The sequence below is a fragment of the Mobula birostris genome, chromosome 22 (assembly GCF_030028105.1).
Source record: "Mobula birostris isolate sMobBir1 chromosome 22, sMobBir1.hap1, whole genome shotgun sequence".
Lineage (NCBI taxonomy): Eukaryota > Metazoa > Chordata > Chondrichthyes > Myliobatiformes > Myliobatidae > Mobula > Mobula birostris.
Genome location: NC_092391.1, coordinates 44,786,705 through 44,858,113, shown reverse-complemented (window position 1 = coordinate 44,858,113; position 71,409 = coordinate 44,786,705). Strand labels below are relative to the sequence as shown.

The 71,409-nt window shown below is 47.7% G+C and overlaps 3 protein-coding genes across 3 annotated transcripts in view; 2 read left to right on the top strand and 1 right to left on the bottom strand.

Moving 5' to 3' along the window:
• Positions 1–11,865, bottom strand: part of LOC140186168 (suppressor APC domain-containing protein 2-like) — a 17,666-nt gene extending 5,801 nt beyond the window's left edge. Inside the window, exons 1-3 of the mRNA XM_072240106.1 lie at positions 11,388–11,865; positions 8,342–8,644; positions 7,367–7,494 (exon numbers count right to left, since the gene is read on the bottom strand). Coding sequence (XP_072096207.1) covers positions 7,367–7,494; positions 8,342–8,644; positions 11,388–11,688 — 732 coding nt within the window. The 5' untranslated portion in view covers positions 11,689–11,865. The remainder of the gene's footprint in view (positions 1–7,366; positions 7,495–8,341; positions 8,645–11,387) is intronic.
• Positions 11,866–19,211: 7,346 nt separating this feature from the next.
• LOC140186387 (UDP-N-acetylhexosamine pyrophosphorylase-like protein 1) lies at positions 19,212–46,944 on the top strand. The gene is made up of 9 exons (XM_072240589.1): positions 19,212–19,564; positions 24,081–24,285; positions 24,666–24,841; positions 26,605–26,777; positions 27,424–27,617; positions 35,727–35,867; positions 38,331–38,519; positions 39,275–39,341; positions 45,708–46,944. The coding sequence occupies exons 1-9, from the start codon at positions 19,291–19,293 to the stop codon at positions 45,765–45,767; spliced, it is 1,479 nt and encodes a 492-aa protein (XP_072096690.1). The 5' UTR covers positions 19,212–19,290; the 3' UTR covers positions 45,768–46,944.
• Positions 46,945–51,250: 4,306 nt separating this feature from the next.
• edf1 (endothelial differentiation-related factor 1) lies at positions 51,251–70,757 on the top strand. Its single transcript, XM_072240588.1, has 5 exons — positions 51,251–51,364; positions 62,333–62,384; positions 64,585–64,745; positions 67,226–67,319; positions 70,351–70,757. The coding sequence occupies exons 1-5, from the start codon at positions 51,287–51,289 to the stop codon at positions 70,410–70,412; spliced, it is 447 nt and encodes a 148-aa protein (XP_072096689.1). The 5' UTR covers positions 51,251–51,286; the 3' UTR covers positions 70,413–70,757.
• The last annotated feature ends 652 nt before the right edge of the window (positions 70,758–71,409 follow it).

The window sequence follows — 71,409 nt, the reverse complement described above, 5'->3', positions numbered from 1 at the left end:
ACGTATTCTACGCAAGATTCGAACCGAAGAGGAGTGTCCCGCTCCCTCCAGATGAACCGGACCTGGTGCCATCGAGATTCATCGTCACCGAGGAGGACGTTAGAAGGGCCTTCCTGAAGATAAATCCAAGGAAGGTGACGGGCCCAGATGGCATCCCAGGACGGGTTCTCCGGGCCTGTGCAAGCAAGCTAGCTGGAGTGTCTGCTGACATCTTCAACTGCTCCTTGCTTCAGTCTAAGATCCCCTCGTGTTTTAAGAAGGCAACGATAATCCCAGTGCCGAAGAAGAGCAAGGTGGCATGCCAGAATGACTATCGACCTGTGGCTCTGACATCAATTGCTATGAAGTGCTTCGAGGGATTGGTTATGGCACACATCAACCACAGCCTACCGGTCAACCTCGACGCTTTGCAATTCAACTACCGGAGCAACAGGTCAATGGCAGATGCCATCTCTCTGGCCCTACATTCCTCCTTAGAACATCTGGAGAATAAAGACGCATACATAAGGCTCCTTTTCATTGACCACAGCTCTGCCTTTAATACCATCGTTCCAAATAAACTGATTCCTAAGCTCCGGAACCTGGGCCTCAGCACTCAGATCTGCAGCTGGATCTTCAACTTCCTCACAGACAGGACCCAGGCTGTAAAAATAGGGGACAAGCTCTTCTCTACAATCACTCTGAGCACCGGTGCCCCACTAGACTGTATATTCAGCCCCCTGCTGTACTCACTGTACACCCATGATTGTGTAGTTGTTAACTTCAGAAGGAGTAGCGGACCGCACGACCCAATTTACATCGGTGGTGCGCAAGTGGAACAGGTCAAAAGCTTTAAGTTCCTCGGGGTCAAAATCACAAATGACCTAACTTGGTCCAACCAAGCAGAGTTCACTGCCAAGAAGGCCCACCAGCACCTTTACTTCCTGAGAAAACTAAAGAACTTTGGTCTGTCCCCTAAAACCCTCACTAATTTTTATAGATGCACCGTAGAAAGCATTCTTCTAGGGTGCATCACAACCTGGTATGGAAGTTGTCCTGTCCAAGACCGGAAGAAGCTGCAGAAGATCGTGAACACGGCACAGCACATCACACAAACCAATCTTCCGTCCGTGGACTCACTTTACACCGCACGCTGTCGGAGCAGTGCTGCCAGGATAATCAAGGACATGACCCACCCAGCCAACACACTTTTCATCCCTCTTCCCTCCGGGTGAAGGCTCAGGAGCTTGAAGACTCATACGGCCAGATTTGGGAACACCTTCTTTCCAACTGTGATAAGACTGCTGAACGGATCCTGACCCGGATCTGGGCCGTACCCTCCAAATATCCAGACCTGCCTGTCGGTTTTTTTGCACTACCTTACTTTCCATTTTTCTATTTTCTATTTATGATTTATAATTTAAATTTTTAGTATTTACTAATTTTTACTATTTTTAATAATTAATATTTGTAATCCAGGGAGAGGAAAGCGCAGGATCAAATATTGCTGTGATGACTGTACATTCTAGTACCAACTGTTTGGCGACAATAAAGTATAAAGTATCAACAGATCGGCCAATTACAGCACAGACCAGGGCCCCTGTCACTGACAAGCCAATTACAGCACAGACCAGGGCCCCTGTCACATACTAGCCAATTACAGCACAGACCAGGGCCCCTGTCACATACTAGCCAATTACAACACAGACCAGGGCCTCTGTCACATACTAGCCAATTACAACACAGACCAGGGCCCCTGTCACATACTGACCAATTACAACACAGACCAGGGTCCCCGTCACATACTGGCCAATTACAACACAGATCAGGGCCCCTGTGACATACTGGCCAATTACAACACAGACCAGGGCCCCCGTCACATACTGGCCAATTACAACACAGACCAGGGCCCCTGATACAAACCAGCCAATTATTACACAGACCAGGGCCCTTGTCTTAGACAAACCAATTACAACACAGACCAGGGCCGTCACAGACCAGCCAATTATTACATAGACCAGGGCCCCGATCAACAGACAATCATAGCAGAGACCAGAACCCCTGTCACGGACAAGCCAATTACAACACAGAACAGAGACTCTATCAGAAACCTGCCAATGACAGTTCAGACTGGGAAACCCACAACAAACCCGTCACTGACCAGCCCGAGTACAGAACAGAGACGGTACCCAGAATCACACCACAAGCTACACAACTGCAAAAGAAACATGTCCAAGAAACAGGAGCAGGAGCTGGACATGCATCTCCTTGGCTCAGCTCCACTTAGTAACATCAGGTCATATCTGGTATGGTGTTGCCTATGCCCCACTGACCTTCCTCCTGACCTAGTATCTGGACTTCGAATATACACCTGCTCATTAATGCAAATATCTCATCAGCCAATTATATAGCAGCAACTTAATGCATAAAAGCATGCAGACATAGTCAAGAGGTTCAGTTGTTATTCAAACCAAACATCAGCAGGGGGAAGAAGTGATCCAAGTGACTGACCATGGAATGATTGCTGGTGCCAGACCGGGTGGTTTGAGTATTTCAGAAAATACTGATCTCCTGTGAGTTTCACACACAGCAGCCTCTAGAGTTTACAGAGAATGGTGTGAAAAACAAAAAAACACCCTGTTCTGTGGGCGAAAACATATTGTTAATGAAAGCGGTCAGAAGAGAATGGCTAGACTGATTCAAGCTGACAGGAAGGTGACAGTAACTCAGACAATCACAAGTTACAACGGTGGTGTGCAGGAAAGGATTTCTGATCGCACATGTCAAATTTTGAAGTGGATGGGCTACAGTAGACTATGGACATACACTCAAGTGTCCAATTTATTACGTAAAGAAAGTAGCTAGAGTGGCTACTGACTGTGTCCGAGCTCTCCCAGTTAGAGATTCCAGTGATCCCCAACACTCAAAGTTTCTCGCAATTGCCATCTTAAATGAAACAACGTCTCCTGCCCCTTCTAAACGCCACTGATCTGGGCCCAGCCTATTCAAACTCTCCCCACAAGAGGATCCTTTCAACCCAGGAACCATCTAACTAAACCCCTCAGAGCCGCTCCATCGCAGGTGAAGATGGAGGGCAAAGCTCATCACAATACTACCTGCTTGGTCATAGGAACCAAATCGCAATACTGCATGTCTGCTCTCAGGAACATCCTGTAGCCCAACTTCCCTGCTGTTACATTCCAGCCTTTGGCAATACTGCCTGAAATTGATATTGCCTGCCTAGTTAATCACATAACTGCATGATCAGTTCTGTGCTTCAGACGTGAAGATCTGTACTGCAGCGGTCCGCAATCTCCTCTCGCTATCAATCTACCTGCTGCCGCTCTGTTCTCCCCATCACATTTCCCCCATCGTCCTCCATCTGCCATCTTTTACCGTGCTTCACCTACAGATATCCCATTCACTGTGTCTTCCCCAACCTGTTATCTTCATCAGACTCCCTTCACCCGAGGTCCCGGAGTGGTACTGAGGTGCAGTCACTGCAGACATTGCTCCAGTGACCCAGGTTCAAATCTACCGTCTGCTCCCCTGGCAGCATGTTCCACACACCCATCACTCTCTGTGTAGAAAGCCTGTCTCTGACATCCCCCCGATACGTTCCTCCAATCACATTAAAATTATGCCCCCTCATGTTGGTAACTTCTGCCCCAGTAAAAAGCCTCTGTTTCCACCCTGTCTTTGCCTCTCATACACCTCTATCGAGTTACATCCTGCTTCATTCCATAGAGAAAAGCCCCAGCTCACTCACTTTTCCTCATAAGACACGCTCTCTAATCCAGACAGCATCCTGGTAAATCTGCTCTGCACCCCTTCTGAAGCTCCCACATCCTTCCTATAATGAGGCGACCAGAACCGGGAACAATACTCCAAGCGTGGTCCAACCGCAGTTTTATAGAGCTGCAACATTACCTCACGGTTCTCGAATGCAACCCGCCGTATGCCCTCTTAAATCACCCTATAAACTCGTGCGGCAACATTGAGAGAGCGGAGCTATCACACCCATGGTGCGGTTCTCCTCTGGGTACTCCAGCCTCCTCCCATGTTGCAAAGGTGTGCAGGCTGCTAGGTTTGTCCATCAATAGAAATTGGCCCTGTGTAGGTGAGGGGCGCGTTCTGGGGGCCGGTGATGGGAACGTGGGGAGAATATAGTGGGTTTATTCTGACCGTGTGCATGGCAGCCAGCACAGACTGAACCGAGATCAGACTTGGACATGAACATCAGCAAGTTTACCTCAGAAACTAATCCTCTTTCTTAAAAAAAAACACTTCTCGCCAGCTCATTCTCACAATTTTCATCTTTGTTTTGAAGGTTATCACTTTAAGTTCACACTTCCCCAGAAAATACATTACTTTAAGATCGTTAGTTAATTCTGCCTTATCGCACATAACCTGAGCTAAAATAGACTTGCCTGGTTTCTGCCACAACATACTGTTCGAAGGTACTCTGTGGACATACTTACCAATTTGAATTAAAACAAAGACTACAGTTTTCTGTGATTATTGCAGAACCTTTCTTGCATTATTTCCCAATCTTTCAGTGAAGCCATTGTTAGGGTCTTAATGACCACTCGCCCAAGTTCTTTCTCACCTCCTCCACCAGCTGCCCAGATCAAATTGCGCCACAGCGTTGGTCTCATCCTCCATTAGCAGAGCCTCTCCTTTCCGAATACCAAACATCCTGGGCTATTCTGTTCCCAGCTATGATCATGCCAACCACGTTACCATTCCAGTCGTCAGACATACCCATTTATTCCAGTTCTGCCAGCAACTCATCTGGGTTTCCATGCCCACTCAACCTTTTTGCTTTGTCCTTTCCTTCACTTTTCCCTGACCTGCCTCCTTACCTCCATTCCATCCTGATAACCATTAAACTTTCCACCAGCCTGCACTGTCACCCCTCCTCTTTGTTCAGCTTTCCTGTCTTCCCCCGAGCCGAACGACCCCACCTCCTCCCTCTGCATATAAAGTCATGTCTATAGTCCTAGTCATTCAAAACACTAGGGCCCTCGTCTCAGCCTGATTTTTCGGATCCCTCCTGCCCTGGCATTTCTGCCAGAGCCCTGTGAAATAAAAGCTACTCTTCCCACACCTAATCATGGGCCAAGCATTCAGCTGATCTCGTTCACCCTCTGTCAATCCGCAAGTGGCTCGAGGAGCAATCTAGAACCAACTACCTTTGGGGTCCTGCTTTATTAATTTGAGACCAGCTCATTATCCTCAGCAGAACCTCCTTTACTCCAACAATCAGATCTTCTTTCCCCACTCTGACCCCCTCTCCTGCCCCAAAGGGATGCCTTTAACCCCGGCACTGGGCAGGTAATTCAACCTTGGGCCTCAGGAGAACAATGCCTACCAGTCTCTCTCTCCACTAACTGTATCATCCGTTCCTCTGTACCTGTCTCACCTGCTGTCACACCCTCTGACCACGTTTAGTCATCGTGAGAGGCAGGACTTCCTCCTGGAATAAACTGCCCAGCTAGATTTCTTCCCCCCACCCCAATGAACCACTGTGTTCGAGGCTTAGTCACCAAACCAACAACTGGAGTGGAGGGGGGCACGGTGGTGTAGCGGTTAGCACAACGCTTTACAGTCCCAGCGACCTGGGTTCAATTCTCACCACTACCCGTCTCTGCGTGGGTTTCCTCCGGGTGCTCCTGTTTCCTCCCACAATCCAAAGACGTACCGGTTGGTAGGTTAACCAGTCATTGTAAATTGTCCCATATTTAGGCCAGGATTAAATCCGGGGTTGCTAGGCAGCACAGCCTGAAGAGCTGCAAGGGCCTATTCCTCGCTGTGTGTCAATAGATAAATCAGTTCCAAGTTTAGCTTCCACAGCTGCTACATGGGACACCAGTCTGTCCGTCTCGGCCACCGGGTGAGAAGTCTAATGATTTATCTCCACTGCTCCCACTTCCCAAATACCACTCTGCTCCGCTCTGCTGAAAATCCGCTCGAGACCACACAATGGCAAAGAGCGCCTGAGCCCAGCTAGGATCCCTGATCACAGATGGTTCGAGGTGACAGAGGGTACAGGGACAGAGCCGCGAACCTGTCAGCGAATCGTAGCACCTCACAATCCTACGTCTGCACCTTACTGTCTACCTGGACGGCTCTCTCTGTAACCCTTTACGCGCGTTCTGTTACTGTTCTCATTGCACTGATGATCTGTATGGACAGCAAGCACAAACATTTTCACTGTACATTGGCTCGTGACAAATAAACTCAGGAAGGCCTGAGCAAACCTTAAGATGTTTCTTCCCCCCCCCAACACGCCCACTGTATGACAGCCCCTTCCCACACCCACAGACCATTGAACCCCTCCTCCTCGCTACTGCCCTCTCACTCGAGTGCTCACCAACACCCCTCGTCAGTGCGTGCCCCATCCCACCCCAACATAACAACTCTACAAGACATAGGAGCAGAATTAGGCCATTCAACCCATTGACTCTACTCTGCCATTCCATCATGGCTGACTTATTATCCCTCTCAACCCCATTCTCCTGCCTTCTCCCCACAACCTTTGACACCATTACTAATCAAGAACCTATCAATCTCTTCAAATATACTCAATGACTTGGCCTCCACAGCTGTCTCTGGCGATGAATTCCACAGATTCAGTGCCCTCTAAAGAAATTCCCTGTCAGTATTCTGAAGGGGACGTTCCTCTTTTCTGAGACTGTGCCCTCTGGTCCTGGACTCCACGTCCACTCTATCTAGGCCTTCCAATATTCAGTAGGTTTCAATGAAATCCCCTCACTTTTCTAAGCTCCAGTGGGTAGGAGCCCAGAACAAAAAGCTCCACGTACGTTAACCCTTTCACTCCCAGGACCATTCCTGTAAACCTTCTCTGGTCCCATTCCAAAGCCAGCACATTCTTTCTTGGATATGGGGCCCAACTCTACTCAGTTACTCAAAACGTTGTCTGACTCGTGCCGTATAAAACCTCAGTATCACACCCCATGTTTTTATATTGTAGTCCTCTCCAAATGAATATTACATTTGTCTTCCTGACTACTGACAAAACTTTACTTTATTGTTTACTTTAAACCTGCAAGTTAACTGTTGGGGAATCCTGCAGGAGGACTCGCAAGTACCTTTATTTTCTGATTTCATCCCTGCTTATGAAATAGTCTGTGCCTCTATTCCTTCTACCCAAGTGCATGACCATACACTTCCCTACACTGAATTCCACCTGCCACTTCTTTGCCCGTTCTCCTAATCTGTCTGAGTTCTGTAGATTCCCTGCCTCCTCAACACTTTCTGCTCCTCCACCCATCCTTGTATCGTCCGCGAACCTCAGAATCAGGTTTAACCTGGCCACACAGCCATCAATTCTGTCCGCTAGATCATTAATATTGTAACTCACTGCACCATAGTCTGTTCCACTGGTGATGGTGTGACGCCGTGTCTCGCCGCGCTCACGCCCCAGACGCCGACTATAAGCTATTCCACTGCAGGCAGCCTCGCTCTGGTAGCGGTTCATGTGCTTCCTGTCTGCAGGAGGGAAGAGCGACAACGAGGTTCAACCTGGGTAGCAGTAGCCGCGAGCTATACAATCTGGGGTTAGGGATTACGGTGTCGGACAGCGCTCCCACCTCACTGAACACGCCAGGGGGCTGACGTCTGAGCCACACAGGCCCTCGACGTAGCAGACGGAACTAACTGGTCGGTGGGGCTTTCTCTTGCTTCTATCGTCCAGTGTCTCCCCTCACACCCCGAGTGTCGGAGGGTTGGAAGGGACGGGGGATGTGGAGGAAGGGTAGATCCCCTCCTGCTGTGAACTCCAAACAGATCCCCATTCAGGGAGAGGAGGGGACAAGGGGTTCAGAGAACGTCCCGTCACAAGCAAACTTCAACGGAGACATGGGTACAGGGGAGTCCCGTTGGAGACTAGATCCACAGGGAGGGGTGGGTGGGGAGATATGATCCGTGGGTTTGTGGCGACAGTTCTTGTCGATGCTTGTCATTTACAGAAGTACCGACACTCCAGCTGCCACCATCCCCAACCCGTGCTCACCTCCCTCGGTCCCTCCTCCCCTCCTCCCCGCCCACAACATGTTCCAGCAAACACCTGCTAAGCAGCTTCTGCAAGAGACAGCTGAGCTGCAGGGAAGACTGCAGAAAGTAAAGCAGCCAGGAAGTTGTGCCAGTTCTTGATTGAAATTTGCACAAGTCAGCAGGAATGTTCAATCCCGGAGCAGGGGAGAAGACAACAGAAACAGGGGAAGGGGGAGAACGGGGGGGCGGGGGAGAGAGGAGGGTTGGATGGTACAGATGGCCTGGGGCAAGCTGTTGTACTGATTCCCTAATATTGCCATAAACAGGCCCACCCCCGTCTCACCTGCCTTCAGGCGCCTCTGCTCCTCCAGCGCTCTCTGCTCAGAGGCGTCCCGCCACAGCGCCGACCTCGCCTCCCTCTGCTCTGCCCGCTGCTCCTTCTCGCCCACTGGGGCCCAGTGTCGCCCCAGCTCCTGGCCCACGCAGCCCTCGGGAACGTTCATGGACCTCACCCCCAGGGGGGTTTTCTGCTTCTCCCCGTGACCGTCGCAGTGATCAGACCCAGGTCTGGCGATCATCGGGACCTGCCCAGCCGACCTGGGGCAAAGCTGCTCCGCGCTGCCCCTTCCGACGTTCCTCTTCCACTCTGCAAAACATTCCCACAGCTCACAGACAGGGCGAGGTCACTGACCCACCACCCCACCCCTTCACACCCTGGGGCACGGGGCAATGGTCACGGGGTGGGACCAACCCTAGACTCTCATTAACTAACACAGGCCACAGCAACACTGCGGGGTCGAAGAAGAGAAAGAAACCATAGAAGAAACAACAATTAGTGCTAAAATGCAGGCAAAGCTATGCAAAAAATAATCTCTGCAATTTATCCCCACTGCAACCCTGGCCTTACGCTGTCAGAAATACCCCTGTGGCCCTATACAATGCCTTCCCGCACCCCCTCACCCCATTCCCACACAATTCAAAACTAAACACTACCTACATCCAGCTGCTGTTTATTGATTACAGCATCACACCCTCACTACCCATCAACAAGCTCCAAAACCTGAGCCTCTGTACCTCCCTCCACATCTGGATCCTCGACCTACTCAACGGGAGACCACAGTCCGCGCAGATCAGAAATAACATCCCCTCACTGACCATCAAACAGTGGCGCACTTCAAGGACACGTGCCTCGCCTGCTGCTCTACTCTCTCTTCCCCACCTCCCCCCCCACCGGACTGCGTGGCTGGGCACAGCTCAAACAGCAGATCCATAAATTTGCTGATGACTCAACCACTGTTGGCAGAATGTGTGACCAGGAGGCATACAGGAGTGAGGCAGATCAGCTGGTTGAGTGGTGTTGAAACAACATTCAACATCAGTAGGACCAAGGAGTTGATTGTGGACTTCAGGGAGGGGGAAGCTGAGGGAACACACTCCAGACATCATTGAGGGATCAGCAGAGGAAAGGGTGAGCAGTTTTCATAGTATCAACATCTGAAAAGATCTATCCTGGGCTCAATATAATTATGCAATCACAAGACAAAGCACGACAATGACTATACTCGTTAAGAGTTTGAGGGGACGTGGTACGTCACCAAAGACTCTCATAAATTTCTGCAGATGTACTGTGGAGAGCATTCTAACTGGCCGCATCACCGTCTGGTACGGAGGGGCCACTGCGCAGGGTCAGAGAGAGCTGCAGAAAGTCACAAACTCAGCCGGCTCCATCGTGGGCACCAGCCTCCCCAGCATCGAGGACACCTTCAAACGACAATGCCTCTGAAAGATGGCATCAGTCACTGGGGACCTTCATCACCCAGGACATGCCCTCTTCTCATTGGTACCATGAGAGAGGAGGTACGTGAGCCTGAAGACACACATTCAACATTTTAGCAACAGCTCCTCCCCTCACCATCGGATTTCTGAATGGACAATGAACCCATGTACACTACCTCACTATTTTTTTTGCTCTCTTTTTAAACTAATTAGTTAAACTTATATAAATATATTTCTTATCCAAATTTATAGTTTTTTTTACTTTTATTGTGTATCGCAATGTACAAAATATGCCAGTGATATTAAACCTGATTCTGATTCTAAGCTGGCTTCTTCTGCAGCACTGAGGGTCGCCATTCTGTTTCTCTCTCTGCAGATGCTGCCTGACCTGCTGATTATTCCCAGCATGCTCTAGCATTAACCCACGGATGTTTCATGGTAATAAGGAAGGTGGTTGGAGCTGTCGCCCAGACGTTGTAATGCCCAGCATTACCAAAGTGTTATATAGGCTGCAACACCTCTGCCACGATCATTCTCAACACTGGATCATTCTCAACCACACAAGGTTGTGTCCTCCCCCTTCTACTCTACTCCCTCTACACTCATGACCGCGTGGCCAGATTCTATTCTAACCCCAGCTCCATGTTTGCAGATAATATCATCATAGTAAAGATAAGCCAGAGTACAGGAAGGCGACAGAGAGCTTAGTAACATGGTGTCATAACAACAACCTTTCCCTTAATGTCAGCAAGAGTTGGTCATTGACTTCAAGAAGCGGTTGGTGCACATGCTCCTGTCTACATCAATGGTGCTGAGGTTGAGGGCTTCAAGCTCCTAGGTGTGAACATCACCAATAGGTCCTGGTCCAACCACACTGAGGTCACAGCTGAGGAAGCTCACCAACACCTCTAGTTTCTCAGGAGGCTAAAGAAATTTATTGAGTCACCTTTGACTCTGACCGACTGTTGTCAATGCAACATAAACCATCTCATCTGGATGCAACACAGCTTGGTATGGCATCTGCTCTGCCCACAGGAAATTGTAGGATTGTGGACACAGCTCAGCACATCCCCTCGATAGACTCCATCCAAACTTCTCGCAGCCTTGGTAAATCACCAAGCATAATCAAAAGCCCCACCTACCCTGGCCACCCCTCCCTTCTCTCCTCCTGCATCGGGAAAGCAGAACCTGAAAACACATACCACCAGGCTCAAAGACATCATCTACCCCACTGTTATTATAAGACTATTAAACAGTCCCCTAGTATGATAAGATGGGTTTTTGGCCTCGTCTACCTCATTATGATCTTGCACCTTATTATCTACTTGCATGCACAAAGAGGCAAGTCCTTGCACACTGCCAGAGGAACTCATGCAGATGTTGTGCGATAATGGGGTGACCCCCCCCCCCCATGTCACACTAGGAATTGGGAATGCCACATACGTTATAGGCTCCGTGGGCATTGCCAGAGGTTGCTCTGAATGGGACGCCGTGCGGCTGGAGGATGCCCCCGCACAGATGCTGACAATCGCCCCACCCCTAGGTGGGGTGGGGAGAGGTGCCCCATACACCCTGCCTCGCCGCCCGCCCTCCCCGCTGCACCCCCTTCTCACCGCTGCTGTGGCCGGACTCGTGTCCGCCGCCGGGCCCGGGACTGAGCAGCGCCGAGCGGAGGCCGGCCACCAACCTCTCGAAGGTCAGGTAGCCGGAGGCCGGCGCCGCCCTCCGCAGGCACTGGAGCACACCCGGGGGCAGAGCCTGGCCGGCCCCGCCCCGCCGCCAGCGGGACTCGATCTCCAGGACGTGCACCGATCCCCGCCGCTCGTCGTCCATGATGTCAAAGAGTGTCCGCAGACTGTGCAGGAATCCGCGGGGAAACTCCTGTGGCTCGGCACCCGAGAGGGGCAGATCCATGAGTCTGCTGCCGGCTCCCCGTCCCGGGAAAATCCCCGCCCCTTCCCCGATCTGTCTCCACCCGATGTCCCTGTCTCAACTCTGGCCCGGGTCAGTCTCTGTCCGACCGGTCTCCAGCTGTTATCCGAGTCCGGATCCGCCTCCGCCGGTCCCGGTTAGCCTGCTGCTGCTCTGGTCCAATTGTTACCTACAATTTCCGGTGAGATTCCACTTTGTCACAAAAAACTTTTCCCGCCTTGTGCACTTCCCCTCTGATTGGCTGCGGGGGAAATCCTGCAACCTGAGTGGCCGAGTTCGAATCCCTTCACTGGGAGGATGGAGAAAGAGACAGGACAGAGAATGAGAATAGGGAGATATCACAACAATATGGAAGCAGGAGCAGGAGCCAGAGCCAGTCATTCGACCAATCCAATCAAGATCATAACTGATCTCACACACACCACACAGTTATTACCCCTCAACTATCAAGCTCTTCGCATTCCTTTGGACCACATCTGCGAGGCCAAGAGGGGGATTTTGATGTCTGGGCAGCCCATGATCTCCAGATTTATCGCCCAGGTCTGCGCCCCGGAACGGGCGCATCCATTGTCTACTTAGACGGACAGAGCCATGATGATGATCAAGATCTTGGACCAGAGGGGATAACTTTACTCAACACAGCACTGAACTGATTCCACAACCCATGGACTCACTTCCAAGGCCTCTACAACTCATGTTCTCAATAAATAAATGACTATATAAATAAAAAGTATTTTTTCTTTTTTTTAACCATATAACTATATAACAATTACTGCACGGAAACAGGCCATCTCGGCCCTTCTAGTCCGTGCCGAACTCTTACTCTCAGCTAGTCCCACCGACCTGCACTCAGCCCATAACCCTCCATTCCTTTCCTGTCCATATAGCTGTCCAATTTAACTTTAAATGACAACATCGAACCTGCCTCAACCACTTCTACTGGAAGCTCGTTCCACACAGCTACCACTCTCTGAGTAAAGAAGTTCCCCCTCAAGTTACCGCTAAACTTTTGCCCTTTAACTCTCAACTTGTGTCCTCTTGTTTGAATCTCCCCCACTCTCAATGGAAAAAGCCTATCCATGTCAACTCTATCTATCCCCCTCATAATTTTAAATACCTCTATCCAGTCCCCCCTCAACCTTCTACACTCCAAAGAATAAAGACCCATGTATTTCCAAAATTGATTGATATTTGTTGTGTTCTTGTATTTATTCTGAATGTCCACAGGCAAATGAAACTCAGGGTAGTATGTGGTGACATATATGTACTTTGATAATAAATTTACTTTGAACTTTGATGTGCCACCACAGTATCATTTTCCTGTCCACTCCCTCGTTTTGTTTTCTAATATCCACATGCTCTCCGTGTCAGTGTTGAACGTAGCCCGAGCCTCCACAGTATTCTGGACAAAGAATTTCAAAGATGCACTGCTGTCCAGGTGAAGAAATTACTCATCAACTCAGCACTAAATGACCATCTCTTATTCAGAGGCTGTGACTCCTCAGCTGGCCAAGTGCACAACCCTACATCACATTTTTTTCTGGTTTTCCCCCCACCTTTTTATACTGGCTATCCTCCCCCCCACCCCCGCCGTGATGAAGGGATCTCAACACAAAACATCAACTGTCCATTTCCCTTCATTCATTGTGTGATTCACTGAGTTCTCCAGCTCTCTTTCGTCTCTGTCAAAGTTGGACATCCTGTTCTGGGACCCCCGAACCTCTGGGTTGGGTAATTCCTTTGGACCTAGCACGGGCCCACTAGGGTGTAAACTCTCTAATTACTTTGGCTTGTGGCAAATCAATAAAGGTCAGACATCTCTGTCAAAGCCATCTGACAGGATGCTCTGTTACCAGAATTCACCAATAAACACAAAGACCTCACTGGCTGGCAGTGAAATATAAAATTGAGAAATTAATTTATGACTGTTAATGTACCAAGTTACAGTGAAAAACTTCTATTTTGTATACCAGCCATACAGATCATTGTATCAATGGTTCAATAGAGCCATTTAATACCAGAGAATGTATCCAGTACACAACCTGAAATTCTTACTCTTTGCAGACATCCACAAAACAGAACAAAAACCCCAAAGAATGAATGACAGGATCCCAAAGCCCCTCCTCCCCCTCCCATACACAAGCAGTGGCAAAGCATCAACCCTCTCCCTCCCCCCCCCACCCACTTGCTCCAGCAGGAAGCATCAGCCCCTCCCACCACCCACCAAGCAAGCAATAGCAAAGCCCCCAAAGAGACTACGATCTGCGTCCATTGAAAACTGCAGTCTATAACCCAGCACTTTGACACTAACAAGAGTTGCCCCTTTCACAGCAAGGGGCAAGATCAGCAAACAGCTCGCTGGTTCGATGCCACAGTCTGCAGCGTCACTTCTATTCCATCAGTATTTGGAGGGAAAGCAATAACAGAATGCAAAATGAAGTTTGACAGTCACAGAGGGAGTGCAGTGAAGGTGACAAGACCAGAACGAAGTAGACTAAGAGTCGGAGGGGCGGGAGAGCGGGAAGGGGAACGTCGATTCAGACCATGAGAGGCCTGCATCGAGCATTTTCATGCCTTACAAGGCGCAGATTGGAAGTCTGTGTGGGTGCCACTCCTCACACAGACACTAGAGCAATGTGTGATTAAGTGCCTTGCTCAAGGACACAAACACGTTGCCACAGCTGAGGCTCGAACTAGCGACCTTCAGATCACTAGACAAATGCCTTAACCACTTGGCCACGCACCCAAGAGTCCATTTTATTGTACTAGGTGACAGTTCAACTGTCTAATAACAGCGGGATAGAAACTGCTTCAGATATGACTTCAGGCTTTTGTATCTTCTGCTTGATGGGGGGGGTGGGTGGAAGTTAGAATAGAGAATGTTCTGGGGTAGGTGGGGAGTATCTTTGATTATACTGGCTGCATTACTAAGGCAGCAAGATGCGTAGACCGAGTTCATTGAAGGGAGTCTGGTTTCCATGATGAGCTGAGCTGTGTCCACAACTCTCTGCAGTCACTGGCAGAGCCGTTGTCACGCCATTGAGAGTGTGCTGACTGGCCGCAGCACCATCAGGCTCGGAAGCTGCAAGACCCCGCAGCCGAGAGGATCACCGGGATTTCCCTCCCCTCCCCATTTGTGACACTTACCAGCAGTGTTGCAGACAGAATACTGCCTCACAATTTCTGGAAACCCATTACCATCAGGAAGGAGGTACCGAAGCATTAGGACTAGTACTGCTAAACTGGATAACAGCTTTTTCCCTCAGGCTGTGAGACTAATGAGTACCCTGTCACCACTGAGGGCTCGTTACTAGGACGGCGAGCTGTTTACTGTTTACCTGTACTGTGGACTACTACATGAATGTTTTGGTTTGTATGTTGTGCGGGAGGAACATTGTTTCATCTGGTTACATATATGTCATAGTCATAGTCATACTTTATTGATCCTGGGGGAAATTGGTTTTCATTACAGTTGCACCATAAGTAATAAATAGTAATAGAACCATAAATAGTTAAATAGTAATATGTAAATTATGCCAGTAAATTATGAAATAAGTCCAGGACCAGCCTATCGGCTCAGGGTGTCTGACCCTCCAAGGGAGGAGTTGTAAAGTTTGATAGCCACAGGCAGGAATGACTTCCTATGATGCTCTGTGTTGCATCTCGGTGGAATGAGTCTCTGGCTGAATGTACTCCTGTGCCCACCCAGTACATTATGTAGTGGATGGGAGACATTGACCAAGATGGCATGCAACTTAGACAGCATCCTCTTTTCAGACACCACCGTCAAAGAGTCCAGTTCCATCCCCACAACATCACTGGCCTTACGAATGAGTTTGTTGATTCTGTTGGTGTCTGCTACCCAGCATACAACAGCAAACATGATAGCACTGGCCACCACAGACTCGTAGAACATCCTCAGCATCGTCCAGCAGATGTTAAAGGACCTCAGTCTCCTCAGGAAATAGAGACGGCTCTGATCCTTCTTGTAGACAGCCTCAGTGTTCTTTGACCAGTCCAGTTTATTGTCAATTCATAATCCTCCACCATGTCCACACTGACCCCCTGGATGGAAACAGGGGTCACCAGTACCTTAGCTCTCCTCAGGTCTACCATCAGCTCCTTGGTCTTTTTCACATTAAGCAGCAGATAATTCTGCTCACACCATGTGACAAAGTTTCCTACCGTAGCCCTATACTCAACCTCATCTCCCTTGCTGATGCATCCAACTATGGCAGAGTCATCCGAAAACTTCTGAAGATGACAAGACTCTGTGCAGTAGTTGAAGTCCAAGGTGTAAATGATGAAGAGAAAGGGAGACAAGACAGTCCTCTGTGGAGCCCCGGTGCTGCTGATCACTCTGTCGGACACACAGTGTTGCAAGCACACGTACTGTGGTCTGTCAGTCAGGTAATCAAGAATCCATGACACCAGGGAAGCATCCACCTGCATCGCTGTCAGCTTCTCCCCCAGCAGAGCAGGGCAGATGGTGTTGAACGCACTGGAGAAGTCAAAAAACATGACCCTCACAGTGCTCGCTGGCTTGTCCAGGTGGGAATAGACATGGTTCAGCAGGTAGACGATGGCATCCTCAACTCCTAGTTGGGGCTGGTAGGCGAACTGGAGGGGATCTAAGTGTGGTCTGACCATAGGCCAGAGCAGCTCCAGAACAAGTCTCTCCAGGGTCTTCATGATGTGGGAGGTCAATGCCACCGGTCTGTAGTCATTGAGGCCACTGGGGTGCGGCGTCTTCGGCACAGGGCTGAAGCAGGACGTCTTCCACAGTCAGATGACAATAAACTTGGACTTGAAGCAAAGATGCATCCAGATTTCTATGGTGCAACAATGAAAATTGTTCAGGGTTGACGAAGACTTGCCAAATTTCTTTAGCCTCCTGAGGAAGCAGAGGCACTGGTGAGCTTTCTTGGTCTTGGCATCTACATGGTTGGACCAGGACCGACTATTGGTGATGATCACTCCTAGGAACGTGAAGCTCTGAACCCCAAGGCCATTGACGTAGCCAGGAGCATGGGCCCCCTTTGTGAAATCTCTTCAGAGCCAGAGTCTCTTTGGTTTGCTGATATTTGAAACAATCTTGTCCATACAAAAACACCAAATCAAGCAGGCTGTTAGGAAGCTTTCTGACGAAAAACGATCTAGTGCTTTCCCAGCGAATACCATGAATGAACTTGATGAAGGTGGCAGAGTTTGTCATCGGAACGTCAGTTATAATTGATACCTGTACCTGGCTGAAAGCCCGAGAGGAGTTTATTTGTCAAGCTTTCTGATATTGATATAACCAGAATCAAACCCCTCACCCAGCCTAACAGCGAGCAGGAAAAGCAGAAAATGCTGGAAAATCTTAGCAGGTCAGTCAGGCAGCACCTGTGGAGAGAGTAACAGTCTAGGTCTGAGCCCGTGACCCTTCTGCTTTTCTGTTTGCCTGTTTTTTCTTCTCTGTACAGATGTTGCTTGACCTGCTGAGGTCAAGTTAAATGACAAAAAAACTTAAGTTCTTTTCAGAAGTTTCTTTTTTTACTTCAGATTTCCAGCATCTGCAGTTTCTTTCCTGCCGAAGGGTCTCAGCCCGAAACATCGACTGAACTCTTTTCCGTGGATGCTGCCTAGCCCGCTGAGTTCCCCCAGCATTTTGTGTGTGTTGCTCGGATTTCCAGCACCTGTAGATTTTCTCCTGTTTGCAGTTTTCCCCCCAGCTAGTCCAAACTAGGATACATTGGCGTTACGCAAGGTTGGCATCAAATAACCTGTTTTTAAGGAATCTATACAAAACATTCCGCAAGTGCTTACACGACAAAAGCAAGTGTTGTCGGGGGAAATTACAAAGATGGGTTCTTTCCAATTTCAGATCCTGGATCGGTAATGCGGGGATGTGCTGGAACGAGCCTGCCTTTGCTTTTGCAGAACAGGCGCCCCCAGTTTTCCTTCCAGACAAGCTGTGCTTTCAGAGCAGCGAGCTGCGGCGCCTGGGAGTGGGCGATCTGGGGCTGACCTCGTTCCGCCAGGCCGCCCGCCAGCAGCCTCAACTGACTCTCGGGGAATGAGTACGGCACGGATATCCTGCACCTTTCCTCCACCCTCAATCCTATCCGGCTGAAGAAAGCACCGGGTTCGGTCACCGACTCAATTCCAGCCTTAACTGTCTGCTCTGTGATTCGTGGCGGGTGCTTACCGACGTTGGTTATTGACATCACAGGTTGGTTATTATTGGTCCAGCAGAGGCTTAGCATTCTTGTCCTCGGTCAGGCGTAGGCTGGACTGAACCGAGAAGGGCTTCAAATACAGATCAGACCCTCAGGAGGAAGCTGAAAGCAGAGTCCAGTCTGTCCTATCGGGAATGGAAGGAATCCCCGGAGACCCACATTGCAGATGGCGGTCCCCGGAGCAAAACAAAACCAAGCCGCTGGAGTAGCCAGTGGGGTTGGGGCAGCATCAGTAAAGGGAATCAAAATCTATTCGGAGAGGCCAAGACCCTTCACCTGGGCTGCTACCGTCCTGGCACGGCTTTGAAGGAGAGCGGAGAGTTCTCTAATAAATCCATGCCAACATGTCCAGTTCCATCTCTGTGGGAGTTCACACACAAAGGAATGCATTTTGTGATTCACGAAGTAATGAAAGGGTTTATATAAATGTGTGTTCGTCCGTCGTGATTAGGATTTAAGTGAGGGAGAGTTGCGCAGCGTCAGCCTCACTCTCTCTTCCCAATTCCCATCTGGATCCAGTGGCAAGACAGAGTCGAGACGGCTGGAGATGGGACTAGGCGCAGTGGATGACTGGGACGTCTACTGTGTTTTGTCCTGCTCTACACGTTCCACGACGCTTGCAGAGACCGCCTTCTTGACCGTTGGACCTTCCATTGGCCTCGTCCGCTCAATCCGCCGGAGTCTGTCGTCACATGCTGGGATAGTCAACTCCCTATCTCATCGAGGGTTTGAGACCCGTCGGCCACCCTCACCTGGTTTAGCCGGCTTGTCAAAGCCGTTGCCCGGGGTCTGGCCGCTGTCGCATGCAAACAGCTATGGGGAGCCACAGGTGAGAGCTGAGTGCCAGGTGGGGACCAAAAGTGGACAAGCCGCCTTGAAAAGGATGCGACATGTTCCCCACCAGAGGTGCTACCCCTCCCTGACACCCCATACACCCCGTTTATATAAATGTAAATTAGATTTAAGGAGTTTAAGCTATTTCATCAGGATATGAGAAAAAAAGAACAAGACAGGACATTCAGTACCTTGGGCCTGTTCCACCATCCCAGCAGACCACAAACCTGAACACCATCACCATATTCCTTGAATCCTACAACCTTCCCGATCAATCCATCCCCCAAGATATTCCCCCACTCCAGATTTATTCGAATCGTTTTGTGTCTCTCGCCCCGCCCACTTCAGGCCCCGCCCCTGTCCTCAAGCCCCGCCCATGTCCTCAAGCCCCGCCCATGCCCTCAAGCCCCGCCCCCTGTCCTCCAGCCCCGCCCCCTGTCCTCCAGCCCCGCCCCCTGCCCGCCAAGGCCAGCGGGTCGGCTGACAGCGGGCTGTTCTGTCTTGCCGCGACTCTCTCCCCGGAGCTGTGATGTTTGAGGTGGCACAGCGGCTGCTGGCCGAGGCCGGGCAGCCGGAGGTCTTGAGGTTCTGGCCGCAGCTGTCGGATGCCGAGCGCAGGGCGCTGGTGGTTTCGCTGGAACAGCAGGAACCGGCCGAGCTGCGGGCTCACTGCGAGGCGGCCGTCCGGCCCCGGCCCGCCGGTCAAGCGCCACTGCCCGGTCTGATGGAGCCGCTGCCCGAGGACGTGGTGGGCGGCGTGTGCCGGACGGACGCCGAGACCCTGCGGAGGTGGCGGGATCGCGGTAAAGAGTGGGTCCGATGAGGGGCAGCAAGGAGCTGCTGGGATGATGCGTCTGGGGGTGTTCGAGAGGGTGCTGGGGAGTGGGAGTCTCGGCTTCTGGGAGAGCGTGCGGAGGAAAGGAGATCGGAGGGGAGGGAGGGGATGGGGCAAGGAGATCCGAGGGGAGGGAGGGGATGGGAGCAAGGAGATCCGAGGGGAGGGAGAGGATGGGGCAAGGAGATCCGAGGGGTGGGAGGGGATGGGGCAAGGAGATCCGAGGGGAGGGAGGGGATGGGAGCAAGGAGATCGGAGGGGAGGGAGGGGATGGGAGCAAGGAGATCCGAGGGGTGGGAGGGGATGGGGCAAGGAGATCCGAGGGGAGGGAGGGGATGGGAGCAAGGAGATCGGAGGGGAGGGAGGGGATGGGAGCAAGGAGATCCGAGGGGTGGGAGGGGATGGGGCAAGGAGATCCGAGGGGTGGGAGGGGATGGGGCAAGGAGATCCGAGGGGTGGGAGGGGATGGGGCAAGGAGATCCGAGGGGAGGGAGGGGATGGGAGCAAGGAGATCCGAGGGGAGAGAGAGGATGGGGCAAGGAGATCGGAGGGGTGGGAGGGGATGGGAGCAAGGAGATCCGAGGGGAGGGAGGAGATGGGAGCAAGGAGATCCGAGGGGAGGGAGGGGATGGGGCAAGGAGATCGGAGGGGAGGGAGGGGATGGGGGCAAGGAGATCTGAGGGGTGGGAGGGGATGGGGCAAGGAGATCGGAGGGGAGGGAGGGGATGGGGGCAAGGAGATCCGAGGGGAGGGAGTGGATGGGGATGGGGAAGGGGGTCTGGGATGGTGGATGGGGATGGGGAAGGGGGTCTGGGATGGTGGAGGGGATGGGGAAGAAGGAGGTGAAATGGGATGGGGGAGGGGTGGGGAAAGGTGGTCTGGGGGTGGGAGGGGGATGGAAGGGAAGGAGGTGGTTTGGGAAGTTGGGGGGGAAGGAGGTGGTCTGGAGGGTTGGGAGGGGGAAGGAGGTGGTCCGAGGGGGATGGAGGAAAGGTGGTGGTTTGGGAGGTTGGGGGGAAGAGGTGGTCTGAGGGGGTTGGGGGAAGGTGGTGGTTTGGGAGGTTGAGGGGAGGAGGTGGTCTGAGAGGGTTGGGAGCGGTATGGGGGAAGGAGCTGGTCTGAGGGGTATGGGGGGAGAAGGAGGTGGTCTGGAAGGTTGGGAGGGGGAAAGAGGTCGTCTGAGGGGGATGGGGGAAGGGGGTGGTGTGGAGGGATTGGGGGAAGGTGGTGGTCTGGGGGGTTGGATGGGGAAGGAGGTGGTTTGGGAGGGGGATCGGGGGGGAGGTGGTCTGGGGTGGGAGGATGGAGGGGAAGGAGGTGGTTTGGGAGGGAAATGGGGAAGGAGGTGGTCTGGGGGGTTGGGAGGGGGATGGGGAAGGAGGTGGTTTGGGGGGTTGGGGGGGATGGGGGAATGAGGTGGTCTGGGGGGTTGGGAGGGAGATGGGGGAATGAGGTGGTTTGGGGGGTTGGGAGGGGGATGGGAAGGAGGTGGTTTGGGGGGTTGGGGGGGATGGGGGAATGAGGTGGTCTGGGGGGTTGAGAGGGAGATGGGGGAATGAGGTGGTCTGGGGGGTTGGGAGGGGGATGGGGAAGGAGGTGGTCTGAGAGGGATGGGGGAAGGAGGTCGTCTGGGGGGATGGGAGAGGGTTGGGGGAAGGGGGTGGTCCAAGGGGCATGGGGGGAAGGAGGTGGTCCTGAGGGGTTGGGAGGGGGATGGGGGAAGGGGGTGGTCCAAGGGTGATGGGGGGCAGGAGGTGGTCGGGGGGTTGGGAGGGGGAAGAGGTGGTCTGGAAGGTTGGGAGGGGGAAAGAGGTGGTCCGAGGGGGAAGGGGGAAGGAGGTGGTCTGGGGGGTTGGGGGGGATGGGGGAATGAGGTGGTCTGGGGGGTTGGGAGGGGGATGGGGGAATGAGGTGGTTTGGGGGGTTGGGAGGGAGATGGGAAGGAGGTGGTCTGGGGGGTTGAGAGGGGGATGGGGGAATGAGGTGGTCTGGGGGGTTGGGAGGGGGATGGGGAAGGAGGTGGTCTGAGAGGGATGGGGGAAGGAGGTCGTCTGGGGGGATGGGAGAGGGTTGAGGGAAGGGGGTGGTCCAAGGGGCATGGGGGGAAGGAGGTGGTCCTGAGGGGTTGGGAGGGGGATGGGGGAAGGGGGTGGTCCAAGGGTGATGGGGGGCAGGAGGTGGTCGGGGGGTTGGGAGGGGGAAGAGGTGGTCCGAGGGGGATGGGGGAAGGGGGAAGGAGGTGGTCTGGGGGTGGGAGGGGGGTGGAGGGGAAGGAAGTGGTTTGGTAGGGGGATGGGGGTAGGAAGTGGTCCTGGGGGTTGGGAGGGTATGGGGGAGAAGGAGGTGGTCTGTGGGGGTTGGGAGGGGTATAGGGAAGGAGATGGTCCGAGAGGGTTGGGGGGAAGGAGGTAGTCTGAGAGGGATGGGGGGAAGGAGGTGGTCTGGGGGTTTGGGGGGGGATGGGGGGAAGGAGGTGGTCTGGGGGGGTTGGGAGGGGGATGGGGTCAGGTGTAGTGATAGATGTTGGGGCATTGATGGTGGATACGAGGGGCTGATGGATCCGAGCTCCGGGTGGGCAGAGGCAGCGTGACAAGGGTTGGGCTGTTGGCTGGATCTGAGTGTTACTCTGGCCTGTCCTGCGATGTGATTTGCTCCACTCGCCCGTGGGCCGCAGTTGTTCATCCTGTGATTCTCTCGTGACTGGGAAAGTCAACAGGAAGCTACACCATTCCAGCACGTTACACAGAACCTCTGTCTGCCTGACGTGGCAGGATGCCTAAGCCAACACCAAACCACGATCCATGTGCCTAATCAGCGTTCAGCATGACGTTCTCCAGCACGGGCCGCTGAGAATCACGTACAGGTGGTGAGAATCAGCTTTCTTGCTGGTGACCCTGCATCTTGTGCACTGTGTTAGCCAAAAAATGCCAGCCCGTGCCTCAGTGTTGTCTTGTACAGGTACAGGCTGTTTCATTCACTGAGGGGCTGTAATGGAATCAATCACTCAGTGAGAGAGCGGATGGACTGAAAGATTTTGTTATTTAGGAATGTCCTCTTCCACCTTCTCTGGTCTGATAATAGATCCCCATTTACTAATAAAATCAGATTGCTTAAAAACTTTGTAAATTTGTGTTGAAACATGCCTTTATTTAATCCTGAGGGGCCCACTTCCTTTTCATGTGCTGCTACCTTAATACTTCCATACATAAGTGTGAGTGTGTGTGTGTGGGGTGGGATGGGGGCGGGAACACAGCTGGTCGAGCTGAAAATCCAAAATATACTGCAGATCTAAAATATGAACAAAATGTGCTCAGGTCACATTTGTGAGAAGAGCAACAAAGTGAACGTCTCAGGACGAAGTGAGGAAAGCTTCAGGGGGTGTCGGGGGAGAGGGAATGTCTCTGACATTCTGTGTAACAAGCTGGAATGGTGTCGTTTCCTGTTGACTTTCCCTGCCTCTTCTGAGTATAACACGCTGGGAAGTTCAGTTATGTCCAGCCAGCAGAGCCAGGAGCATTCGGACAAAACCGAAGTGACCACGGGGGGCACTGTCCCCTCTGAGCTGTGTGGGTGTGCGGCCGCGCAGTGACTGAAATGCTCCCGTGCACGTAGCCTTTGTTGCCGTGCTGCTTGAACTTTCTTTAATACAATGTTAGTATTAAAGTGCCGTGCAGTTTTCAGGCCGTGTAAAAATTTCCTGCTCACAACAGTTGGTCTGCTTAGCTGTTAAAAAAAAAACTTGGTGGAGCGTTGCGATGGGGATAAGCTGTGAGCCTGGTTATCTGGTTGGAGACTGCGGGAGTTGTGAAATGCAGGAAAGGGAGATGAGGCTCACAGGTTAGGCTGGACTAATACTACAGGTAGTCAACAGCCACAGACTGAGAAATCAAGTTACGGAGTTCAGGAGGTTGCAACCTGCCCAGCAGATGTTCCTTAAGCTGCGGGGCACCTCAGTTTTGCAATACAGAGGGCCACAGACTGGTAGGTTGGAATGGGATTGGGAATTTAAGTGACAGGTGACAGAAGCTGGTTGTGATGCTGGTTTGTAGTGCCAGCAACACAGGTTCACTCCTGACCCCCCAGTCCTCTCCGTGTGGAGTTTGTTCTGACTGTCTGGGTTTCCTCGAAGTGCTGTAGTTTCCTTTTACATCCCAGGGATGGGTGGTTTATTGGCTGCTGTAATCTCTTCCCTGGTTTCTGCGCGAGTGTTAGAATCTCGTAGTGGGGGAGAGGAGTGGTGGAGTTTGAAGGAATTGTGAGGAGAGTGAAATAGGATTGGATTACAGTAAATGGGTCTCCAGTGGGCCACAGAGTCTGTACAACAGAGATCTGATGCTGTAAGAGTCTCTTCTGCGTATAACCCGCTGGCAGGTTTAGATATGTACAGCCAACAGAGCCAGGAGCGTTAGGAAGCTGGGAGAAGAGGGGTTGCCTCTGTGATTTTGTTTTTATCTGCCACTTCATACTTTGACCTTGTGCTCTAGGTTTTCAGGAGATCGCCAAAGGCCACGTGGCTGTGCTGCTGTTGGCTGGTGGGCAAGGTACCCGGTTAGATGTCCCGTATCCAAAGGGCATGTATGACGTCGGGCTGCCGAGCGGGAAGACTCTTTACCAAGTCCAGGCCGAACGAATTCGCAAAGTCAAGCAGCTGGCCGAGAAGAGGCTGGGCGGAAAGTGCACGCTACCTTGGTGAGACCCTGTTCTCCGCTCGGTCTCCAAGAGGTTGATTACTCCAGGCTGTCTGGACAAGAGGGCACCACGCCCCCCGATAATATGATGCAGCGTTGTCTTTGTACGTCTGGACATCAGTTACCGCAAGGTTGGCATGAGTGTGTGACTGGATACCGGTTACAGTATGGTTTGTGTGTGTGGATTCCAGCCGTGGCATGCTGAGAGTGTGGATATGTGTATGTGGATATGTGGTGGGCATGTGTATGATAGGGCTAGAGATATCTGTGGAACTTGTTATTATCTCTGATTTTCCACTGCGGTTTATAGTGTTTACTCGTGCTTTGTGCGTTGCTTTACAGATAAGAGCTGTTGATGGCATAACTGTTTTTGTTCCGAAGGTACATCATGACCAGCGAGTTCACGCTGGAACCCACAAGGAATTTCTTTGCTCAGCACCAGTACTTCAGCCTGCCTCAGTCCGACGTGGTCATGTTTGAGCAGAGGATGCTGCCGGCTGTTGGATTTGACGGGAAGATCATCTTGGAAGGGAAGGGTCGGATTGCCATGGCTCCAGGTTGGTGCACTCCGGGCTGGAGCTGGTTTAGAGTACTGTTTTACTCTTGAGTGTGATTGTTCGTCCAATGCACCTACCACGGTCATCGGCAGACTGAAGCTGGGTTCTGATTTCCCGAGGGCTCCTGTGCCCAAGGTCACTTCCTGCTGCCGAGAGCCTCTGCCATACGCAGGACTGTGACAATGAAATGATAGGTGAGACCTGGCTGAAGTCTGGCCAGGAATGCCTGCGTCCGGTGGGACTGTGGGGTAAATACGATGAGGGATAATGCTCTGGCAGGATCAATAAGTTAGGCCATGTAGGTTGACTAGAGGCTCAAGATTTTGCTGGGAGTTTGCACGGCCTTCCAACATGTATTAGGAGATGGAAGAGCAACTGCCATAAAATTGACAACATACTTTTCCACTGTATGGAAAGCTGGTGTTTGACAGGTGGCTCATCTGGTTCTCTCAATCGCATTCCCTTTAATCTCACTGGGCTTCTCTTTATTACCCTACTGTGGGGCATCTAAAATGTGTGTTAATATATATCAACATTAGGAACAATGGTGTGCACCTCAAATAGCCTCTGACAACCAAGTCCAGCTCCTGGCCTTCACGTGTGGCTTAGCTGCTAAGCCCAGTGGAACCATTTCTACTGACAGGAGAAGGAGCAAAGGCGGGCCACTGATGCCTTAAAACCAGTCTCTTTGGGCAGATAGGGCTCCTCAGCCGTGGTTGGCAGCTCATTGAGGAGAAGGAGAACTCTGATTTCAAACCTCAGCTGCCTTGCAGCTGTACCCACTCATGGAAAAGGCTTCGGGAGTAAACCCCGAGGAAAAAATCCGGAGCTGGGGTCCCTAAGACAGTCCTACATTGAGTTCAGCGCTGACCGGCAACTCCTGCAACGCTGCCAGTACCAAACTCTATCCGTCTCTGCTGTATCTTTGGGTTCATCAGATACGTTGAGGGGGGGAGCTTGCTACATGGGCAACGGCTTGCTCTCCATATGGTACTGCCCAGGCTGGCGTACCTGGACAGCTGGGATGTATTAGCCATGGTCTGCTCTGACTGACAGAGGCCCTCAGGAACAATTGAAAGTCTGGAAAATCACCAGCAACGTCCCGTGGCTGCTGAACTACTGGAGTTTGACTCCAAGTGGCTTATTTCTGAGGTAAAAGGTAGCGTGGCAGGCGGTCCAACTGGGGTAGTCACACCAAAACAAGCAGAATTCTTTGACCGCATCCAGAAGATTTTTTTTTTTAGTCAGCATGTGCCCACCAAGGCCATGTGTGGCATGGGTTCGATGTTGAATAAAATTCAGCCCCTACCTTCTGTGCCTTTGTCTCCAGCCCTGGAGGGTACTGAGTGCTTGGTGGTAGGTGTCCATGGCACTGGCTGGATAAGTGGAAGCAGTCGTTTGATAGGCAGAGAAGCAAGACATTGAGCCCCTCAGTGTCTACAGACACCCTCCCACAAATGAGGTTGCTGGACATCACTTTGTGAAATGATCTTGACACTGGTTCAGCCCACAGTGTGGGGGTGAGGAATGGGTGTGTTGGTCGCTGTGGTGTGGCGTTGTTACTGAGGTCTCACTTTCACTTTAAATCAGCCGCTTGGCAGGAGGAATGAAGACCTGAGGAGAGAGTTATCGGATACTGGGAGAGACGGGGAGGAGCAGCAAGTTGCTGAGGGACATGAGAGGGCAGTGTGAGGCCAGGAACTGGGGCTGAGGATGTTTCTGGGTGTCCTCGCTGACCGGAACCTGTGCTTGCTGTACTATAGACGGAAACGGTGGCCTGTACCGGGCTCTGACGGACTACAAGATCCTGAAGGACATGGACCAGCGAGGGGTTCGATTCGTCCACGTGTACTGTGTGGACAACATCTTGGTGAAGATGGCAGACCCAACCTTCATCGGTTTCTGTGTCGAGCGGGACGCAGACTGCGGGGCAAAGGTGAGTTCACCAGCCCGAGCTCCCCGCTCCTGAGAGAGTCGGGCTGAGGTTTGTCACCCTGCCGAGGCAGGGAGTGGGGCAAGGGTGAGCAGCAAGCTCACTGCCAGCCGCAAAAACGGCCCATCTCTCTCCAGTTCCAGCACTCCTCTCACAGCCTAGTCCCACCTATAATGACCTACTGAGCACCCCTCCAGTCACCAGCCCACACCCCATTGTAAAAGCCTCCTGTTGCTCACCACCAGTGTATATCGTTCCCCTCACCCAACCCAACTCCTCACCTCCCTCCCCAACCAGTGACTGCGCTGACCGAACTTTTCACAAGGCAGTCTCCGAATCCAGCCTCCACCAGCGTGGTCTGGACATCCATGCACCCTCCCCACCAATGCTGTGTTGTGGGTGGGACAGCTGCAGGCTCCTCCATCTGGGTACCCATAGTTAGGGTGGCTTTGTGCTGTGCTTCCCTGACATATTATCAGGCAAAGGCTTCCCTCAGGTGCTGAAGCTGCTGCAGGCATGGGTGAATGTCGATGGGCTCAGAACTTAAAAGATGGACTGCGTTTGTGGTCAGCTGTCTGTTTGGGGAAGAGGGAAGGGTGGTTGGGTTGTCCCTCCGTGCGCCTCACGCTGTGGCTGTGTTTATCCCCAGGTGGTTGGTAAGGCGTACCCCACTGAGCCAGTGGGGGTGGTGTGTCGAGTGAACGGCACCTACCAGGTTGTGGAGTACAGTGAGGTGAGCCAGGAGACGGTGGAGAGGAGGAACGCTGACAGCCAACTCACCTTCAATGCTGGCAACATCTGCAACCACTTCTTCACTGTGGAGTTCCTCAAGTCCGTGACGGAGTAAGCCCTGGTTACCTGATATCTGCAGCTGTCTCTGTGCAAGGAGCAGCCACTGCTTCCTTATGGGCAAGGAGATCATTCCACCTGCTCCCCCTCTCCTCCTTCACTGGGTTGTTGCTGCCTCGCCTGAGCCAGCGTCTCGCCTTGGGTTACTTTTGCTTCCCCAGCCGACCCCCATTCCCATTGCCCTCTGCCCTCCAACCCCTTCCCCATCCCTGCTGTTCCCTACACGCCCACCACTGTCCTTCTTGGCCCAGTTATCACCTGTTGTCAGACCTTTTGTCTAACATCCAATCAAGGTGCTGAATCAGCACAGCACAGGAAGATTTAATTCTGTTAATCAAATCTGGCTGTTTGGAAAGTGGACCAAATTAACCCTGTGTTTCTCTAGGGTATAGCTCTATCTTCCCTTTCAAAAACCCTCTCAGCTGACAGGTGAAGGCTTCCCGATCATCAGCACTCTGTCTCTAAACAATGAATAGATTTCCTCCTGTGGCTCTGGTTCATCTTTCTACTCTGAATTCTCTCTGATCCCTCCACAGTCTTGTACTTCCTCCGATTAAGTGACATGAGTAAAGGTTTCTTTCCTCCACAGCAAGTGATTAATGATCTAGGTCATAAACACAAGAGATTCTGCAGATGCTGGAAATCCAGAGCAACGCACACAAAATGGTGGAGCAACTCAGCAGGCCAGGCAGCATCTGTGGAGATGAATAAGCGGTCTATGTTATAGGGCTGAGACCCTTCTTCCGGACTGAAAAGGAAGGGGGAGGATGCCAGAATAAAAAGATGGGGGGGAGGGGAAGGAGGCTAGCTGGAAGGTGACAGGTGGGGCCAGGTGGGTGGGAAAGGTGAAGGGCTGGAGAGGAAGGAATCTGATAGGAGAGAAGGAGGGGACTCAGGGGGAAATAGCAGGCACGTGAGAGGAGGTTAAAGGTCAGTGGGGAATGTTCTACTGGAAGGAGATGTTGATATTCAGGACATCAGGTTGGAGGGTACTCGGACGGAATATAAAGTGTCGCTCCTCCACCCTGAGGTTGGTCTCATCGTGGCACGTGAGTAGACCATAGACCGACATGTCTGAATGGGAATTGTGATTAAAATGTTTGGCTACCAGGAAGTCCCACTTGCGATGGATGGTGCGGCAGTGCTTGGTGAAGCGGTCTCCCAGTTTCTGATGGATCTCACCAGTGTAGAGGAGGCCACATCAGGAGCACCGGACACAACAGGTGACCCCAGCAGATTCACAGGTGAAGTGTTGGCTCACCTGGAAGGACAGTCTGGGGCCCTGAATGGAGGTGAGGGAGGAGGTGTAGGACCTAGGCCACTGGTAGGTATGAATGCCTGGAGGGAGATTAGTGGGGAGGGACAAATGGACGAGGGAATCCGAGATGGGGGTGATCCCTGTGGAAAGCGGAGGGGGGAGGGGGAGGTAAAGATAAGTTGAGTGGTAGGATCCCATTGGAGATGGCGGAAGTTGCGTAGGACAATGTGTTGGATGTGGAGGCTGATGGGATCTGTCACTATTAAGGCAGCAGGAAGATGGGGTGAGCGTGGATGTTCATGAAATAGAGGAGATGCAGGTGAGGACTGCATCAATAGTAGAGGGAGGAAAACCCAATTCTTTGAAGAAGGAGGATACCTCTGTTACCCTGGAATGGAAAGCCACATCCTGGGAACAGATGCAGAGGCAAAGAAACTGAGAAAGGAGAATAGCAATTTTATAGGAGATAGGGTGGGAAGAGGTATACTCGAGATGACTGTTGGAATTAGTAGGTTTTAAAAGATGTCAGTGGACAGTTTGTCTCCAGAGATGGAGTTAGAGAGATTGAGAAGGGAGAGGGAGGTGTCAGAGATGGACCAAGTGAATTTAAGGGCAGGGTGGAAGTTAGAGGCAAAGTTGATAAAATTGACGAGCTCAGCATGGGTGCATGAAGCAACACCAATGCAGCTGTCAATGTAGCGGAGGAAAGGTTGGGGAGGACAACCAGGGAGGGCTTTGAACATAGACTTTTCGACATAGCCAATGACGAGCAGGCACAGCTGTGATCTAGATCATTCCTGGGGAATAGTTGTAGCTTTCAGAAAGAAGCTGGCTGGTATGAGAATTTGCAGGGTTAAGAGGAGAGGGTGAAAGAGTATACTGGATTGATCTTGCATGAAGATTTTACAAGCTCATTGCCTGAGTGATTTCCTTTGTGCTGCAACCAAACTAAGACTGTGAATCTAACCTTTGTCCTCGTTCATCAGGAATGCCAGTTTATTGGTCTGTGAACATGATAAACTTTGTCTCTGTATTGCATTAAGTCAATGTCATCAACAGATAAAATCTTGCCGGGAGACGCAAGGAATATAAAGTACAGTGTAAAGTTCATTGCTGTGCTTTTGTAACAATAAATGAGCTGGATCCTATTTATCTCTCCTCACTCTAAATGCTGTTCTAAGCTACGCTGTTTCTTTCCTCGTCCACTCCTTGCATGCCCACACCGAGACGTGACGATTGCCTGCTTAAAATATGTGAAGCAGATCAAGTGGATGCATGTGTGTTTGAAACTTTCTCTAATATCTTCAGACTTAGTCCTGCTTTAAAACCTTCTTACTTTTACCTAACTCTTCTTAAGTATTTTTTCATTCTCCTCTGCAGTTTCTCAGTAACTTCTCTGGGTGAGTGAGCTGATTCCTTTTTCTCTGCTGCACTTTCTCTGGTCTCCTTTGCCGAAGGTTGGTATTAAGCCAGGTTCAGGTACTTGTCATTTCCTCGTGTTTGTTGTTAGGCTTCCTTTGCTTTCCCATCCACTTGCCCACTCTGTGTTTGTATCAACTGTATCTGCAGACTTGTTCTTTTTCGAAGTATCAGCAGAACCATTTATTTTGTCTTCCAGAATAAGGTCACATATTGCGAATGTGATATTGATGTTTTTGAGGTGATAAGATGTTTGAGGGGAGGGCAGTCATCGCCTTTAGTCAAGCATTCAAAGTGTCTCGTGACAAATCCAGAAGATTAAGGTGCATGGGATTCATGGAGCCGTGTAAATTGGATTCAAAATGGACTTGGCTGTAGAAGGCAGAGGGTGTTATTCTGGCTGGAGGTCTGTAACCAATGGCATTCTGCATTGCTAAAATCTCGATGATAGTGATATATAAATGTTTCAGGCAAAAATGTAGATGGACTGATTAGTAAATTTGCAGTCAATGTGAAAATCAGGAGAGTTGTGGATAAAAATGAGGAAAATTGTCGAAAGATACAGCAGGACCATTCAGACCACTGATAAACAGAGAGACCCCGGAAATGCCTGAAAATGGCTTCACGAGTGGGTAGAGTGGTGAAGAAGGAAAGTATCTGGCATGCTTGTCTACGTCAGTCAGAGCACTGAGGTTAAAAGTTTGGGTGTCGTGCTGTGGCTATGCAAGCATTTAGTTTTGAGTCTTGTGTATGCTCCTGGTTGTCAGGTTCCAGGAAGAATGTGGAAGCTTTGGAGAGGGCGCAGCATAGATTCATTGGGATTGGAGAGTATTACTTACGAGGAGAGGTCGAATTGTTTGCTCTGGAGTGTCAAAAGCTGAGGTCAGAGGTTGAAGATGACCTCAGAGAGAGGAAGAGTTCAAAGAAGACTTACAGGACAAGTTTTGTTACACAGAGAATGTTATGTGCCTGGAATGCGTTACCAAAGAACATGGTGGAATTTGATATGATAGCTAAGTTTGAGGAATTTAAATAGGCACATGAACAAACAGGGAATAGAGGGATACAGAACATGTGTGGATAGGTGAAATTAATTAATTTGGCATCATGGTAGGAACACAACTCTGCTGTCTAGCACTGTTTCATTTCCAAAGGAGAAACATCCTCTTAGCTAGAGGTTTCCCCCTCTAAATATTCAAACTAAAATTGTGGAAATACAGTAAGTCCCCGGGTTAAGAACGTCCGACTTACGGACAATTCCGTACTTACCAAAGGACTGCTGGTGATGTATCAAAGAAAAGGAAAATGAGCACAATTGAAAATAAAGTGGAAATAATAAAGCGATCGGAAAGAGGTGATACGCCATCGGTCATTGGAAAAGTGTTAGGCTGCAGTCGGTCAATGATCAGAACAATTTTAAAGGATAAAGTGAGAACGGACTGCTGGTGATGCATCAAAGAGAAGGAAAATGATCACGATTGATTCGATCGGAAAGAGGTGAAATGCCATTGGTCATTGGAAAAGCGTTGGGCTGCAGTCGGTCAATGATCAGAACAATTTTAAAGGATAAAGTGAGAATAATGGAGCATGTGAAAGGCCATGCCCCGATGAAAGCTACAATTATCACTAAGACACAGTGGTTTAATTATTGAAATGGAAAGGCTATTAATAATTTGGTTAGATGATCAAAATCAGCGTAATATACCTATTAGCCTTACTCTAGAGCAAGAAAAGGCTTGAAACGTTTGAATAACTAACGCTAAATAAGAACTGTATGTACCTGTTCCAACTTACCTACAAATTGGACTTAAAGACAGACGTAGGAACGGATCTCGTCGGTAACCCGGGGACTGCCTGTATTCAATGGCTCAGGCAGAGGTAATATTTCAGGTTGGTGACCTTTCACCTGGTGAGCTATAACCAGAAAGTTAGGGCTCAAGTATCAGATGGATGTGAGCAAACTGGATCAAAAATTAGCTCGTTTATAGGAGGCAGAGGGTCGTTTTCCTGTCTGGAACTCTGTAACAGATGTTGTACCACAGTGATTGGTTTAAGATGGCATTCATGAAGTACAGCGATAATTTATGGCAGCAAACAGAACAAAAATTGCTGTATTAATCACACTTTTTCTTGGACGCAGTCACTGCAATCAACAGCGTGTAACTTCCCTTTTGGAGCTGAGCTGTTGCACCACCTGTATGACCTGGCATTTTTGTGGTTTGAACTGAAGAGCTGAAGGTGCAGGACGGTTGTAGCGTGGCGTGTATTGAGGCGGCGGGGCTGGGGCACGAGAGCGGGGAATGAGCCAACGTGTGGCCTTTGCTGGGGTGGACTCGGAGGCAATTCGATGAGGCAAAACTGAGGGGAGGCGATGCAAGGTCAAGGCAGCGGGACGTGGACCTCAGAGCAAGGAAAGACCCAAGGTTGATCGATTTAAGCCGAATTGGGAAGGTCGGGTACAGGCCAAATCGAGGTCATGGGGCCTGGGCCCGAGAGCTTATCGAAGGCCCGAGAGTGAGGAACAACCTGAGATTTGGGCAATATAACCACTGGGTCGGTGTTCGGCTCGCTGCTCTGCAAGGTTTATTTGTCTCTGCTTGAACTGAGGCTGTGGCCTGCAACTAATAGGCTCCTGAATTGGCTGCAGTGACTACTGGCTTCGTGATTGTGGACTCATTTTCGTGAACTTCGGTTCTGACTGTTACTTGCTTGCTTTTGTTGTTTTCTGCTGATTGGGTGTTTGACAGTCGTTTTGTTTTTAATGGATTCTATTTGTGTGGGGCACGTGGCCAAGTGGTTAAAGGCGTTCGTCTGGTGATCTGAAGGTCGCTAGTTCGAGCCTCAGCTGTGGCAGCGTGTTTGTGTCCTTGAGCAAGGCACTTACCAAACATTGTTCTTGTGTCTGTGCGAGGAGTGGCACCCCACACAAACTTCCAATCTGCGCCTTGTAAGGCATGAAAATGCCAGACGCTGGCCTCTCATGGTCTGAGTCGACGTTTCCCTTCCCTACTGGGTGTCTTTGTTTAGTGACCACCTGTGGGGAGACAAATCTCAAGGTTGTATGTCGTATATTGTATATACTTCGGTAATAAATGTACCTTGAACTTTGAAACCGCTGTCGTTTGTACTATATAGAAATAAGTTGGGGGTCTGAATGACACAAAATTTGTTGGAGTCATAGATAGCAAAGAGGGTTGTGAAGGGGTATGGAGGGATGTAGATCTGCAGGAAGTTGGGCAGAAGGTGACAGATGGAATTTAATCCAGACAAGTGTGAGGTGCTGCACTTTGGGACATCAAGTTCTGGCAGGACATTAGGAATGTTGATGTACAGAGGGATCTTGAAGTGCACCTTAGCTCCTTAAAAGTGGCAACTGAAGTGGATAGGGTGGTGCAAAAGGCACTTGATGTGTTTCCCTTCATAGGCAGAGGCATTGAATATGAGAGTTGGATGTCATATTGGAGTTCTGCAGAAGATTAGTTATTCCGTACGTGCTCTATTGTGTACAGCTCTGTAGTCCGTGCTACAGGAGGGACGTCGTAGCAACAGGGAATGCAGAGGAGATTCACCAGGATGTTGCCTGGAATGAAGGGATTTGTTTATAAGGGGGATTCGAAAAGCTGGGGACATTCTCAAAGGAATGTAAGAGGCTTAAAGGTAGTGTTATAGAGGTTCATAAAATAATGAGGGACATGGATAGGATAGAAAATCTTTTTCCTATGTTAGGGGAATCATTAAGTTCAATGTGAGGGGGGAGAAATGGAAAGGAGTTCTGACGGGCAGGTTTTTCACAAAGGCTGGTGAATATCCGGGATGGGTTGCCAGAGGATATGATGGAGGCAGATTCTATCTCAATGTTTAAAATGCATCTTGACGGGTAGAGTGGACTCCGGTTCGTTGGGCCATTGCTTAATTGGGGCTGCCACCTTTCTGGACTAACTCTTAAAGAACAAGAACTAATGGAGAAAGTAGCTTGGATTTCCTTTGTTTGTTTGGGACAGCATGCTGTTGAAGTGGGACAGGAGATTGCTGCGGAACAATTCACAGTTAGCGTTATTCACGTGCACTTGTGTAGCCGTTAGACACTACGCCATGCTTAAAGCAAGGTGCTTTTAAATAGCGTCAGTGTGTGTGCTTGTGTTCTGTTATTCATTTCAGCCATCGGACGCTGAATAAAAAACAGTGACATGACGCTACTTCATGCAGAAAGGCAAATAAAGCAGTCCATTATCTGAAGCAACACTCACAAAATGCTGGAGGAAGTCAGCAGGCCAGGCAGCATCGATGGAAAAGAGTAAACAGTTGGCCCTTCATCAGGACTTATCTGCACTAGGTGTCTGCGCTGATTTTGTTCAGTTACAGTCAATCAAAAGAACACGGCAGCGTACACTGTATGAGTTCCTCCCATAACTATTAGGAACATACAGTTCTATAGTACTGGAGTAATATTGGTAGTGTTCTAATTTGTTCTGAATTTCATTTAAGTACATAATCTTTTACTCAGTTAAATGTAGTTTGTCTTTTTTAACTATTTCCATGAAACTTTGGCTAATTGGAGCAGCTGCTTAGTTGGGCCAAAATGTACTGGTCCCAATTAACCAGAATCCACTGTGCTCAGATAGGAATGTAGAGAGGGAGATGGGCCTAATGTAAGCAACTGGGGTTAGTGTGAACTGGCACCATGGTCAACATGGATAAGATGGGCCAGAGGGGCCCATTCCTATGCTATCTCCATGAACGTCCTTTGGAAATCCAAATACAACCAAAAGTTACCTCATGGGCAACTGAAAGAAATTTGTCCAACCTGATTTCTCTCTCATGAAGCCATACTAACTTTATTGTCCTATCATGAACATGAGAATGTCTACAGGTCCTGGAAATCCAAAGCAATACACACAAAATGCTGGAGTAACTCAGCAGGTCAGGCAGAGTCTGTGGAAATGAAAATAACAGTTGATGCTTTTGGCCAAGACCCTTCTTCAGGTCTGAGAAGGAAGGAAGATGACGCCAGAATAAAAAGATGGTTGAGGGGCTTGCTGAAAGGTGATGGGTGAAGCCAGGTGGGTAGGAATGGTAAAGGGCTAGAGAAGAAGGAATCTGATAGGAGAGGAGAGTGGACTGTAGGAGAAAGGGAAGGAGGAGAGGATGTGGGGACGTGATGGGCAGTTTCTTAAGGATACATTCCAGCGCTTTCGCTGTTTTCGTCCCTCTTTGCCTGATAAGTACTGTTACATTTATAGTTTTCTAATTTGTTGGATTTATAGAATCCAGGAACTTTTAGAAGATGATAATCACTTAGAATCCTTGGGACCAGAGTCCTGGGGGTTGTCAATCCACGGACTTCTGAGTTTGATTTTAATTTCCTCCTTCCTTTCTGCCTCCTATTCTGCATTAACTTCGTTATGTTCTCCTGTTACTCCCTGCAGAGAGTACGAACCAAAACTGAAGCTTCACGTGGCTAGGAAGAAGATTCCCTATGTTGATGAGGAGGGCAACTACGTGAAACCAGAGAAGCCCAATGGCATTAAAATGGAGAAGTTTGTCTTTGATGTTTTCCAGTTTTCCAAGTAAGTTGTGTGGGAGGATCTGGTCAAACCTCAGCAGCTGCTTTGTCCTGCCCTTCTGCAGCCGTACTCACGGTACAGTCAGATCTGTGGCAATCCAGTTCCTCCTCCTGCTGTAGCTGGTTGGGTCCCTGGGTAATAGAATATCCCAAAGAGCAGGCAACTGGTTAGGAACATCAAAGAACAGACCACAGAGGTGGAGGGGGTATTGTGATTTATAAACAGACAGTGGAAATCGGGGGGGGGGGCGGGGGGAAATTGACAGGTGCTGGAAATTTGAAAAAGTTGGCTTTAGGTTGCAGAGAAAGTACAGGAGCGATGAAGAGGATGGAGAACCAAAGGGAATGTCTGTAATGGGCTGTGGCTGGAGTAGCAGTGATTAGCGGGGCAGTTAGGGTAATACAAAGAAAGGGAAGGGAAGTGAAGTGTTGTGGAATGCAGGCTGTACGAATGGAGAGGAGAAAACTCAGCCAAGGCCGGAAAAGGGTGAAAGTAGCCAGTGAGGTTCCTGAAGTTGCAGAAGTCAGTCTTGAGTACGGAGGCTGTCACTGTGCCCAGATTGAAGATGAGATGCTGCTCTCAAACTTCCGGCCTCTTTGTACTTGTGCAGCAGGCCGCAACAGAAAGTTCAGATTGTGATGGAAAATTAATAAGCAACAGGAGGCTCAGGGTCATACTTGTGCCCAGAATGTGGGGCTCTCCCAATATATGTACTTTCTCGACAGTAGAGGCAACTATATTAATACTGGATTCAGTAAACCTGGAAAGACTTTGGCCCTCTGTGTCTAAACTAAACTATGGGTAAACTGATGTCCCCCACTATATAGCTGCAGTAGGGCTACGTCCACACTAGACTGGATAATTTTGAAAACGCTGGTTTTGCGTAAAAACGACAGGCGTCCACACCAGGCACTCTTAAAAATATCTCCGCCCACATTAGAACAGATATTTGGGCGAATCTTCTCCTACTGGGCATGCTCAGGACACATCTACAGAAAACAAGCGAAGAGGAAACGGTATACTTGGTACACATTTGTCTAGTTACAGACTAGAAAAACTTGAAAGGAATTGCTCTTGGCTCTCGCACAGGAGGACTTAAAACTAAAAAAAAACAAATACTGGAGCCTATGGAGGCAACCGACAGGAAGTTCACGGACAGTATGACCCAGCTGACGACGAACATTGAAAAACTGACTAACTCTGTTACATTAATAAAGCACCTTGTTAAATGTATAAAACGTCTGCATCAGCATTATCTTGTATTTCCATACAATGTTACATTAGGCTGTTACACATCTGTTGTCAGATAAGTACTTGCATAAATAGGTAAACCACCTTCATACAAGCAAGGACAGGAAACAGGGCAAAGTGAGTGTACTTATTTATTCGGTAAGCTATGGGTCAAAGTATTTGGTGAGTACATTTCTAACTCTTCTGGCTTCAGTCTCATTGCCGTCTGTTCTGAGATTATTAGGTTGTGTGGGGGGTTGTGTTCAAGAAAACAATGAAATGCCGCACTGCTGCCATCTGTTCCGGCACGTCATGACGGCGTTTTTAAAAGTATCCGTTTACCCCGTCCACACTGCTCTGCACAATCAGCGTTTTCAAATTTACACACTCTGGAGAGTGTTTTAGAAAAGCTCCATTTTCGGGGGAGGAAAACGCCATTTCAGTGTGGATGGAGGGTCAAAACGAAGAGAAAAAGCTTCGGTTATGGATTTATCCGGTCTAGTGTGGACGTAGACTAAGTTGCATAGTCCTGCCCTGTGCCCGCCTATATACACACACACCACACACCACACACACACACACCACACACACACACACACACACACACCACACACACACACACACCACACACACACACACACACCACACACACACACACCACACACACACACACACACACACACCACACACCACACACACACACACACACCACACACACACACACACACACACCACACACACCCACACACACACACCACCCACACACACACACACCACACACACCACACACACACACACACACACACACACACCACACACACACACACCACACACACACACACACACACCACACACACACACACACCACACACCACACACACACACACACACACACACACACACCACACACACACACCACACACACACACACCACACACACACACCACACACCACACACACACACACCACACACACACACCACACACACACACACCACACACACACACCACACACACACACACACACACACACACACACACACACACCACACACCACACACACACACCACACACACACCACACACACCCACACACCACACACACACACACACACACACACACACACCACACACCACACACACACACACACCACACACACACACACACCACACACACACACACACACACGCACACACACAGAGTTTAAAGATGTTTTTCTGGTTCTGTTCCTGCTCAGGAATTTTGCTGTGTTTGAGGTGCTGAGGGAGGATGAGTTCTCCCCTCTGAAGAACGCGGAGAGCACTGGTGGCAAAGACATGCCCTCTACTGCCCGGCGTGCTCTGCTGTGGCAGCACTATCGCTGGGCCGTGCAAGCTGGCGCTCACTTCCTCGACGACAAGAACAACCGTGTGCCTGTTCTCAGCCAGTAAGTTGTTGAACTTTCTCCTGTCTCTTGGGCTCGGTAGCTCCAGGTTGTCTTGGGGAGGAGGCCGGGTCTAGGTCAAGGAATCGGCTGGGTTTGAGCAAGAAGTTGGGATCTGGGCCCAGCAATCTAGGCTAGACTCGGATGGGTGGGCAGAGATGGCAGCAACATCTGGCCAGGGTGGGATGAGAAATTATAAAACCATTTTCTCTTCTTGTTCATGGTTCTATTTTAGAATGAAGCTGAAAACTAAAGGTACTAGTTCGAACCTGTTCTGCTCCGATCGTAACTCTCCAGGAGGGTAGCTGCGAATCCAGCTCCTTGCTGGATGTGTTGTGGGAGCGTGTGGCAGGTGGGCCAGACCAGTGGTGAATCTGTCCGAGGTCAGTTTGTGGATGCAGCCAGTCTATAGTTGCTGCCTCTGCCCAGCAGCTGAGCAGCAAACACGTCTGAGCCACAGCCAGATCGGGGAGAAGCAACAACCTGCAACGGTCAGAGATTTAGGTGGTTGACAGAGGAAGGGAGCTGGAATGTTCCCTGTTCCACAGCATCGAGTACTAGCTTTGTTCAGATCCATCCCTGAGCCCCGTGACCCCCAATCTGGCTTTAGCAGATTGATTTTAAAAGTCTCCTCCGGTGTTGAATGGGCGCAGGGGTCACCAGAACCAAATGAGAGAGGAAATCTGAGGCCAGCGAGAAACTGAGGCGTGTCTCAACCCAGAAGGGCTTTCTTGCTGAAAATCTTGTGTTCTCTGCAGGCTGCAGGAAACAGAGGATCCCCCCGTCGTGTGTGAGATCTCACCACTTATCTCTTATGAAGGGGAGGTAGGTTAAGAAACTTGCAATTTTCATCAGCAGCATTGTGAAGTGCAGGCAGCACTGAGCTTGTGAATATTTCTTAATCATTGACCAGTCCCAGGAGTCTCTCCCGGTATAACACACCTGCAGTTCTGGGGGCAGGTCAGTCTTTGTGGGTACCGTACTGATGGAGACAGGACTGCCTATAACATGGGTACAGTACTGGTGTGGAATGGGCAATCTTTGTTTAACAACTGGGGTACAGTATTGGTGGGGACAGGTATGTCGAAGTACTGTGCAAAGGCCTTAGGCATATATGTATAGCTAGGGTGCCTAAGACTTTTGCTCAGTACTGTATTTGTGGAGCAGACAGCGAGTTTGTAAATCTGGTGGGAATGTAGGGTGTCGAGGATGGTGAGGGTGGAGTACCACAGGAGGGGTGTGAGACAAGTGGCAGAGAAGGAGTGCCAGGGGCAGGGGGTGGCATAGAAACATAGAAAATAGGTGCAGGCCTAGGCCATTCAGCCCTGCGAGCCTGCACCGCCATTCAGTACGATCATGGCTGATCATTCAACTCAGAACCCTGTACCTGCGCAGACACTGAGACAAGTGGCAGAGAAGGAGTGCTAGGGGCAGGGGGTGGCTTGTGCACAGACACACCCAGCCCTGATACACCATGCAAGGTCACTTGATTACAAACAATTGGTTTATTGATTATTCTCAGTCCACAACAGAGACCAATATCAGAATCAGATTTATCATCACTCACATATGTCATGAAATTTGTTTTTTGAAGCAGCAGTACAGTGCAAAAGTCTTGGGCACCCTAGCTAAATATACATCAAAGACTTTAGCACAGGATTGTATGTCTGTATAACACATGTACAGTACTGACAGAGATGGGTCTGTCTGTATAACATGGGTACAGGACCAGTGGAGACAGGTTTCTGTGTAACAATGAGCATTGTTGTTCATGTACATCATGAAAGCATCACTGAGCTCTGTAAAACTCCTATCAATTCATCCTTTGCTGCTGGCCACTCGGCAAATTTTGGACCTATGGCTCCTGTGGGCTTTTATTTTTCTGTACAATCTGCCTCCTAGAGTTTTCTAAGACTGACTAAGATTCATCTAGAGTACATCCCACCTTGTGTGTTCCTTGTTACCTCAAACTTCTAAAAATTTGTCTGTCAGGTTTGGCTTGTCTGACACGCAGACTGTGCTGCGATCACGTCACACGGCTGTCAGTCTCAGAGCTCCCTGCAGTGTGAGCAGCGGCCACTAATGCTTCAGAACTTCAACCTCTGCATATCCTCAACTTGTATGTTCAGCAGGCACATACAAAAATATTTTGGCAATATTTTATTGGAAAAAAGATCGCAGTGTAGCTGTAAAGATATTGGACAAGACAAATGATATGGAAGGGGTCTTTTCTGGATTGTCTTAAAAGCCACCCAGCTTGATAGTCATAGAGAGAGACATCATGCAAATGGACCTTTTGGCTCACTGGCTGTGTTGACCATCAAGCACCCATTTACATTATTCCTACATAAATCCTAATTATTAAAAATTACTACATTCCCATCAGCCACCCTCTCCCCAAATCGGGTGGCACAGTAGAGTAAAGGTTAGCACAGCACTTCACAGTACAGGTGACAGGGGTTCAATTCCTGCCACTGCCTGTAAGGAGTTTATACGTTCTCCAGGTGGTCAAGTGGGTTTCCTCCGGGTGTTCTGGTTTCCTCCCACAGTCCAAAGGCGTACCAGTTGGTAGGTTAAATGGTCATTGTAAATTGTCCTGGGATTAGATTATGAGAACACTCAGTCCTCTTTTATTGTCATTTAGAAATGCATACATGCATTAAGAAATGATACAATGTTTCTCCGGCGTGATATCACAGAAAACAAGACAGACCAAAGACTAACACTGACAAAATCACATAATTATAACATATGGTTGCAGTAGTGCAAAGCAATACCATAATTTGATGAAGAACAGTCCATAGGCACAGTAAAAAAAAAGTCTCAAAGTCCCTGAGTCGATCGACTCCCGAGTCCCCGATAGCGGAGGCGAAAGGGAGAAACTCCCTGCCATAAACCTCCAGGCACCGTCAACTTGCCAATACCTTGGAAGCAGCGGACCACAGCCGACCCTGAGTCCATCCGTCCGAAAACTCCGAGCTTCCGAGCAGACTCTCTGATACAGCCTCCTGAGCACCATCCTCTGCCGAGCCCCTTTGACCTCTCCCTCGCTGAAACACACAAAGCCGAGGAATTTCGAGGCCTTCAGCTCCAAAGATTCCGGTTACCACCCAGTAGTAGTGGTAGCAAAGCAGACATTTCAGAAGTTTTCCAGATGTTCCACTGTGCACTCACATTTGTCTCTATCAAATCAGGATTGTGCACTGTCCCCTACTTGACAGATAACAGATATTCATCACTGGAGAGGCCGCGTGCACTGGCGTCGCGCCGCCATCATCTGCCGGTAGGCTGGAGTTAAATCAAGGATTGCTGGGCATCCTGCTCGAAGACTATTCCGTGCTGTATGTCAATTTAAAAAAAAATTAATTCTACTACTCGCTACAGATAGACAATTTACAACGATCAATTAGCCAACCAGCCAAAATGTCTGTGGGTGGAGACCCATGTGGTCACAGCAAGAACTAGCAACTGAGCCATGTTGTCACACATCACTGTGGAGCTTGAAGTTTTTGTTGTGACCACATGGATTTCCTCCCACAGATATTTGGGAGCAGCCAAGGTAAGGATTGAATCTGAAACTGTGAAGTAACAGGTCTGCTAGTTGTGCCACTGTGCTGCCCCCTTGTGAAAAGAAAGGGTGAAAATTTTAAGTAACTTTGGGCACTTCCTCCAAATTTTAATTTGAAGTAAGTGCCTGATTGTATTACATTTAAATAGTAAAATGAAGTAGTAAAATGGATTCAGCAGTGGCTGGATGGGAGACGCCAGAGAGTGGTGGTGGATAACTGTTTGTCAGATTGGAGGCCGGTGACTAGTGGTGTGCCTCAGGGATCTGTACTGGGTCCAATGTTGTTTGTCATATACAATAATGATCTGGATGATGGGGTGGTAAATTGGATTAGTAAGTATGCAGATGATACTAAGATAGGTGGAGTTGTGGATAATGAAGTAGGTTTTTACAGCTTGCAGAGAGATTTATGCCAGTGAGAAGAGTGGGTTGAAAGATGGCAGATGGAGTTTAATGCTGATAAATGTGAGGTGCTACATTTTGGTAGGACTAATCAAAATAGGACATACACGGTAAATGGTAGGGCATTGAAAAATGCAGTAGAACAGAGGGATCTAGGAATAATGATAGAAGTTTATAAGATTACGAAAAGTATAGATAGTGTAGACAATATCTTTCTCCCAGGGTTGAAATGTTCAATTCCAGAGGGCATGAATTTAAGGTGAAAGGGGGTGATTTCAATTGAGATTCCCCTGGAATTTAGAAGAATGCATGGGAATCTCATTGAAAACTACCGAATGTTGAAAGGACTAGATAGGGTGGATGTGGAGAGAATGTTTCCTATGGTGGGGGTATCCAGAAATAGAGGGCATGGCCTCAAAATTGCAGGATTTTAGAACAGAGGTAGGAAGGAATTTTTTTAGCCAGAGAGTAATGAATCTGTGGAATGCTGTGCCACAGACTGCAGTGGAGACCAAGTCCATCGCTACATTTAAGGCAGAAGTTGATCATTTCCTGATGGGTCAGGGCATCAAAGGATATGGTGAGAAGGCAGGTGTATGGGGTTAAATGGGATCTGGGATCAACCATGATGGAATGGTGGAATAGACTCAATGGGCTGAATGGCCTGATTCTGCTCCCGTGTCTTATGGTCTTATGAGATGTGAGGAACAAGTTTTTTATGCAGAGTATGGTGGGTGCCTGGAATGCATTGTCTGGGGTGGTGATAGAGGCTGAAACATTAGGGGTATTTAAGAGGTTTTTGTGGAAAATAGAAGGATATGGATGTCATGTAGAGATTAATTTAGTTATCACTGGATTGCTAATTTAATTGGTTCGGCACAGCATTGTGGACCGAAAGGCCAGTTCCTGTACTATAATCCACAGATGGTGCCAGTGAATTTGAGAATTACAAATACTAGAGAGAGAGGGAGTGGGGGAAGAGTGTCAGTGTGACAAGAGACTGAAAGACCCAGAAAACAGTGCAAAATTGGTGGTGTGAGGGGGGTGAATCGTGTGGGATCAATAATTCAGGATATGTGGAAACTGTTGGGAAATGGTACTGAATCAGAAGATCAGCTTTGATCTTAATGAATTGCAAATCAGGATCAAAGACTGAATCACTTATTCCTACATAATTCTCTTTTCTTAATCAAGTAGCACTTACCCACGCTCAGTTTGAGTTTGCCAAGACCATTCAAATCCAGGTTCATTACACCCTGGGTCTATACACGGAATGAACAGCTGAATTCCAGAAGTGAGTGTGACACTAAGACAGCATTTGACCAGATGTGACACTGAGGAGCCCTGGTAAAAACTAATGTCAACAAGCACTAGGGGAAATGTTCCAGTCGTTGGAGCTGTGCCTCACACTGTGTGGAGAAAGAATCTCAGTTTAAGGACAGTGCTGCTATTAAAGTTTGGGAGTCCAACTCTTCCACAGTGAACTGGGAAGGCTCACTCGTGTTTGGAGAGGGTCGGCAGTGGGAAAGGAAAAGAGGATTAAGGTGCACAGGGGAGTGGGAGTTGTTGGAGGAGATCCATGTCCAATAGAAGCAATCCTGCACGGACTGCAGGATACACCGACTCCTAATGGCTGTAAAAGAATAGTGAAGCAGGTTGGTGAGCTACAGACACACGTGGGAACACTCTGTTGTCACAACACGGCTTTAAAATGGTCAGATTCAGATGCTTAATATCTCCAATAAAAATGAGAAGGTGGGGTGCCCCTGACAACTAGGGAAGGGAGGGATCCTTGAGGGGCCAAGGGGAGAATCTACTGGCTGGGGCTGTGGGGCAGAAGATCTCACCGTGCACTGAGGCAGTCTGTCGGACTCCGGGGAGGGAAAGGGAGCTGGGGGACAATTGTGCAGGGACGTTTCAGTGATTTGTAGGTAGTGACAGGGAGGGTTTCAGTTAGCTGAATATCCATTGGGAAGGTGTTAGAATAAAGGGAACAGAGGGGGAAGAATTTTTGAAATATGTTTAAGAGCCACATAAATTGGTGGCCATTGTCAATAGGAGGATAGGCTACAAGATGAGATCAGTGGGTGAAACGGGCTGAGAGATGGCAAGTGGAGTTTAATCGTGATAAGTGTGAAGTGAAGCATCTTGGGAGGATGGAGAAGGGAAGGATACATGCAATAAATAGCAGGGCCCTAGGGATTCACGAGGGAACAGAGGGATCTTGATAAACATGTACAAGGATCCCTGAAGGTGACAGTACAGGTACAAAAGGTGCATGAAATTGAGAGGAATGGATTGTGTGGAAAAGCTGAGTCTTTTCCCCAGGGTGGAAATGTCAAACACGAGAGGGCATAGATTGAACATCAGAGATGTGTAAGGGAAGATTTTGAAGATAGTGCTATGTGCCTGGAATGTCCTGCCGGGAGTGGTGGTAGAAGCTGATAAGAGGCACTGAAACATAAACAGGCAGACAATAGAAGGATGCAGACTACGTGCAGGCAGATGAGATTAGTTAGGTTAGCTTGATCGGCACAGGCATGGTGGGCTGACTGTTCCATCTTTACAAGGAAGATGTTTGTGGCTGGTGGTTGTCCATCGCAGCCTCAGAACATCAGTGCAAAGTTCTTCAGGGCATAAACACAGCTATCTTCAGCTGTGCTACGTTTCTTTCTCTTCCATCACAAAGACAACTCCTCAGTGAATGAAGCAGCTCATGTCTCTCTGCAACAAGACCGGGAAAACTTTCTCACTGCTTTGAGCTGATGTTCCACTCAATCATACAAACTGAGTGTCAGGGAATTTCCATATTGAGCATGATAGAATCTTCTCTCACCATTCAATGGCATTTAATGAATCCTTGAAGGGGGAACTTTCAGGGCTTTGAAGAAAGGATAGGGCTTAAGGTAGCTTCTTCAAAGCACTGACAATTCAAGCATGATAGGCTGAATGGCTGCCCGTACGTGGGATTTGTCACAGTACTGGAGGGAATAAGTTTGTGCACTTGACTTGCGTTCTGCCGAGCAGACAAGTTGCCAGGGGCCAGGTGGTACCTGCCCGTGCAGTCTGCTCTGGAGTGTTGTGAGGGACAACTGGTTTATCTCCCTGTTACATGTCTGCACCTCTAACCAGCAAATCTGTATGGCCAAGTTTGATCCTGTGAGTGTCAGTCCTCCTGAAGAAGTGTGTGGTGACCTGCTGTGTTTGACTTTATTTTCCAGGGCCTGGAAGAACGCATGAAGGATCGGGAGTTCCAATCCCCGCTGCTTCTAATGGACTGACAATTGGGAGGACCCATTCAGCCAGCAGACAGACCTCACACACAGGGCTTGAGCTTGTGCCTTCATTTTGACACTGCTGACTTTTAAAAAAGAATCTATTTTCTGTTTTTACTGACTTTGGAAGCCTGGCTGGCAGGTTTATCTATTCCATGAGGCTGGATCTTCCCTGGAACTGCACAACACCAAGGTCCTCAGATAGACGTGACCTCTGCTGCCTTGCCATCTTCCAACCTGGATTGTGTGCAGTCTGTGCTCAGCAACTGCACCCTGCTGGGTTCTGGGGTCATTGGCTCTCATTAAATCCTAGCACGTGCATACAGGGGGTCGCTTCTGCTCCACACTTAGTAAACACCAGCAAATTAGGTTGAAGGGTCACTTACCCTTGCAGTACTCTAGCAGCATGGGTTCAGGGGTTGCCTCTAGCTTTCCTTGGTAGCCCCAACCAGCCAGCGGGACTCGGATGTCCCTCAAATCCCAGAATAATCTTATCTCATGGGGAAAAGTTAAGATAATGCAAGGTACTCCCCACTATTAAGTTATGCGTAAAAAGTAAAATATTTCATATCCATGGGGGTGTGGGGGGGAGCGAAACACAGAGCTAGTTTGTCAAATATCATGATTAATCAAGAGTTAAATGTGTTCTCACGTGATCAATACCAAAGGGTTATGTAAGGGAACTGAAATTCAGTTGCCGACACAGTTTTGGTGATTTGACAATCAATATTAGCTAGCAGGCAAGAAAATGGACAGAAGTGATGTCCAGCTCCAGGGATGCTTGGGCACTCTCTTCTCAGTGCCATAGTGTCAGCCTGGATGCCCCCTCTAAAATGCCAGTTACCAGGGAGCTTTGGTTAGAGAAGTTCTGGATAACTGAACTTTTACCATATCGAGACAAGGCCCCAGGCACTGAATGTACTCCCGGACACGGTTTGGTGTCACACCCAATGCTGCAACTTCCCTTTAAATATTGTTTTCAAGTCCTGCTCCTGTTCTTCCAGCTGTCTGCCTAGTTATTCTGATAATCAGAATGCTTTCTCTTCTGCAACCTACTTGTGAGCGATCGTGGATGGGATGACCCAGCCTTTTGTTGTGCGAGTTCAATGCCAGCAGTGTGATTGATGAGCTTTAAATCAGATATCTTCATTACTAACAATAAAGTGCTTTTCTGGCCCTGTCAGTAGTCTCATTTCCCTTCATTTATCTAACTCTTCACTGGACCTGACAACCTGATTCTCAGTTCCAAGTTTGTGCAAGGCTGTGAATTTACTTTCAAACCTTAGCATTACCTACAGGACAAAATGAAGGTGGTATGTCGTGTGAAGCCTAAATTAGCAATGCTAAAATTAGAATTAACAATCCAGAGACACAAATTTACATCCAAACAGTGCCAGCCATACTAAAATCGTAGTTCAACACTGAAACCAGCATGCAACAGACCAGCGTTGCTCAATATTCTTCTGTGGCAAGAATCAGTGTTACAACAGAAACCACTTCTGATATTTTAGTTGTATTTGAAGGCACAAGCTCAGTGCCTCACTCATTACATTTAGAGCACTTCTTTCCATTACTGTAACTGACCTACACTGCCATATCCATAAGACATAGTGACTTGTAAATCAAAACAGAACTGCAGATGTTGTAAATGCTCTTTTGTCTGCATTCTCACTCTGTTTTCATTGACCAGATAACCTTGTTTAAAGTTTATTCACTCTGTCATAGACATCCCCTCTCCTCCACCCTCTCTGCGACTTTAAATTTCTGTTGTCCCTTTCCCAGCTCTGAAAAAGGGTCTTTGAACTAAAACATAAACGGTGTCACTTCTGCAGTGAGGCCTGGCCTACTGAATATTTCCAGCATTTTCTGTTCTTCTATTATATTGGTAGATGACTTGGCTTCTGTAAGTTGCCCTTTGGATGGGTAAGTGGTGCAAGCCAGTTGGAGTTGATGGAAATGTGAGGTGCCATGTCACAGATTATAGTGGAAGATGAAAGTTGCTTGAGCATGATGTAACATTTTGGCGTGAGCAAACAATTGGTTAGGTATCAAGAAATGAAGAGTGGCTGTGCATAGGTCAAGCTTTGTGAGATGCGTGGAACAGTCTTTGTTTCGGTCCTGGACATGAGACTTCTGATGCTGGAACATGGCGCAAAAAGAAACAAACTGCTGGAAGTCGTCAGTGGGTCAAGGCAACATCTATGGGGGGAAATGAACAGTCAATGTTTTGGGTCGAGACCCTTCATCTGGACTGAAAGATAGAGGGGAGATAGCTTAGTATAAAATGGGAAAGGAGAAAAGTGGGGTAAGAGCTGGTAAGCAAAAAGTGGATCTGGATGAGGAGTGGTGACTGGCAGATGGAGAGGAGAGAGTGATGGAGGCTGTGAGGTGTTGTGGAGATGAGAGGTCTGCAGATGATGGAATCTGACAGGAAAGTGGAGCATGGGACCAAATAAGAGGGTGTGGTGGACAAATGAGAACAGTGGGAGGAGTATGTGGGTGATGGGCAGTTGGAGTAGGTGGGGTAAGGGATAGAAACAGGGTGGGGATGTGGAATGGGAGGTGCAGGAATCTGCAGCAATGATTGATTTGCTGGAAGAACTTAATAGATGAAGCAGCATCTGTGTGAGGAAAGAAATTGTCCATATTGAAACTTTGCACCCTGACAGAGAATAGAAAGGTGAGATGGTGATTGGCGAGATAGGATTCTGAGGCAGGTGTAAGATCATGGGCGGGTAGTGCCCGGTAAGGAAGTTGAACAGCAGTGGAGTTGGAAGACTGGCAAGTGAATGTTTGTAGCAGACAGAAGATGGAGAGGAGGAAGAAAACAAATAGAGCAGGGTGAGGGGAGGAGAACGTGAAGATAATATACAGCTGCTGGAGAGAGATAAGCAAGAATACAACCAGTGCTGGATTTGGATGAGGTGAGATTGAGAGCTATTGGGGTGAATGACAGTTGAATCCAGGTTAAGGAGGGAGGAGGTAGAACCTATATTGGAAGTGGGTGGATGGAGTCAGAAAGGTATTAAGATGTGTGAAAAGGGGCTAGGGAGAGAGTGGGGAAGGGGACAAAATGGATTGGTGGATCAGAAGTAGAAACGGGGGGTGGGAGAAAGGTAAAAGGGCACTGTCTAAAATTGGAATTCTTCACTCATATTCAGGCAGTGCCATCTCGCATTTTAACCATTTGCATCCTAAATTACTGAGGTTTATTTTGGACTTGTAATCTTGGTCAAATATCAGATGTCAGGCTCCAAACAGCCTCATCTGCTTGTCCTGTGCTCACAGAGGGATGCTTACAATGAGATACTGCAGTACACAGGACCGTTAGGCAGTCTCAGTTATGTTCTGGATTGAGACTGACCCAATGTCAAATACATGAACTTCCTTCACTGTCTTCCCACAGCTCCTCCTAGATAGCAAGGTATCCTCTCAAAGCCTGATGGGATAATTGGCTTTGCTTGCTGCAGCATTTCATCTCACCTCGCCTGTTGTAAGGACTGCCCTCCATTCTCCAGTTCCTTCATTTACATGGGTGGCACCGTAACCTGGTGGTTAGAACAACGCTTTACAGTACAGGTGACCCCGGTTCAATACCCACCACTGCCTGTGAGGACCTTGTACGTTCTCCCTGTGACTGCATCGGTTTCGTCCCACAATCCAGAGATGTACCAGTTGGTAGGTTAATCGGTCATTGTAAATTGTCCTATAATTAGGCTAGGATTAAATCAGGGGCTTAAAGGGCCTAGTCCACACTGTATCTCAATAAATAATAAATATTTGTTCCAATTATGACACTTCCCATGCAGGTGTCTCTGAAATGTCTTCCAGAACTTGGCTTCCTCTCTATCATTGTTAACAGAATCCTTGAATTCATCTCTATTTCCTGTGCTCTCACTAGCTGTGCAATTTCTGCCAGCGAGATTCCACCACCAGGCACTTTCTGTGTATTTGCAGGTGAGAGTGTTACACCTTCCAATTTAGTGCACTGTATTTGATATTCACAGTGTGGTCTCCACTACATTGGAGAAACTGCTTTGTGGAACACTTGCATTTAATTTGCACGGGCAACCCTGAATTTCTTATTGCCTGCTGCTTTAATTCACCATCTCATTCTGACCCATTGATCTGAAACCTCCTGTACCGTTGTGACGAGGCCCAACACGTCCATCATTAATCTAGGCATGTAGCAATCTATTGAATTCAACAACTTCAGGTAACAATTTAAAAGTCTTAATCAGTTATCTATCTGTGATATCGGATCAGCTTGTTTTTACCATCTTCTCCCCTGTGAGTGCAGAATGTGCCCAACCCAACCAGTCAGATATGTCCTCCTGCTCCGGACTTTGTGATTCCTATTTTCTAACTGCTCCCATTCACTCATTGACTAGCAACCTTGGTTACAACCTATCCCTAAGCTCACCCCCACTTTATCCCTGGCAGAGATGTGCACCCCACCCTCGACACGGCTTAACAAACTTCTTTTCCCTCCTTCCCAGTTATTACGGGTCTTCAAACTGAAAAGTTAACACTGGCTCTCTTAAAGTTGTGACCTGACACTGTTATTTTAGGGTGTGTTTCTGGTTGGCAAATAGTTAACCTGTGGAGTGCCAGAGATTAGTGTCGGGTATTCAAAAAATTTACTATGTGTCAAAATGACTTGGGTCTCAAAAGCTAGGAATGGAATTTGTGAAGAGAACATTAGGAGGGTACACAGGGAATAAATAACTGGACAAAGACCTGACATGTAGTATAATTGTGGGAAATGTGAAGTTGATCATTGTGGTGGGAAATATAAAAAGGAGTGTGGCGTTCTGACATGCAGAAGGATCTGGATGCCCCCTGTGAGTGATTCACGAAAAGTTAGTACGCAGATTAAAAACAGGTCCTCTCCACCCTGACTTTAATGTAAAGCCCATACATGCAAGAGTTTTGGGGGTCCGGGGGATGGATCTGCCGACTACTTCGGGGATCGAAAATGAATTTAATACAAGGAAACGGGCAGGTATTCACTCGGACCCTCACGTCATCCAACATGATGATGACTAGTTTACCCCCAGTTCCCTGATCATTCAAACATCGAACTCCCTTCACGATTCCGGGGCAGCGCCCTCGCCCTCGCCCTCTGCCAGGTGGGGGCAGGAGAAGGGTCCTGCTCCCTGCCGCTGTGGGGATGGATCCCGAGCGCCTCAGGAACGTCTTCCCCCGAGGCCAGGCTGGTCCACGGGTTCGGTGGGGAGCTGAAGGGTCTGATTCCGTGCACTGTGACCGTCACAAGGGGGTTGTAACCGGCTGGGAGCCATCGGCAGCGGCTCTCAGCGACCGACCGACCGACCGAACGCGCCGCCTGCGGACCCAAGTGAACGCGCGTCCGGCTGCCGAAGGGCTTCCAGCACTTTCTGTCCAGCGCCCCCTCTGATTGGTCGCCCGGGCTTTGTTTCAATAAAGTTGTCAGCCCCCGGTTGTTTTCAATAAAGTTTCGTCAAGGCGGGCGGTGGCGCGGCTGCGCAGTCAGGCGGCGGAAGATGGCGGAGAGTGACTGGGACACGGTGACGGTTCTGCGCAAGAAGGGTCCGAGTGCAGCGCAGGCCAAGTCCAAGCAGGTAGTGGGCGGCGGGAGCCGGGGGCTGCAGCTGGGGTCCCGTCCCTGTGATGTGGGCGCTGTCCCTCCCTGCCGGCCACGCCACAGGTGGGCCCGATGTCGCTGCGAGCGCAGATCGTGTCGTTTCTCCCCACCACCTCCCGTGCTGACGTGTCCCTCAAACTCTCCTCTCCCCATTTGTCCTGTCCCGTTACCCCCACCACCACACCGGACTCCATCCTCTTCAATCCCCGCCTCTGTCCTGTCCCACTGTACCCCACCTCCGTCCTGGCCTACTGCTGATCGTCCCCGCATCCTAACTTCCCGTCTTGTCGCGCTGCCCCGTCTCTGACCCCTATCCTATCCCTTCCTCTCGCCATCCCTACATCCTTCATCCCATCGCCACCAACGATCCTCACCTTCATAGTATTAAGAGTGCACAGGAAAGGAGCTACGGCGACACCCTTTCCCCAAATGCGCAGCGACCAAGGGATTTATTCCCCCCCCCCCCAGTTCTGCCCATCTTGTCCAGGACACTACGGACAACTATAGCCGCATTTTCTCTTCCACCACCCTATCCCTACCTCCCCACACAGCTGAAAACGAAACCAGTACTTTCCCCCAGTGCATTGCACTGTTGTCAGTTTGAGCCAGTATCTTTCAGATGCTTGGGGAAATAACCTGCTGTGTGTGTTTGCAAATTAATTTGATGGTGTCTGTTGCTCATCTTTCTGGAATGTGGCTGCGATTGTTGGTTTATTGTTGTACTTATTGCAACATAGCACCAGGAATCAGGACAAAATGTAGATCAGATTGTTATCCAGATGCAAAACCACCGATTGTTCAGTCTGGGAACTAGACTGGACAGCTGTCTTGTGCACTTTATGACCCAAGTACCATGGAACCAATCAGATTTATTTGATTTCTACGCATTTGTTGCAGCACCAGGCTCAGTAGGTGCAGATGTGAGTGAAGACAATTCAATTGTCAGGTGATATTAGTGAGCCACAATTGATATCAAAAAAACAAACCATCCAGGCAGTTACAGTATAGGTTAGATATAGTGTTAATCAAACTCTGAGACATTCCTAGAACGAAACGTGCAGGTTAAATACAAATTAAAACTTTCCACGATGGACTATCAACTTTGTAACTCAATGCACATGCCATATCCCTTTGTGACACGTTTCCTTGCAAGGATGTCCAACCTGGGGTCCAGGGACCCTTTGCTTAATGGTATCGATACATGGCATAAAACAGGTTGGGAGTCCCTGGTAGAGATGTGCATGAGACTGTGATCGTGAACTTAGGTCTTTATAAAAGAGAAATGGAAGCAGAATGCAGGACTAGGGAAGACATTCTTTCAGATGTGCTCCCCTATTCAATAAGATTGTAGCTGATTCTCTCTCCAGTTCTCATTGCTACCTGCAGACTTGCCTGCTGAGACAGCCTTGGAGATGTGTGACTACTGCATTGTATCCACATATTTTTGGTTTACTAAAATGGTCGAGTGGCTGCCTGTTTTTGTGTGTACAACAACTCCCCAGTGTTAGACAAGAGCAGATTTATGTGTTTTTATATTTGTGGATGACACCAGCAAGTCTGCAACTTATTACCTGTAGTGAATTCTGCTGTCCTTGAGTCTGATCAGATGCATAGATACGCCCACAGTGTCCCTGGGGCAGAAGTTCCAGGGTTTGGACTCAGTGATGACGAAGGACTGGCAATATATTTCAAAGTCTGGGTGATGCCTGCACTGGAATTGAGCCAGCAGCCATTGTCCCATGCACCTGCTACCCTTGACTGTCTTGCTGATGAGTTGTGGATAGAAAGGTGTAGTTGAACTGGCCTATGTCAGTAATTGCAGTGTACAGAATCTTTTTTAATCCAGGGGAGCAGATTTTCCAGACCACTGGATGCCATACCGTTGTACAAGATAGAAACTTGTCCATTGGCCCACCTCTATATGTCTCAGTTACAAAGTTAATTGCAACACCCATACTTCAAAAGTGACCAGCACAGCTAATTCTGTAAATGTAGTTGTCCTGATTTGTCAGCAAGTCCTAGAGACAGCTGTTGCATATCGGTTCCATGAGCCAGTCAGTTAGTAGTGATTGACTTGCTTCTAGTTCCTGAACAGAAAACCTCTCATGGTCACATCACATTCTTATCTCCATGCACCACAGACAGTGAAGTCCCTTACATACATTATTCAGTCAGTTATTTGACCTTGCTCCTTGTGTTAAGAAAGAAGTTATTAGTTTCATACAAGTCATACTGTGTCCAACTTCCATTCCTCTCTTTCTGCATTGATGTACAACTAATTGATACCCTCAATAGTGAGTTCTCTTTAACAAATTGAATCACACACAAATTTTTTAGTCACCCCCAAAACACCACTTGGCAATTGTAGCAGACAACAGAAACAAAACAACCTGAATATTTGTGCTTAGCTTCTGAAAAATCTCATAAATTTTATCTGATCAGGCTGCAGTGATTTATCCAACTTGGTGTTTTGGAGCCTCTAACACCTTCTCCTTTGTAATGTTGACATGCTCCAGGATCCGCTACCCTCGCCTGAACTGACTAGCTTTCACAGTAAATACAGATCAGAACTATTCATTTAAGTTCTAATCTATTTTATTTCCTCCCCCCAACACCTTCTCATTAACTCCCCAGATTCTACCATTCATCTACACCAGCTGCAGTTTACAATGGCAATTAATTAGTTTACCAACTTGAATACTCTTGTTGCACATTACTTGCCCCTTGTCAGCCTAAGCCTGAATGTTTGTATAGGCTGGGTGCATTCCAGATGCGGACTGATTCATTTTCTGCAAATTGCAAATGCGGTTGAGTTTGGCAATGGTCAGTGATCATTCCACTTCTGATGGAAGGATTGTCATTAATGAAGCAGCTGAAGAATTGGAACATTGTCCTGGGATGATTGACCTTGAACAACCACAAGCATCTGGAGTCTAATGGAGAACGAGTCCAACCGTGGGAAAGATTTTTCCACTTGATGCCCCTTGAGTCCTTTACTCCAGTGTCATAGTGGCAACTGCATCCACTTGTCTTGTTGCATGAAATAGCGTCTTAATTGTATACCTTTTTAGTGCCCCTAAGCACTGTATCATAATACATCTTGTCCCACCTGGAGTATCTAGATTCTCCAGTGTCTGTGTTTTTCTCACCAACATTATAAATTGACAGACCTATACCTATGTGTTTAATAGTTACAGATGTGAATTCCAGCTTTACACTTGTCCCTACTTGCTCTTCATCCTGGTGTTAAAGGTAATCTGTGCCGCAAATCCAGTAATTGATTTGCATAGTGTCAACGCTATACTAGATTATTACAGTGTCTGACGACTTACCCCAGAACTCTACCCCAGTGTTGAAGATTGGTAGGTACACTGTGCCTATTAGTATTATATCCCAGTTTTATTGAATATAACTGTTGGGGCTGTTGTGTAATTATAGACTTGTATGTGAGGTCTTGTAGCCTAACTCTTGTGTTGCAGTAAAGGGGGTCATTGAGGCACTTTTACCCTCTGATGAAGTATCCCTGTGAGTGTATCAGACTGACATTTATATCAACAAGAAGTGTAGTTATCTAGGGGTTTAGGAACCAGCAACCAGTGACCAAATTAGAGGTGACAATGTATGGATAAATTGTCAAGCCGTGTACTTCATGTGTGTCAACTGGAAGGAGTGTCAAAAAGAAATGTGTGTAATTTACAGATGGGAGGAATTAGAGTGGAAAGCGAGGTAGTGCCTGTGATGTGAACGGGTATTTTGTGTCTGTGTACGTTACAAAACTCTCAGTGAAGTTAATGGTTAGCCAACAACCTAAGTCAGCAGTTTAATTGAAGTAGCACCAGAGACAGGTGTTGACCTTCCAAAGTTCCCACAATTCTGGAACAGAGATTGAAAATTGGAGGGAGTACGTAAGATTTCTAACAGGTTGGGTGGGGGGTGTTAAAAGATCTTTGGAAAATCAATGATTCAACCTGACACCAGTATAATTTTGTGTGTAGGGGGTGGGGATGATGTTTTTCTTTTCCATGGTTTTCTTTGTTTCATGCCTGTCTGCAGAAGACAAACCTCAGAGCTGTATATTGCATGTGTACTTTGATAATAAATGTACCTTGAATATGAGCCAATAGCTTTATTTTGGCCTCACAAAGTTAAATCGATAAGCATCTCCAGTGCTGAGAAGATCACGCAGGCACCAATAATATTGATCGTATCTGTGAACAAGCCCCTTTGGACCACAGGAAAGTGTCCCAATTTGCATCAGTCCCTCCCACAGGTACCATTGTGTTGTTCACCTCAACTCAAACCATCTAAAATTTGTTAAATATCAAGTTTAAAAACATTTTCATTTGCTTAGCTCTTTAGAGATGAGGTGTTTTCTCAAAGCTGATCACATTGTCAACAGCATCACTCTCCCATGCACTGTAAACATGTGCTTTCAGCAGCTGCAGAAAGTGTTTATGAAAACATTTACGCGAGAAAATCTGCAGATGCTGGAAATCCAAGCAATACACCCAAAATGCTGGAGGAACTCAGCAGGCCAGGCAGCATCTATGGAAAAGAGTAGAGGAAGGGTTTCAGCCCGAAACGCTGACTTACTCTTTTCTGTTATGAAAACATTTACCTATTTGAGGGTTGTCCCAGAGAAACTGAATTCCCACTGTTTGCATATTTACTTGTCTTTTCTGCATTAACATGTGAGGCCTAGCTTTTCCGTCAGCAGTGTTCCACACTCTGGTTTTCATTGTTACATGACTTTATCTTGCCTATATACTCTCATAGGCAGCAAATGTCATTTAAGATATGGGAGAAATGCTGCAATAAACTTAGTTAACTTGATATCTATTGTTAGTAAAATATTGGAATACTTTATAGGGTTCAGCATCCTTAAAAACCAGAGTGGGATCCAGAATTTGCATTGTCTGGAGCCTGTTGTGCTCACCACTGAGCCACAGAAACAAAACACACTTCCTGTGTAGGTTTGCAGAGGGAGCCTGGCTGGACAAAAGCCCCACCAGCCTCAGCCGGGGTGCCTTCTGTGATTCCTGAGATGCAGGTGTCGTGTGAGGAGAGACTGAGGCCGATGGGCCTTTATTCAGTGGAGCTCAGCAAAATGAAAGGTAGTTTTATTGAGACGCGATGCTGAGAGGATTGCTATGGTCACTCTTTTGGCTGATAAATCTAAAATCCTATAGTTAGATGTGCTGTGGAGAGCAATCTAACCAGTTACATCACCATTTGGTATGCACAGGATCGGAAAAAGCTGCAGAGGGTTGTAAACTCAACCAGCTCAAAAAGCTGGCATCCATCATTACCACAATTTCATGACACATTCGTGATAATTAACCTGATTTTGATTCTAAATTTCAGAATTGGCTGAGCATTCAGAGCTACAGTGAGAAATTTACCCAGGAGGTGGGAGCTCTGTACACCAAAGGCCATGGGCACCATTGAGTAAAGTCATGGCTATAATTGGTTGTGTGTTTTTTTTTAAATATAACATTAAGGGAATTATGGAGAAAGGGGAATGTGGACTTGATACAGAGTTAACCATGATTTCATGATTGGAGGATTGAGAGCTAGTGCTGATTCTTGCTTCACTTGTGTGGCCAACCTGCATCATCGATCTGGTTTTCCACTGTTGCACTCGAGATGTACCTATGAGTGCATTGTGTTCATTTAAATGGTAAGGAACCAGTGCACTGGACATAGAACAGTGCCTAATGACATTGTCTTCCAGAAATACTTAGTTGCTATGTTTTCTGGTCAGTATTGATTGGTATGACAGATGGTGAAGTGGTACAGTAGCACAGCCCATAGAGCTGGTGCCTCACAACCCCAACTCCAGCACACAGGGTGCTGCAAGAGTGGAGTTTGCATGTTTTCCCTGTAAACACACGGATTTGCTCCAAGAGCTGTGGTTTTCTTCTACATCCAAAAGTGTGAGAGTTGGCAGGTGAATTCACCACCAAACTACCCCTGAATGTGGAGGTGAGGGGAGTGGGCAGAATAAAAATGGGGTGAGTGTGGATGTGTGGTTGATAGACTTAGACCATAAAGCATAGCAATAAAATTAGGCTATTCAGCCCATTGACGGAAAATCTTCTCTGCCATGGCATTGCATCATGGCTGATTTATTATCCCTCTCCACCCCATTCTTCTGACACCCTGACTAATCAACTTCTGCTTTAAAAATACCTAATGACTTGGCCTCCACAGCCTTCTATGACAATGAATTCCTCAGATTCATCACCCTCTGGCTAAAGAAATTCCTCCTCATCTCCTCACCTCAAAGGGATATTCCCTCTATTATGTGCCTGTGCCCTGGTCCTAGACTCCCCCCACATCAGGAAGCATCTTCCCTGTGTCCACTCTATGTAAGCCTTTCAGTATTCAATAGCTTTCATAAAATCCCCCATTATTATTCTAAACTCCAGCGAGTACAGGCCTAGAGCCAACAAATGCTCCTCATACGTTAACTCTTGCATTCCCAGGATTATTCTTGTGAACCTCCTCTGGCCCCTCTCCAATACCAGCACAACCTTTCAGATAACAGACGCCAAAACTATTTGCAACACTCCAAGTGCAGCCTGAGCAGTACATTATAAAGCCTCAGCATTACATGCTTGCTTTTATATTCTAGTCCGCTCGAAATAAATGCTAACATTGCATGTGCCTTCCTCAGCATCAAGTCAACCTTTGGGGAATTCTGCACAAGGACTCTCAAGTCCCTTGGCACCTCTAATTTCTAAATTTGCTCCCCATTTAGAAAATAGTCTACACCTTTATTCTTCCTACCAAAGTGCATGATCAAACACTTCCCGAAACCGTATTCTATCTGCCCGTTCTTCGCCGATTCTCCTAATCTGTCTAGGTCTTCAGCAGGTTTCCTGCTTCAACATTACGTGCCCCTCCACCTGGGTTTGTATCGTCATCAGATCTGGCCACAAAGCCATCAATTCTGTCATCCAGTTCGTTGACATATGACATGAAAAGAAGCAATCCAAACAGCGAGCCCTGTAGAACACCACTTGTCATTGGTAGCCAACCAGAGAAGACTCCTTATTCCCATTCTTTGCCTTCTGCCAGTCTGCCGTCCTCGTTAGTATCTTTCCTGTATACTGTGGGCTGTGGTTTAGCAGCCTCATGTGTTGTACCTTGTCAGAGCCCTTCTTAAAAATCCAAGTAAATGACTTCTATTGATTCTCCTTTGTCTATCCTGCCTGTTATTTGCTCAAAGAATTCCAAAAGATTTGTCAGGGAAGATTTACCCTTAAAGAAATCATGCTGACTTTGGCCTATTTAACATGTGTCAACAAGTACCCCGAAACATCATGCTTAATACGGGATTCCAACATCTTACCAACCACTGAAGTCAGGTTAACTGGCTTATAATTTCCTGCCTTTTGCCTCCCTGCCTTCTATAGAGTGGAGTGACATTTACAATTTTCGGTCCTCTGGAACCATTACAGAAACTAGTGATTCTGGGACTTATCATTACTAATGCCTTCACAGTTTCTTCAGCTACCTCCTTCAAAACCCTGGCGTGTACACCATCTGGTCCGGGTGACTCATCTACCTTCTGACCTTTCAGCTTCTCAAGCAGCTCCATAGGATTAGCAACTGCACTCACTTCTGCCCCCCTAACACTCTCAGATTTCTGGCATACTGCTGGTGTCTTCCACAATAAAGCAGACGCAATCTCCATGGCTCTTCACACGGCTTTAGACCACCTAGACAACACAAACGCCCATGTCAGGATGCTGTTCATCGACTATAGCTCAGCATTTAATACCATCATTCCCATGTTCCTAATTGAGAAGTTGCAGAACCCAAGCCTCCGTACCTCCCTCTGTAATTGGATCCTCGACTTCCTAACTGGAAGACAACAGTCTGTGTGGATTGATGATAACATATCCTCTTCGCTGATGATCAACACTGGCGCACCTCAGGGGTGTGTGCTTAGTCCACTGCTCTACTCTGTAAACCGTGACTGTGTGGCTAGGCATTGCTCAAACACCATCTACAAATTTGCTGACGATACAACCATTGTTGGTAGAATCTCAGGTGGTGACGAGGGGGCATACAGGAGTGAGCTATGCCAACTAGTGGAGTGGTGCCGCAGCAACAACCTGGCACTCAGTGTCAGTAAGACGAAAGAGCTGATTGTGGGCTTCAGGAAGGGTAAGACGGAGGAACACATACCAATCCTCATAGAGGGATCAGAAGTGGAGAGAGTGAGCAGTTTCAAGTTCCTGGGTGTCGAGATCTCTGAGGATCTAACCTGGTCCCAACATATCGATGCAGTTATAAAGAAGGCAAGACAGCGGCTATACTTTATTAGGAGTTTGAAGAGATTTGGCATGTCAACAAATACACTCAAAAGCTTCTATAATTGTACTGTGGAGAGCATTCTGACAGGCTGCATCACTGTCTGGTATGGAGGGGCTACTACACAGGACCGAAAGAAACTGCAGAAGGTTGTAAATCTAGTCAGCTTCATCTTGGGCACTAGCCTACAAAGTACCCAGGACATCAATAGGAAGTGGTAGCTCAGAAAGGCAGTGTCCATTATTAAAGACCTCCAGCACCCAGGGCATGCCCTTTTCTCACTGTTACCAGAAAATAATACCAGAGATACAGAAGCCTGAAGGCACACACTCAGCAATTCAGGAACAGCTTCTTCCCCTCTGCCATCCAATTTCTAAATGGACTTTGAAGCTTTGGACACTACCTCACTTTTTAATATACAGTATTTCTGTTTTTGCACATTTTTAAAATGATCTATTCAATATACATAATTGATTTACTTGTTTGTTTATTACGTTTTATTTGTGAATTTTTTTTTCTCTCTGCTAGATTGTGTATTGCATTGAACTGCTGCTGCTGAGTTAACAAATTTCACGTCACATGCCGGTGATAATAAATCTGATTCTGATGTGAGATGCTTATTAGGTTCATCTGCCATTTTTTTGTCCCCCATTACTTGATGGGCTGAGGGGCTTGTTTCCATTCTGTATCATTGTAACTCTGCTTGTTGCTAACCAGTGATATCCAGAGCCTGTTTGTATCTGTATTCTTGCATCAAATGAATTCTGAAAACCTAAGTGTGATGGGTTCATTGATTCCCTTTCATCCACAGCATGTTATTTCTTCAAAGAACTTCAATAAATTGGTGAAATCTGATCTTTACTCCCCTTCCCAAAACCAAGTTGACTTTATGCTGATTACTTTGCTATACCCTGCTACACCATTTTTATCAATAGGTCTTAGCAATTTCCTATGGCATATTAAGCTAACTGGCCCATAGTTTCTTGCTTTCTATTTTTTTTGAATCAAGGTGTCGTATTTCCTATTTTCTAATGTAGTGGAACTTTCCTCAGCTTTCACAGCAGTCACTGCATTTGAGACGCTGGAAAGAAATCTTATCAAAACCCAGAGACTCGTCAACTATAATTTGCGCACTACCTCTTCTCTGGTTGTCATAACTCATCTTCCTTCCAATTCCTGATTTACAACTGCTTCTGGGACGTTGCCTGTATCCTCTTTAATGACAACTGATGCAAAGTGCTCATTTGATTAATCAGTCATCACCTTGCTTTCCTTAATTCCCCCGGCTCACTCACTACAGGGGCAAAGCTCACTTTGTTTCTAAGTATCTGCCTCTAACTGTTACATTTCTGGTTCACTTTGTATTATTATTTTCCTTCCCTGCAGACCTGCTGACTTGTCACCCATCTTCACACAATTATATCCTACTTCTTTGCATTAATACTTTATCATTGGTTAATTGGGGATGGTGAATTCACCTGGTGCAACTTTTTTTTACTGTTGAATTGTTTATCATGGAGCTCATTAAATGTCTGCTGCTGCATCTCAACTGACCTTAATTCAATCTACCAGGTTTCCCTCCATACCCTCAGAATTGCCCTTATTTCAGTTTAAAGTACTTGGATTCATTCTCTTCTGTGTAAAGTTTGGTTATATTATGATCATTGTTAGCTTGAGTTGCTTTCACATTGGGGTTATTAATTAATCCCATTTTGTTGCACAATACCAGATCTAGTTGAGCCTCTAATTCAGTTGACTCCAGAAGAACCGATTGCGAGAAAACATCCTGTAAACATTCCATGAATTCCTCACTTGGGCTACTTTGCCCATCTGATTTTTCCACTCGATAAATCGCCCATGGTTATTGCCAAACTTTTCTGATAAACTCCTGTCATTTCTTTCTTTATAGTCAGTCCTGCCTTATCTAGACCCTCGAACAGTACCACCACTCCCACAAGTGACTTTTTGCCCTTATTGTAAAAATTTAAATTCAGGTCTATATCACAGTTACTATATCAGCAGATGATACAAGCTTACAGTGGTATGGGAAAGAGTGGAGGTTGACATTGTAGTGAATGGAAAGGCAACATTAAGCGTCAGACAGATAAAATAATTGGCAAATTAAGTATAATCCATAAATATGAGATGGAACATCTTGGTGGGATGATTGGAAGAGGTGATCAAATTACTTGAAAGGCGTGAGTACAGATGGAGTAGAGTCTTAAAGATATCACGGAGTGCGAATGCATGAAATCTAAATATTGCAGCAGAAGTTGTTGAGGCTAGTAAAATAAAACAAAACCCCAAGATTTATTTCTGGAGGGACAAAACTGAAAAGTAGGGAAGTTATGCTAAACCTGTATCAAATCTGAGGTAGACCATACAATGATGCATAGTGATCTAGTCATCGTATTATCAGAAAGATAAAGACACAGGAGAGAGTGCATTGACAATTACAAGGATGCCAGAAAAGTAAGCTAGACTCCTTCATGGGGAAAGTACTGCTGTGTGAGTCAGCTGCAGTGTAAGTGGAATTAAATGATGGTGATGAGATTGTGTGTTCACGAATCCATCCGGAAGTGAATATTAACATGACAATTTTTTCTTTCTCTTTCCTTAGGCCATCACATCCGCCCAGCGCAGAGGAGAAGATGTGGAGACTACAAAGAAATGTGAGCATGTTTTATTAATTGTATCTCGCTGTCTGAGGGGTAGGGGAGCAGGAACCATTTATTCCTTCAAGCAAGTCCTGTCCATCACTTTTATGGTGCCTTTGATATTTTTTTTGAGATTATACCCTCTGAGCCTTGAATAGGGAGATTTTCTGTTCCATTTCCCTTTGCTTATACCAAATGTTTCAAATCTCCTCTCGTTACGTTTATTTCTCTTTTGAAGTTAATGGGGTCCAGTTATTCAGCCGCATGAACACTGCACTCCCTCCATTGGAGATAACTTCACATGTCCCATCATTGAAATGTTCCCACAACCTATGAACTCGCTTTCAAGGAATCTTCACCTCATTTTCTTGATGTTTATTTGTTATTATTTCTTTATTTTTGTATTTCACAGTTTGATGTCTTCTGCACTCTAGTTGAATGCCCAAGTTGGCGATCTTTCATTGATTCTGTTAGATCTATTATTCTATAGATTTTTTGGGTGTACCCACAGGTAAATGAATCTCATGGTTCGATATGTGACACATGTATTTTGATAATAAATTTACTTTGAACTTTGTTGTAATCCCTGGAATTATTCCAGATGTGGTCTAACTAGGACTTTGTACAACTGTAGGACAAATACTGTGCCTTTATGTTCTTAAGTACCAAGTATGAGAACCATTCTATTGGTCTTTTCAATTATTTTCTATAGATCCATGATATTTTATATACATGTAATTTTGCTGTTCCCCGTATTTTTCATTTTTTACAAAGTTTTCTTATTTTGTTTTTGTGCCACAAAGGAAATAATTTCAAATTATTGCACACTGAAATTCTACAGTTTCCTCTGTTCATGTAATCTCTTTAATCCCTCTTTCCATTGATATGCCCAAGACCACAAGAAATTGCAGAGAGGTGTGAACACAGCCCAGTGTCTATCATTCAAATCAGCCTCCCCTCCACTGACCCTGTCTATGCTTTCTGCTGTCTTGGGAAAGCACCTGATGCAATTGAGTGCCCCTCTCACCCTAGTCACTCTCTGTTTGCTTCCTCTGTCAGGCAGAAGATAGGCAGTACTGTGCTAAGGTCTTTGGTGTATATAATCTCTTTCAGCACTGTTTTGCCTGTCCTGACTTTTAGGCTGTTGTGATTCTCAACAACAGATAGTAAATTCATTGACTTTCCAGTGCTGGATTTCTCTCGGTGACCTTTCCCTGCCCTACTGTTTTTATTTTAACCCCGTTGTGATTATTAACACAGAAATCTGCAGTAGTCACAAAGTAAAAGACATGAATTAGTAACCATAGGAGATCTAAACTAATGAGGCAGTGAAAACAATCCAGAGACTGGTAACTCGAGTATTCAGGATCCCTTTCTTATCTGAACTGTGGGAAGGAAACTTGTAGAATAAAAATAAAAATCAGCTGGAAATCTGAAATAAAAAGTCAGGTCAGACAGCAGCGCACACAAAATGCTGGAGGAACTCGAAGGTCAGGCAGCATCTATGGAAGTGAATGAAAAGCTGATATTTTGGGCCGAGACCCTTCGTCAGGAATGGGAAGAAGGTGGATGAGGGGAAGGAAGAAACTAGAAGGTGATAGGTGGGGGAGGGAGGATGAAGTAGGAAGCTGGGAGGTGATAGGAAGGTAATGGGCTGGAAGAGAAGGAATCTGATAGCGGACCATGGGAGAAAGGGAAGGTGGAGGAGCACCAGGGAGGGGTGATGGCCAGGTGAGGTTACCAAATAATTCCACTGCTGCTGAGCTTGTTGAAGTTTTTCTAAGTTGATCAGAAAAGGCTCGCTGTTAGATTGATCAATGTTGTAACGATGGGGTAATAAGAGCTACAGCAGGTAAGTACAGGGAAACATTTAAACCCTAAGAATCACAGCAATATTGAAGATAACTACTGAACGGGTATGACAGTAGGTTTTTATTTCTGATTTCAGGCGCTTGTTTTCCATTGCCCAGCCAGGGTAGTGTCTGCTCCATCACCGGAGGATGCAGGTGGAAGTTAGCTCTGAATCTGTTCCTTACCGTATCTGCCCTGGGAATGTTTGACAGGCCACTAGATGGAGCTTCACTCTTAGTTAACCCATGACTGCCTCAGGAGGAGTTGATGGGCATACCGTGTTGGTCTTTACTATATGGGTTTATTTGATGGGATCATGAGAACTGAGTAGATGAAGGACATCTCTGCTTTCTGCTGTGCTCAGGGGCTGCAGGACAAAACAAGCAACACACTATAACCAAGAACACTGCAAAATTGGACCGGGAGACGGAGGAGCTTCACCACGAGCGAGTGTCGCTCACTGTTGGCAAACTGATCCAGCAGGGACGACAGAATATGGGAATGAATCAGAAGGACTTGGCCACAGTGAGTACATCACATGGTGCTAGTGAGGAGGCAGGAGCAGTGTTCTGTGCAGGATGGGTGATTTGGGAGCATGAAGTAAGGTGGGACTGGTGGTGAGTGCATCTCTTCTGCATCCCATAAGACATGGGAGCAGAGTTAGGCCATCTGGCCCATTGAGTCTGCTCCGCCATTCAATCATGGCTGATCTTTTTTATATCTCCTCCTCAACCCCAGTTCCCAGCCTTCTCCCCGTAACCTTTGATGCCATATCCAATCAAGAACCTATCAATCTCTGCCTTAAATACACCCAATGGCCTGGCCTCCATAGCTGTATGTGGCAACAAATTCCACAAATTCACTACCCTTTGGCTGAAGAAATTTCTCCACATCTCTGTTTTGAAAGGGCGCCTCTCTATCCTGAGGCTATGCCCGCTTGTTCTAGACTCTCCCACCATGGGAAACATCTTTTCCTCATCTACTCTGTCTAGGCCTTTCAATATTCTAAAGGTTTCAGTGAGCTCCCCCCATCCTTCTGAATTCCAATGAGTACAGACCCAGAGCCATCAAACATTCCTCGTATGATAACCCTTTCATTCCTGGAATCATCCTTGTGAACCTCCTCTGGACCATCTCCAATGCCAGCACATCTTTTCTAAGATGAGGGGCCCAAAACTGTTCACAATACTCAAGGTGAGGCCTCACCAATGCCTTATAAAGCCTCAGCATCACATCCTTGCTCTGGTATTTTAGACCTCTTGAAATGAATGCTGACATGGTATTTGCCTTCCTCACCACCGACGCAACCTGCAAGTTAACCTTCAGGTGTTCTGCACAAGGACTCCCATGTCCCTCTGCATCTCAGATTCCTGGATTTTCTCCCTGTTTAGAAAATAGTCCGCACATTTATTTCTACTACCAAAGTGCATGACCATGCATTTTCCAACCTTGTATTTCATTTGCCACTTTCTTGCCCATTCTCCTAATGTGTCTAAGACCTTCTGCATCCTACCTGTTTCCTCAACACTACCTGCCCCTCCACAATCCTTGTGTCATCTGCAAACTTGGCAACAAAGCCACCTATTCCATCATATAAATCGTTTATATACAGCGTAAAAAGAAGCAGTCCTAACACCGACTCCTGCGGAACACCCAGTAGTGAGGTGGGTGAGTGATGGTTTGAGGGAAGGGTTCGCTACATGGGATGTAGAATTATAACGGCATGGAAACCATATAACAATTACAGCATGGAGGCAGGCCCTTCGGCCCAACTCATCTCTGCTGACTAAGTTGCTTGGCTGAGACGGTCCTAATTGCCTGCATTTGGCCCATGTCCCACCAAACCTTTCTTATCCATGTATCTGTCCAAGTGTCTATTAAATATTATGACTGTACCGGCAGCCATGTACCCACTGCCCACTGTATGGGGAAAGGTTTGCCCCTCAGACCCCCTTCAATCTTTCCTTTCTCACCTTAAACCTATGCCCTCTAGTTTTAGACACCTTCACCCTGGGTGAAAGGCTGTGACCATTCACCTTACCTGTGTTTACAATTTTATAAACCTCTGTATCGTCATCCTTCAACCTCCTGAGCTCCAGGGGAAAAGCACCAGCCTATTCAGCCTCTCCTTATAACAGAAGCCCTTTAGTCCCACTGACATTCCTATGAATATTTATTGCACTCTTTCCAGCTTAATGACTCCCATCCTGTAGCTCGGTGACGAAAACTGTACACAACACTGCAAGTATGGCCTTACCAGTGACTAGTGCAGTTGCAGTGTGTCATCCCAACTCCTGTAGTCAGTGCCTGGATCCATGAAGGCCGCCTTCACCATCGTATTTACCTGTGTCACCACTTTTAGAGAACTATGTACTTGTACCTCAATGTCTCTCTGTTCTACCAAAATCTTGCTATTTACTATGCAAGTCCTGCCCTGGTTTAACTTGCCAAGCTGCAACACTTTGCACTTGTCAGAGTTAAATTCTATCTGCCATTCTTCGGCCCACTTTCTCAATTGTTCCTGATCCTGTTGTAATTTTAGTTTCTTGATGCACTTGTATGCACCAAGGTATCTCATGGTTACTGTTCGCCTTCCTGATTTCTCCTTGTGTACCACTACATCCCCAGGAACTCACTTGAGACTCGCTGCCTATGTGCCTCCTTTAAACTGACAAGACCCCCAATATTCCTTATGAACCAAGGTTCTCTAATATTGCCAGTCTGGCTCTTCATTCTAACAGGAATATGCCAGCCCTCAAATCTCCCTATCTCATTTTTAAAAGCCTCCCACTTTCCAGACATCCCTTTACCTGCAAACAGTCTCTCTCATTAACATTTTGCAAGTTCCTGTCTAATGCCATCAAAATTAGCCTTGCCCCAGTTTAGGACTTGAGGTTGTATTCTCACAACTAATAATCACTGCCCCAGCCAGCATGCTTTAAAAACCCTGTAGTGCCAGAAATGAAGTATTTCAATCAAACCCATGTTGCTTGTTTTCTTTTCAGCGTATTAGTGAGAAACCTCAAGTCATTGCTGACTACGAGGCTGGAAAAGCTATTCCTAACAACCAAGTTCTCGGCAAGATTGAAAGAGTGATCGGTGAGTGACAAGTTTGTATTAGGGTGGTGAGGAATATCCAGCCCTCTGCTTGCAGCCCCTACATTTCATTGTAGCCGTGTTCTGCCCTTGATCTGAATTGTCTTGTGTTTTCCTCCACATCTCCACTGTGCTGTCTGTTCTGTACCCAGAGAGTGCACGCTGGGGCGGCAGGGCCGCATACCTCCAGTGGTGCTAATCTGGAGCGCTGAACTTTTGCATGCTTTCCTCAGAAACTCCAGTTTCATCCCACATCCCAAAGGTGTGATGTAAGGGTCATTGGCCGCAGTCAAAAATTCCCCTCATGGAGATAAGTGGTTGGAGAATTGGGGATGGGGAGCGTTGAACATCTTGAGAGAGGACAATTGGGAATATCTAGGAGCAGCATGGACAATGGTGGGTGAAGTGGCGTTCCAGGTCATTGTAAAAGATGTATAAAAATGTAAGAACATGAGGTAAGACGATGTAATACTCACCTAAGCAACTGATTTGGAGGTGGCAGTAGTGGACATTCCAACTGACCCAACAAAACTCTCATCGGTCACATCTGCAGGTGTACAAGGATTGAGATGACAACCCACAGACCTTTGAACCAAATGCTAATAGTTATTCTCAGAATTAGACCTTTCAGGCATCACCAGAGATTCTGCCGTCACCATCCCTGCGTATGTTCTGTCCCACTAGCAAGACAGATCCATCATTTTACTACTCAGGAAGGGTGTGCCTGGCATCCTGAAACAGGAGGAGCATCTCCATGTACATATGTGAAGCCACAACACAATACCTTGTGTTAACGAAACCATAGAGAGTTATTCTTTATTCGAAACGCTGTTCCCTGGTCATGAATAGCGGTGGGTAATTAAACAACCATAGGAGGATTCAGGGACATCTATGTACTCAAACTGATCCCTGTTTGAGGGCAAAAGGCAATACTGAAAAATGTACAGTCGTCTTCAGCCTGAAGTGCCAAGTACATGAACTACGTATCTTTGCTTCCTTTTAAGGATGGGTCATCATTGTCTTTGGTCATTGAACCCACTTGTTACTACAAATGCTGTGGTCCCACTGGTTTTCCAGCTGCAGTGCTCCTGAGCTAGCTGAGCTTTGGTACATTTACATGAAGCTTTCACATGATAAATCCTGCGTAGCATGTCCTGTAGACCTACCCATCAGTGTTCTTCCAATCATCAGCTTAATGATGAACACTGTCTTTGTGTTATTAAGCTCCACTTAACTCATCAGCGATGCATTCACCATTGCACGTGAAACCCCTTTTTAGCGGGCATCTCGAGATGCGCCTCGTTAGCACCTTGCTAACGGCCACTGGACTCAGCAGTGAGAAAACCACCTTTCTCAGACTCCGTGAGTCATGGGTCGATATGACCTGGGTCCCACCAAACCTGGGAGGGTGGGATATCTCGCCGACCCGAACCCCGATCTGTATGAATACGGTGTAATTACTTCCCCAGGTAATTGCCTGTCGACAAGAAGTAACAGACTATACTACATAAAATTATATAGAAAGTATGTTTACAAATTTCAGCTTTATCAAACAGTAGGAAAAAGAAAAGGAAAAAAATAATTTTTAAAAGGCCCATTACAGTTAATCCAGTCCAAATGTGCACACAAGTTGGAGCTCATCCTGAGGTTGTCTTTAACTTGTGCGCCGGACCCTCTGTCTGCGTGGAAGCACAAACCACTTTCTGACTGTTGCTCAAAATCCATCTGGAACAAATGGGCTTCCCCAGGGGAGTATTGGTCCTTCCTCCTTGAAGCCATTCATCTGCACAAAGCACCTTGTGCAACAGGGTCGGCATCCTCAGCCATCTTCCCTCCTGTCTTCTCACAGCTCCTGCCAAAAAGACCTCGATCCGCACCAGTGTCAGTCACAAAAACCTCTCTAGAACCTTCACCCAATTTCACCATCCTGATTGGATGACACTACATTGCTAAGCATCACAACCCCTTTAGCTCAAACCCAAACGTGCTGAAAGCAGAACAGACTGCTCTTACAGAACTGCCAACATGAAAAACCTACAGCACAGCAGTAAAAATCTTTGCCAGGGTGTTACACATGGTTTGGGTTGCACAAGGGCCTCTGCTTCTGGCTGCTTTACAGCCTTGTCATAGCGTGAGCAAATGGAGAATGGATGACATCAGTGTGACTGGCCCAAGCAGCCAAGAAAACATTGAAAACTCCTCCTGCTTAGAGCTCTGCCTATCGTAGACGTGGTTAAAGGTCAGCTTCTCAATATCACTGCAGGGGTTTGTCAGGGTAGTGTCCTAGGCACAACATTCTCAGTTATTTATCAGTGATCTCTCCATCACAAGTTCAACAGTGGGCACATTTGCCAATGAATAGACTGTTGAAATCACAATTCCAAATACAATCTGCTCAGTATTTTAGACTGGCTGGGAATAAAGTTTATGTTAATGATCATTTCCATCCAGGGAATCTAATCATGCCTCCTTGACCTTCAAAGGCATTTCCATGACCAGATACTCCAGCTTCAAGGTCCTGGGGATTCTGAATTTTTTTTTCAAGACCAGAGATATAACTGGGGCTATGAAGTAGTAGATCAGAAGCTTGGTATTTCCCCTCCCTACACTCCACTTATCTAGATGAGCTGAAATGTCACTTGAACTTCAACGTCACTGTGGTCAAAGCAGCTCCACCCACCAACAGTCATTCCCTCTGTCACCCGTGTGCAGTGGCTGTACAATTTGCAAGGTGCTTTAACACTGCTTCCCAAACATGCAGTCTGAGTGTGTAAGCAAGCAATTTATCATTCTGTACTGATTCCCCCATCATCCAGATTTGGAAATCTATTTTCATGTTCACTCTTGCTAGGTTAAAATCTTGGGCATCCAAAAACTGAGGAGGAGGAGGAGCCTTAGTCACATAGTGCAGTGGTTGAGGGAGGGGCTCTGCCGAGGGCAGTGTGACACATTACTTGCTGTCTTCTGTTACAGGTTTGATTTGTCCTGTATAGACTTGTTTAGTATCAACTAAACTTTCTTTTCCTTTTAAAAGGCCTCAAGTTACGTGGGAAGGACATCGGACAACCTCTGGAGAGGGGACCCAAGAAAAAATGAGAACAAAGCCTCGAAATCAGTTCGTTTTTTGAACTGGTCTCCCCTGGCTTTTTCAAAAGTCAGATTGACATTATTGCCAAGCTGAATACGGGCTGGATTATGGGCTGCCGCAGCACAGTTACTGACCCATCTGCTGCCTTTGTACTACACCCAAAGAAAAGCTTACTGTCTGAATCCCAGGCATGGTTCTGAATGCGATTAATCTCTCAACCAGAGATGGAAGTGTGAAAACTTTATTTGTGTTAAATCTCCATTTCCCAAACTGTGCCACCTGCAGGGAGGCCAATATGATTTCCTCTCACTTTCCCTGTAAGTTTCTGTAAAAATAAAGTTTAAGACTTTGGACTTGGTGTCTGATGGTTTTGTGTGCATTGCACTGAGGATTGCTGCATCAGAGAGCTCTAACTTCAGGCCTCATCTCGACTGGTGGGACCAACCTGCTGTTCCAGTAGTGTGAGTCTGTTGGATGAATCAGGTCAGGTGTGTTATCACTGACACATGTACTGTGCAGCCTTCATGCTGCACCTTGATGGCAGGAACACTCTGCAAGGCTGCCTCTCTCTATCATTCAGTAGCTAACATGTCTGTGCACCACAACTGTATGCTGTTAACTCGGGAAGGAGGCGGCTCGAATGGCTGGAGACATGAATGTTTGAGGAATCGTTTGGGGTCAGCTTGGGTCAAGGGTGATCTCGCACCGAAGTTCAATGAGATCAGCACTCATCTCAGGGTAACATCCCAACACTGACAGGTTCTTGTTCCACCCACACTCAGCACAAGATCCAAACTATGTTCGTCAGAGAACACCCCAGATCCCAGCACGGTATCTCATCGATCTGCACAATGCAGTGATACCCTGGGATTGTATTCTAACTCATTGCACTGTGCTGATCCGAACTCTGCTTTGGGACAGTTTCTCAACTCACGTTAGCAGCCCAACCTGTGATTGTGGATGATGGATCTTTTACCTGCTCTCTCAATTCAGCCTGAGCGTATA

Coding starts and splice junctions, on each gene's coding strand:
- LOC140186387 (XM_072240589.1), top strand. CDS start 19,291: ATGTTTGAGGTGGCACAGCGGCTGCTGGCCGAGGCCGGGCAGCCGGAG. Junction 24,286..24,665: donor GGAAAGTGCACGCTACCTTG/GTGAGACCCTGT, acceptor TTTGTTCCGAAG/GTACATCATGACCAGCGAGT. Junction 24,842..26,604: donor TCGGATTGCCATGGCTCCAG/GTTGGTGCACTC, acceptor GCTGTACTATAG/ACGGAAACGGTGGCCTGTAC.
- edf1 (XM_072240588.1), top strand. CDS start 51,287: ATGGCGGAGAGTGACTGGGACACGGTGACGGTTCTGCGCAAGAAGGGT. Junction 64,746..67,225: donor ATCAGAAGGACTTGGCCACA/GTGAGTACATCA, acceptor TTTTCTTTTCAG/CGTATTAGTGAGAAACCTCA. Junction 67,320..70,350: donor CAAGATTGAAAGAGTGATCG/GTGAGTGACAAG, acceptor TCCTTTTAAAAG/GCCTCAAGTTACGTGGGAAG.